The sequence below is a fragment of the Oncorhynchus masou genome, chromosome 26 (assembly GCF_036934945.1).
Source record: "Oncorhynchus masou masou isolate Uvic2021 chromosome 26, UVic_Omas_1.1, whole genome shotgun sequence".
In the NCBI taxonomy this organism is placed as follows: domain Eukaryota; kingdom Metazoa; phylum Chordata; class Actinopteri; order Salmoniformes; family Salmonidae; genus Oncorhynchus; species Oncorhynchus masou.
Genome location: NC_088237.1, coordinates 131,724 through 195,555, shown reverse-complemented (window position 1 = coordinate 195,555; position 63,832 = coordinate 131,724). Strand labels below are relative to the sequence as shown.

The window sequence follows — 63,832 nt, the reverse complement described above, 5'->3', positions numbered from 1 at the left end:
ACCAGCCACACTCTATCACATTCTCTTGCTCGCTTGAGAAAGGCAATTTGGCCCTGTCATGCAAACGAAATCTCTTGCGTCATTTGTAAATTATTGTCATTTGTGAATAACCTTGTGAAGTACAGTGCTATCTGAAAGTATTTGTAGCCCTTAACTTATTCCACATTTTGTTGTGCTACAGCCTGAATTCAAAATGTATTAAATATATATTTTTTAATCATAACCATCTACACACAAAACCCCATGACAAAGTGAAAACATCTTTTTAGAAATGTCTGCAAATGTATTGAAAATGAAATAAAGAAATATCTTAATCAGTATCAGACATTTTTCACACACCTTTTACTTATTCCACATTTTGTTGAGTTACAGCCTGAATAAATAAAACAATTCAATTTAGATGCTGTGTCACTGGCCGACACACAATACTCCATAATGTCAAAGTGGAATTGTGTTTTGAGACATGTTTCTTTTATTAATAAAAAATGAAAAGATGAAATGTCTTGAGTCAATAAGTTTCCAACCCCTTTGTTATGGCAAGCCTAAACAAGTTCAGGAGTAAACAATTGCTTAACAAGTAATAATAATAAATTGCATGGGCTGTATTTCATTTTCAATACATAAAAAAAGCTTTAGGATTGAGGAAACAATGAATGCAGGTGTTTGTACATGTCACGACTTCCGCCGAAGTCGGTCTCTCTCCTTGTTCGGGCGACGTTCCGCGGTCGACGTCACCGGTTGTAACAGCGTTCTTCGTTTGTCGCAAGAGAGTCGGACCGAAATGCAGCGTGTTGGTTACTCATGTTTTTAATAGAACAAATGACGATACACAAAATAACAAAAACAACAAACGGAATGTGAGAAACCTATACAGCCTGTCTGGTGAACACTAACACAGAGACAGGAACAATCACCCACGAAATACAAAGTGAAACCCAGGCTACCTAAATACGGTTCCCAATCAGAGACAACGAGAATCACCTGACTCTGATTGAGAACGGCCTCAGGCAGCCAAACCTATGCAACACACACCCCTAATCAGCCACAATCCCAATAACTAAAAAACCCCACTAAGAAATACAACAAACATAAACCCATGTCACACCCTGGCCTGACCAACTAATTAACTAAAACACAAAATACTAAGACCAAGACGTGACACCGGTCTTCTAGCCATCACCGCTCCACCTTTCATTTTCCATTTGTTTTGTCTTGTTTTCCTGCACACCTGGTTTACATCTCCTCATAATTACTATGTGTATTTAGCCCTCTGTTCCCTCCATGTCTGTGTGGGGTATTGTTTATTGTCAAGGTTGGCATGCTTCCGGCTGGTTTAAGCCAGGTTTGGTTTTGTACCCGTGCTTTGTAGCAGCCAGTACTTTGTACTTGGTTGTTGTACTTTGTGCTGCCTCACTTGTTCTGTGGACATTTGGTTTTGTGACGCGGTTGCATCTGTTCTAGTAATTGCCTCAGTAAAGTGCTTTGTCCACTCATCTCTGCTTTCCTGCGCCTGACTTCCATGCACCAGCTACACCCACCGTTTGACAGTACACATGCATACACACACACTCTCATTCAAATAAACACATACAAGAACACACACACATGCACGTAATAGTGCCAGACATGCACACAAACATATACAGTTGGCATTGCTGTTATGATTTTAGTTGTCCTTGATGTCCTTTGTTTGAAATGTATTATATATTTTTTTTGCATTGTCGTTGTTTTCTTTTCCTTTTTTCTCTTTAGTTCATTGTCTTAGTTGTTGGTGCATTGGGGGATTCTTGGGGTTGGGGAATTGAATTAATTGTATTTTTTACTTTTTATTTTTCTTCCTGGGGGGACTGTGGGAGGAGTCTCGAATGGTTGAGGGACAGCTATTGGGGAACTGTGGGGGGGGATCTTGGAGGGTTCGGGTTCATGTTTTTTGGCCTGGTGATGTATCGGTCAACGTGCCCTTGAGCAGGGCATTGACCCTGGATGCTTCTGTGTGTCGCTCTGAATGGGAATCTGTTGGATGACTGGCATGATGCAGTTGTTAAGCGGCTTCACTGCAAGTATATAGTATATTTCGAATATTCAATAAATACATTTAAAAAAATTAAATTTAGAAAAGACTAAAGGAGATGATTGTGGACGACAGGAATAGGAGGACCGAGCACGCCCCCATTCTCATCGACAGGGCTGCAGTGGAGCAGCAGATTTGGTATGGGTCCTCAGATCCTCAATAGACTCTAACAGCTGCACAATTGAGAGCCTCCTGACTGGTTGCATCACTGCCTGGTATGGCAACTGCTCTGCCTCCGACCCCAGAGGATAGTGCGTATGGCCCAGTACACTGGGGCCAAGCTTCCTGCCATCCAGGACCTCTATACCAGGCAGTGTCAGAGGAAAAGTCTCCAGCCACGCTAGTCATAGGCTTTTCTTTCTGCTACGGCAAATGGTACCGGAGCGCCTAGTCTAGGTCCAAAAGTCTTCTTAATTTTTTAAAATTAAAAGCTTCTACCCCCAAGCCATAAGACTCCTGAACAGATAATCAAAGGGCTACCCAGACCGCTCTTTTACGCTGCTGCTACTCTCTGTTTATTATCTATGCTAACTCTACCTACATGCACATATTACCTCAATTACCTGCACATTGACTCTGTACCGGTACCCCCTGTATATAGCCTCGCTAATGTTTAATTATTTGTTACTTTTATTTTCTATTTTTTACTTATGTATTTTTTTACTTACCTAACACTTCTTTTTCTTAAAAGAATAATTAATTAATCATTTCACTGTAAGGTTGTTGTATTCGGCACAGGTGATTTGTTTTAACAAACTTTCAAAGGAAGGATACTTCTTGGCAGGGAAAAAAATATTTTGAATAGATGTTGGATTTGACATGTACCTGTCATAACCAGGCATAAAATAATGCAATATATGTCACAACAGGTGTAAATATGTGGGTCATGACAGTGTTATGACAAATTATGACAAGTTATGTCTGCTGTTATTACATATTATGACATGGTTAAAGGTGTCAAGTAAATTTGTACTTAAACTGTATTTAATCCATTTTGAATTCCGGCTGTAACACAACAAAATGTGGAATAAGTCAAGGAGTATGAGTACTTTCTGAAGGCACTCTAGCTCTACCTCGCCCTCCCTGAGTGAGAGAGATGCACACTGAGTCAGACAGCTTTAGGTACTTTGACAATTTTCCTAAATTTGCCGTTGTTCCACTTTAAGGAGACCAGAGTATTTTCCAGGTATCATAGGCATCTTAGTGCACTTTCCCACAACCACCTATTTAAACGTCTTTACAATGCAGAGGGCCAAACAGAAAACAATTGAGATAAAGCAAATCTTCAATCTCTCACATGACCTCTACATTAGGTTCCCTCCCTATGCTGCTGTCACCAATCAAGCCCATTCACATGATTTATGAGATGAGGAAATAGGAGGCAAAGAAGGAAGGACGATATTGAAGAGAATTGGAACGTAGCCAGAGCTGAACTGGTTCTGTGCTGCCACTTTGATACTTTGACCAGGGACCTAAAAATAAACAAGCCCAATCTCTCTACTTGAGGTCATTTCTTATAGTGTGTCTGAAATGACACCCTATTCCCTACATAGTGCATTACTTTTGAGCAGAGCCCATTGGGCCCTGGTCAAAAGTAGTTCACTATATAGAGAATAGGCTCCTGAGTGGTGCAGCGGTCTAAGGCACCTCAGTGCTAGAGGCATCACTCCACAAACCTGGAATCAAACCAGGTTCTTTCACAACCGGCCGTGATTCGGAGTCCCATAGGGCAGCACACAATTGGCCCAGGGTCGTCTGGGTTAAGGTTTGGCCGGAGTAGGCCATCGTTGTAAATAGGAATTTGCTCTTAATTCATTAACTGACTTATCTAGTTAAAGGTTAAAACATTCTTTCTTTTTTTTAAATAGGGTGCCAAAAACTGATTAACCATATATTAGAAAAAGCGAAGACACAAGGCAACTCAAAGATACAAAGCATGAATATTTTATTTAATCATGTCAACCTAAATAGACGGTGTAGACTGATGTATCAGGTTGACTATCTTTAGTCAATACAAACAATGCAAGAATGTGTACTATAGTATGTTTGTGCGCTACCATTATGATTAGATCATCTATATTGAACTTATGTAACTTTAATAAAAGTCATCATCAGCTTGTATTGTCTATCGCTTTTCATCTCTTTTCTGCCATTGGCTCGTAATGTCTGTCTATCTCTTCTCTGTCCGGGCCAGACTCCTGTTTGCAGCCCAGCCAGTACTTGGCAATGGATCGTGGGTAGGGAGGGCTGGCAAAGTCAATGTGTTTGGTCTGGAGATCCACCCTGTAGTATTTATCTGGTGGCAGAAAACAATCAAATAAACTGATGATCAGAACAAGAAGGTGTATGTGTGTGTGTGTGTGTGTGTGTGAGAGAGAGACCTGGGTCCAAATATCTCAATTACTTTTATAGCCATTTAAAAGGAAGTATTCACATATTTCTTATTTTGAAAAACAAATAGTTGAATACTGGAATGTACGGTATTGGTATGTATTTGAAAATACTCACGCTGTACTCTGCCTCACATGCATTTAACCCATGCATTTGAAAATAGTATTTGAAACAAGTATTTCAAAATATTTTCACATTTTAGTATATTTATAGGAAACTATTTGAAAATACTTTCAAATACTTCCAATAGAGGTAGTTGATTCGGGCCACATACACATGTATTTGAACCCAGTTCTGGTGTGTGAGTGTGTATGTACGTTTGTGTGTGTGAGTTGGATGCCTATGTTTGTCTGTGTGCGTGTGTGTGTGTGTGTGTGTGTGTACTGTTACCTTTCTTGAAGAAGTAGACGTTCTGTACAGGCAGTGTCTTGTCGTGTGTAGTGTGTGTGGGGGTGTAGTCACTGTAGTCAGAGTCATATGTGAGGCCTCCTGCCATCCTATCTCACACACACACACACACACACACACACTGTCGTCAGCTTAAAATCTCCCTTAAGGTCCATTTCTTTACCCCTCACTAATGTGTGGACAACCAAACATCATCAAATCATCACATATAGAGATATTAAGATAATTGGCCTTACAAAAGACTTGGTCAACAGCACTGAGCACTGGGCAGGCTTTTATTCCAGCCCAGGTCTAACACACCAGATCAGGTGGACACAGTTTCTGCTGTGTTATACGAGTTAGTACAGTACCAGTCATCAGTGCTGGGATGGCACAACGGCCTGCATTGCATTAGGCTAGAGTATTATACCTACCAGTCGTGGTCATCTAAAAAGAAATCCTCAAAGTACACTGAGCGACTCTGTCTGGCCCTGCCTCTCTGACCCCGCCTCCTGTCCTTCCTCCACCTATTGGCTCGTCTCCTGGGGGTGGGGGATGGGGAGGGTGTGGGTTTAGGGCTGATGTAAAGACGGCCCACCATGGCAGCGTCTATGGGGGACTTGATCCCCACCCAGTCTTTATTGATGAACCGTGGGCCCTTTTTGTGGCCATGCACTGCAAAAAGAGACGGTAAGAGTTACTTTAAATTAGGCAGAGTTAAAGACACTTTGACAAACACACACGGACAAGCATGCACGCACGCACGCACGCACACACACACACACACACACACACACACACACACACACACACACACACACACACACACACACACACACACACACACACACACACACACACACACACACACACACACACACACACACACACACACACACACACACACACACACACACACACACACACACAGCTGGGTCTTACGGCCTTGGAAAAGCATTGTGAAAAGGTTCTCCCAGGTATCATCACAGTACAGGTTGGTGTAGCGCGTGAAGAGTACAGAGGGGGACGACTTAGTCAAGCGCACACACTCTTCGTGAGACGGCTGGTGCTTAAACTCATACTGGTAGTACTGGTCCCCTGTATAGGGAGAAAATAACGGATATATCATTTCAAGTCTATTAAAGCAATTCAATTAATTGAGTTAAATAAAGGTTAAATAATACATAAATAAATGTAAATTGCAACCCAGAAATCCGGGAACATACCCAGTTCTGTGAATGTAACATTATACAATGTTTATTTTACAGTGCCAAAAACATTCACCTGATGTTACAAGAACATTCCAAGAAAATCACTTTTAAAGAACATAAAAAAGTTTAACACATTTATTTAGGTTGTGGTAACATTATGGGAACATGACAAGAGTTAGGTTCCCAAAACACAAAATATGCTCAGTTGTGATGACATTCATACAATGTTTAATCTAGGTTGCACAGGAAATTCCTTTAATGCCTGGTCTACATTATTTAAAGGTTTCCAGAACATCATGACAGAAATATGCAGCATGACGGAAATATGATGCCAAGTTTTTGAACTACCAGTCAGTTTTTTTGAGAAGATATAATTTATAAAGCGTTCTATGCATTTGAACAAGAGCATAAACACACCTATTTTTGCTGCACATGCTGCCACTGTTTTGAACAGATTAGATTATACCATTTTTTTATTTTTTAAATTGATTTATTTCACCTTTATATAACCAGGTAGGCTAGTTGAGAACAAGTTCTCATTTACAATTGTGACCTGGCCAAGATAAAGCAAAGCAATTCGACACATACAACAACACAGAGTTACACAAGGAATAAACAAAACATACAGTCAATAATACAGTAGAACAAAAGAAAACAAAAAGTCTATATACAGTGAGTGCAAAGGTAAGTTAAGGAAATAAATAGGCCATGGTGGCGAAGTAATTACAATATTTCAATTAAACACTGGAGTGGCAGATCGGCAGAAGATGAATGTGCAGGTAGAGATACTGGGGTGCAAGGAGCAAAATAAATAATTAAACACCAGTATGGGGATGAGGTAGGTAGGTAGATACATAGATGGGCTGTTTACAGATAGGCTAAGTACAGGTGCAGTGATCTGTAAACTGCTCTGACAGCTGGTGCTTAAAGCTAGTGAGGGAGATGTGAGTCTCCAGTTTCAGAGATTTTTGCAATTCGTTCCAGTCATGGGCAGCAGAGAACTGGAAGGAAGGACGACCAAAGGAGGAATTGGCTTTGGGGGTGACCAGTGAGATATACCTGCTGGAGTGCATGCTACGAGTGGGTGCTGCTATGGTGACCAGTGAGCAGAGATAAGGCGGGGCTTCACCTAGCAGAGACTTGTAGATAACCTGTAGCCAGTGGGTTTGGTGACGAGTATGAAGCGAGTATGAAGCGAGGGCCAACCAACGAGAGCGTTCAGGTCGCAATGGTGGGTAGTGTATGGGGCTTTGGTGACAAAACGGATGGCACTGTGATTGACTACATCCAGTTTGTTGAGTAGAGTGTTGGAGGCTATTTTATAGATGACATCACCGAAGTTGAGGATTGGTAGGATCGACAGTTTTACGAAGGTATGTTTGACAGCATGAGTGAAGGATGCTTTGTTGCGATATAGGAAGCCGATTCTAGATTTAATTTTGGATTGGAGATGCTTAATGTGAGTCTGGAAGGAGAGTTTAGAGTCTAACCAGACACCCAGGTGTTTGTAGTTGTCCACGTATTCTAAGTCAGAGCCGTCCAGAGTAGTGATGCTGGACGGGCGAGCAGATGCGGGCAGCGATCGATTGAAAAGCATGCATTTAGTTTTACTTGCGTTGAAGAGCAGTTGGAGGCCACGGAAGGAGAGTTGTATGGCATTGAAGCTTGTCTGGAGGTTAGTTAACACAGTGTCCAAAAAGGAGCCAGAAGTATTGAGAATGGTGTCGTCTGCATAGAGGTGGATCAGAGAATCACCAGCAGCAAGAGCAACATCATTGATGTATACAGAAAAAAGAGTCGGCCCGAGAATTGAACCCTGTGGCACACCCATAGAGACTGTCAGACAACATGCCCTCCGATTTGACACACTGAACTCTATCAGAGAAGTAGTTGGTAAACCAGGCGAGGTAATCATTTGAGAAACCAAGGCTGTCGAGTCTGCCAATAAGAATGTTGTGATTGACAGAGTCAAAAGCCTTGGCCAGGTCGATGAATACGGCTGCACAGCAATGTCTCTTATCGATGGCGGTTATGATGTTGTTTAGAACCTTGAGCGTGGCTGAGGTGCACCTATGACCAGCTCTGAAACCAGATTGCATAGCGGAGAAGGATTGGTGGGATTCGAAATGGTCAGTAATCTGTTTTTTAACTTGGCTTTCGAAGACCTTAGAAAGACAGGGTAGGATAGATATAGGTCTGTAGCAGTTCGGGTCTAGAGTGTCAACCCCTTTGAAGAGGGGGTGACAGCTTTCCAACCTTTGGGAATCTCAGACGGGCTAGTAATAGGGGTTGCAACAATTTTGGCAGATCATTTTAGAAAGAGAGTGTCCAGATTATCTAGCCCGGCTGATTTGTAGGGTTCCAGATTTTGCAGCTCTTTCAGAACATCGGCTATCTGGATTTGGGTAAAGGAGAAATGGTGGGGGCTTTGGCGGGTTGCCTGGGAGGGTGCCGGGCTCTTAGAATGAGCAGCCATCTCACGAACGAAGGAGTGCACCAAGGAGAACTCAACAGGCATGCAGATGCAATAAGTGAAAATACAATCTAAATGAGCTAATATAATGTCACAAAGCATGATGCGCTAGCCAGTTAACTTTCATTCTGAAATATCTTCATATTTTCGAGTTAGTAAGACATTCATTTAGATAGACTTGAAACTGGCACTGGAACTAACTAGCGAGCAAGCTTCCAGGTAGATAACTGGTTAATTTGACCCACAAAATTGAACAAATTATTTCTCAATGTTTCTCAAAATACAGTAGCTGGCTAATTCATTTGATCATGCTTTTTGATACACCAGGTTTTATGCTTTTTTTAGTCCTGGATTGCAGGAAGTGATTTACTGGGCTGTTCGCACTACCCTCTGTAGTGCCTTGCGGTCGTAGGCCGAGCAGTTGCCATACAAGGCAGTGATGCAACCAGTGAGGATGCTCTCGATGGTGCAGCTGTATAACCTTTTGAGGACCTGAGGACCCATGCCAAATCTTTTCAGTCTTCTGAGGGGGAATAGGTGTTGTCGTGCCCTCTTCACGACTGTCATGGTGTGCTTGGATCATGTTAGTTTGTTGGTGATGTGGACACCAAGGAACCTGAAGCTCTCAACCTACTCCACTGCAGCAATGTCGATGAGAATGGGGGCGTGATCGGTCCACTTTTTCCTATAGTCCACAATCATCTCTTTTGTCTTGATCACGTTGAGGGAGAGGTTGTTGTCCTTCCACCACACGGTCAGGTCTTTGACCTCCTCCCTATAGGCTGTCTTGTCATTGTCAGTGATCAGGCCTACCGCTGTTGTGTCATCGGCAAATTTAATGATGGTGTTGGAGTTGTGCCTGGCAGGACAGGAGGGGACTGAGCTGTGTTGAGGATCAGCGTGGCAGATGTGTTGTTACCTACCCTTACCACCTGGGGGCAGCCCATCAGGAAGTCCAGGATCAAGTTGCAGAGGGAGGTGTTTAGTTCCAGGGTCCTTAGCTTGACTGATGAGCTTTGAGGGCACTATGGTGTTGAACGCTGAGCTGTAGTCAATGAATAACATTCTCACATAGGTGTTCCTTTTGTCCAGGTGGGAAAGGGCAGTGTGGAGTGCAATAGAGATTGCATCATCTGTGGATCTTTTGGGTTGGTATGCAAATTGGAGTGGGTCTAGGGTGTCTGAGATGAAGGTGTTGATGTGAGCCATGACCAGCCTTTCAAAGCACTTCATGGCTACAGACGTGAGTGCTACGGGTCGGTAGTCATTTAGGCAGGTTACCTTAGTGTTCTTGGGCACAGGGACCATGATGGTCTGCTTAACTTTTTATGCCTGTAGGGGAAGTATTGAGTAGCTTGGATGAAAATGTGCCCATTGTAAATGGCCAGCTCCTCAGTCTCAGTTGCTTATATATGCATATTATTATTAATAGTGGATAGACAAAACACGATAAAGTTTCCAAAGCTGTCAAAATATTGTCTGTGACTATAGCAGAACTGATATTGCAGGCGAAACTCTGAAGAAAATCAAAACAGGAAGTGGCTTCTATTTTGAAAACTCCATGTTCCATAGCCTCCCTTTGCTGGACTTAAAGGGATATTGCTTCCTCAAGGTGTCAACAGTCTTCAGACATAGATTCAGGCTTTTATTTTGAAAAATGAGCCAGAACGATAACATTGCGTCAAGTGGTCACATGAGTTTTGCTTGCGCAACAGAGTTTGGATAGGTATTGCTTTTCCCTCTCCTACTGTGAAAGACATTTGCAGTTGATATATTATCGATTATATATTTTAAAAACAACCTGAGGATTGATTATAAAAAAAAGTTTGACGTGTTTCTGTGGACATTATGGAAACTATTTGGATTGCTTTCACCGTAAAGCATAATTTCAAAATCTGACACGACAGGTGGATTAACAAAAGGCTAAACTGTGTTTTCCTATATTGCACTTGTGATTTCATGAATATAAATATTTGTAGTAATATTTATTGAATGTAGCAGTATGCTATTCAGCAGTTGTTGATGACACTTATCCCGATAGGGGGATTGCAGCCATAACAAGTTAAAATGTGTTGGTATTACAGATTTGAAAATGTCAGTGAATACACTTGCCAGTTGGTCAATGCATGCTCGCAGTACACGTCCTGGTAATCCGTCTGCCCCTGCCGCCTTGTGAATGTTGACATGTTTAACACCTTAGTGTTTCTCCACCGTATGTACAACCAGAACCAGCGCCTTGTGTTGGGCACTTATTGTGCAAAATTATAATTTGGAGATCCGCCACAAAAAGGATTCTGATAATGTATTGGCAGATGCTTTGTCTCGTGTTTAAAAATGTATGATTTTTGAATGTCTCGTTAGGTTGCCTTTGCTCGTTGAACTTGTTGGTATTTGTTGTAAATACTTTGGTCGAAATCCTTATAGGGTTGCTCTTTTAAGGGTGGGAGTGTTATGGATACAGGTATACAGGTATCCTTTGTGTATTTGTTTCCTCTCCTTCTGCCCTAGTCACAGGTGGCTTTAGCGCCATCTGTAACTGACAGAGGAGTTCCAGTCTCACGTGCGGAAGTAAGCCGTCTGGTGCAAGGGACTCATTGGGAGGGTGACTAGAGCAGTCCCAGAAGTTCCCAGAAGTTCTGACTGAGAACATATTTGAGTGCCCCGGGACGGTCCATTTACTTTGTGCTGTTAAAGTGCATTCAGAAAGTATTCAGACGCCTTGACTTTATCACATTTTGTTACGTTACTTATTCTAAAATGGATTAGATTGTTTTTCTTCCTTATAAATCTGCACAAAATACCCCACAATGACAAAGCAAAAACTGTTTTTTATAAATGTTCGCAAATGTACTTGAAACTTTAAAGAAATATCACATTTACATAAGGAGTCAGACCCTTTACTCAGTACTTTGTTGAAGCACCTTTGACAGCAATTACAGCCTTAAGTCTTCTTGGGTATGACGCAACAAGCTTGGCACAGCTTTTGGGAGTTTCTCTCATTCCTCTCTGCAGATCCTCTCAAGCTCTGACAGTTTGGATGGGGAGCTTCCCTGCACAGCTATTTTCAGGTATCTCCGGAGATGTTAGATCGGGGTCCAAGTCCTGCCTCTGGCTGGGCCACTTAAGGACGTTCGGAGACTAGTCCCAAAGCCACGCCTGTGTTGTCTTGGCTGTGTGCTTAGGGTTTTTGTCCTGTTGGAAGTAGAACCTTTGCCACAGTCTGATGTCCTGAGCACTTTGGAGCAGGTTTTCATCAAGGATCTCTCTGTACTTTGCTCCGTTCATCTTTGCCACGATCCTGACTAGTCTCCGAGTCCCTGCCGCTGAAAAACATCCCCACAGCATGATGCTGTTACAACCATGCTTCTCCGTAGGGATGGTGCCAGGTTTCCTCCAGACGTGATGCCTGGCATTCAGGTCAAAGAGTTAAATCTTGTTTTCATCTAACCAGAGAATATTGTTTCTCATGGTCTGAGAGTCTGTAGGTGCCTTTTGGCAAACTCCTAGTGGGCTGTCATGTACTGAGGAGTGGCTTCCCCCTGGTCACTCTCTATAAAGTCCTGATTGGTGGAGTGCTGCAGAGATGGTTGTCTTTCTGGAAGGTTATCCCATCTCCACAGAGGAACTCTGGAGCTCTGTCAGAGTGACCATCAAGTTCTTGGTCAACTCCCTTACCAAGGCCCTTCTTCACCGGATTGCTCAGTTCGGCCAGGCAGCCAGCTCTAGGAAGAGTATTGGTGGTTCCAAACTTCTTCTGTTTAAGAATGATGGAGGCCACTGTGTTCTTGGGGACCTTCAATGCTGCAGACATTTTTTGGAACCCTTCCACAGATCTATGCCTCGACACAATTCTGTCTCTGAGCTCTACAGACAATTCCTTCGACCCAATTGTCAGGACCCGGTTACGAACCTGGGTCTCCGGAGTGAGAAACAGTCACTTAACCAACTGAGCCACGAATAGTCAGCAGAACCCAGAAGATGAGGCAGACACAGCAGTACTTAAGACGGTGTATTTAATAAAGTAAAAAGGAGAAGTCCTTCAATACAAAAATGGCAAATCCAAAAGGTGGTAGGAATAGCACAAAAAAAGCCTCAAGAGATACTCAAAAACAGAATTCCACAAGAGCATCCACCGGAATCGACAAGAATACACAGAACACTAGGGCTGGGTGCTAACATACAAACACAGAGCACAGAACTGAGGGAAACTAAGGGTTTAAATACAATCAGGGGAAACGAGGCACAGGTGCAAATAATAATGGGGAACAAGGGAAAAAACATGAGGTCAAAAAGCACAATGGGGGCATCTAGTGACCAAAACCCGGAACAACCCTGGCCAAATCCTGACACCAATGGCTTGGTTTTTGCTCTGGCATGCACTGTCAACTGTGGGACCTTATATAGACAGGTGTGTGCCTTTCCAAATCATGTCCAATCAATTTAATTAACCACAGGTGGACTCCAATCAAGTTGTAGAAACAACTCAAGGATGATCAATTGAAACAGGGTGCACCTGAGCTCATTTTCGAGTCTCATAGCAAAGGGTCTGCAAATTTATTTAAATCCGTTTTTGTTTATTTTGAGCAACAATTTCTAAAAACCTGTTTTCACTTTGTCATAATGGGGTATCCCATGTAAATTGATGAGGAAAAAATGAATTTGATCTATTTTGGAATAAGGCTGCAACATCACAAAATGTGAAAAAAAGGGAAAGGGTCTGAATACTTTATGAATGCACCGTACGTAGCCTTAGAAATAAGTTGAATGAAATAAATAACTTCCTAACATCAGATAACATTCATATATGTGACTCACCACCTGGATTCAGTCTTATGTAGCAACATTTGAAAATTGTGTTTTTTACAATGAATAAAACTAGAGACTCAAAATTGTATATCATACACTGCATTTCAGGAACAATGGGAAAGTAATTCTGCTTTGAAAGTTGATCAGCTTGTAAACTCACTTTTGAAAAAATGGCCTTTGAATGTTTTGGTATCTAGTGAAGAGCTCTTCTTGGTCTACAACCATTCAGTATCGTTCACACTCTCTTACTAAGCTTTAGCCCCGCCCATCTTGTTTCACTCTCGAAGTGCACACTTGACGCTCTGACCGATAATTTGTTTACCTATTGATAACATGAAAACAGCCTAACCAGCTCTGCTGGCAACAATTTCATTATGTTTTTTTGCAGACATTTACTGACACTGGGCATATTCAACCGGTGTTGTACATGCGTCACATAACGTTAGCTAACGAGCCAGCCAGCTAATGTTAGCTAGTTAAATAACAATGAACACAGTGCCAACAATGCCACAGTGCTGGGAGCTAACCAACCAGGTTCAATATCAGCTAGCTAACATTAGCTTCTAACTAGAAAAGCAAACGGCTCTGGGACATGAATAATGACGTAAGTAAGGGAGCCAGCCAACTAACATACTGACTCATTTCTAGCCACTTTAATAATGAAAAATTGATGTAATAAATGTATCACTAGCCACTTTAAACAATGCCACTTTATATAATGTTTACATACCCTACATTACTCATCTCATATGTATATACTGTACTCTATACCATCTACTGCAACTTCCCTATGCCGTTTGGCTATCGCTCATTCATATATTTTTTATGTACATTTTCTTATTCATTCCTTTAGACTTGTTTGTATAAGGTAGTTGTTGTGAAATTGTTAGGTTAGATTACTTGTTAGATATTACTGCATGGTCAGAACTAGAAGCACAAGCATTTCTCTATGTGACAAATAACATTTGATTTGATTTAGATAACAGCACACTTGAGCTTGAAATGAAACCACTTTGTCAAAACTAAAAATGTGTAATATCTGAAAATGTAGCTGGCTAACGCTAGACTGCATGATGGACACGTCTCCCTGTCAGGAATGTCCATACCATGGTTGCCCTTAGTTTGAGGATGTAATCCGGAGACAGGTGTTTTCTCCATCTCATTAGCTCTAATTCCACTGATTTCAAAACTTGATCCTCCAGAAAGTGGAGAGCAACACTCATGCAGCTAAACTACACAATTGTCACGTTTGTCGTATCGAGGAGACCAAGGCGCAGCGTGATTGGAATACATTCTTCTTTTATTTAACTTTTAAAAAACTAACAAAACAAACGTGCCGCTATAAACAACTAGTGCTGACATACAACTACACACAGACAATAACCCACAAAACCAAAATGGAAATGGCAACCTAAATAGGATCCCCAATCAGAGACAACGATAAACAGCTGTCTCTGATTGGGAATCATTTCAGGCCACCATAGACCTACCTTTACCAAGACAATACCAAAAAATCATTGATATACAAACCCCCTAGACAAGACAAAACACACATACCGCCCTCGTCACACCCAGACCTAACCAAAATAATAAAGAAAACAAAAGATAACTAAGGTCAGAGCGTGAAAATGATACATTTAAAAAAAGACGCGTTCAACAGGATTACCAACACAGACTGACGAGCTCAAATAGAGAGAAGCCCTCTATATGGCAGACCAATCCGAACTCATTTCTCGGCATGTCCAACCCACTCATTATCTCAGCCAATCATGGCAAGTGGGAAGGTTGTTTACTCTTTTCTGTGGTTTAACCAACAAGGCTCGTAATTTAACAATTGTATGTGTATTTACAGATGGCAAGTTTGTTACTAAGGTACATGAAAGTTCATATGTTCGAAAAAAAGAAAAAAAAAGAAAAAGAAAAAAAATATATTTTTACATTCAAACGGCTCTCCTGTGAAGTTGTGACTTGCAACATACTTCTAGTTTCCTGAATCGTGTCACATATTAGCCATTTCCCAGACTCACTGAAATAATTAATTTGATGATACAGCAGTACCAATACAAGGATATAACATCTATAGAAGAGACAGAGGTGTTGCAATTGGGGTAGGTGTTGCTGTTTACACAATCGTTTAAAAGTTTGGGGTCACTTAGAAATGTCCTTGTTTTTGAAAGAAAAGCACATTTTTTTGTCCATTAACTTCTTCGATATAGGGGGCGCTCTTTTAATTTTTGGATAAAAAAATGTTCCCGTTTTAAACAAGATATGCTCGACTATGCATATAATTGACAGCTTTTGAAAGAAAACACTGACATTTCCAAAACTGCAAAGATATTGTCTGTGAGTGCCCCAGAACTAATGCTACAGACGAAACCAAGATGAAATTTTATACAGGAAATGCCCCAGATTTTGAATGCGCTGTGTTCCAATGTCTCCTTATATGGCTGTGAATGCGCCAGGAATGAGCCTACACTTTCTGTCGTTTCCCCAAGGTGTCTGCAGCATTGTGATGTATTTGTAGGCATATCATTTTAAGATTGACCATAAGAGACTACATTTACCAGGTGTCCGCTTGGTGTCCTCCGTCGAAATTATTGCGCAATCTCCAGCTGCGTCCACTTTTCCATTAGGTTCAGATGAGAAAGGCAACTGCCACAAATGAATTATCATCGAATAGATATGTGAAAAACACCTTGAGGATTGATTCTAAACAACGTTTGCCATGTTTCTGTCGATATTATGGAGTTAATTTGGAAAAAGTTTGGCGGTTTTTTTTCTTAGCCAAACGTGATGAACAAAACGGAGCGATTTCTCCTACACAAATAATATTTTGGGAAAAACTGAACACTTGCTATCTAACTGAGAGTCTCTTCATTGAAAACATCCGCAGTTCTTCAAAGGTAAATGATTTTATTTGAATGCTTTTCTTGTTTTTGTGAAAATGTTGCCTGCTGAATGCTAGGCTTAATGCTATGCTAGCTATCAATACTCTTACACAAATGCTTGTGTAGCTATGGTTGAAAAGCATATTTTGAAAATCTGAGATGACAGTGTTGTTAACAAAAGGCTAAGCTTGTGAGCCAATGTATTTATTTAATTTAATTTGCGATTTTCATGAATAGCTAACGTTGCGTTATGGTAATGAGCTTGAGGCTATAATTACACTCCCGGATAGCGGATTGCTTGTCGCAACAGCAACCATCACTCCATAGATTAGGGCCTAATTAATTTATTTCAATTGACTGATTCCATTATATGAAATGTAACTCAGTAAAATCTTAGAAATTGTTGCATGTTGCATTTATATTTTTGTTCAGTATATAAGGTTGTATTACTTCATTGTTTATAACAGGAACATAAACTATGTATAGCTTCGAAATATATAAAAAAGCTGTCAACAACCTTTTCCAATTTTCATCTGAGTATGCCTATGTACTGAACATTTAAAGAACAGATTAAATGTGTTCTATATGTATTAGGCTAGGTCACTTGTAGGGATAAGGAGCAGTTTCACGGACCCATATTACACCTAGGAAGGTTTTGTGCACCCTGATAGAAACCTTATCTGAATGTCAGAACAACTGCACAGTTTTAGTGTTTTAGTAACTTCTTAAGTAATCTTGTGTCTTACCACACAATGCTTCCACAAACTAAAGAAACATTCTCTGAACATTTAGAGAACAGATTAAATGTTTTCTAGGAACATTCTTGTAACAGCAGGTGAATTTGCTTTGCACCATAAAATATTTTAGAATCATCTGCACAACTGGATATTTGTGTGTTTTGGGAACATATATTTTGTGATGTGCCCACAATGTTACAACCAGATTGTTCCCACAACCTAATGAAACATTCTGGGAACTTCTAATGAACAGACTAAATGTGTTATAGGAACATCAGGCAAATGTTTTATTATACAAACATGTTATAATCATCATCACGACAGGACAGTTTTTGTGTTATGAGAATTTTTATTCATTTATTTTATTTATTCAACCCTTATTTTACCAGGTCAATTTTACCAGGTAAGTTGACTGAGAACACGTTCTCATTCACAGAAACGACCTGGGAAATAGTTACAGGGGAGAGGAGGAGTGATGAATGAGCCAATTGGAAGCAGGGGATGATTAGGTGGCCATGATGGTATGAGGGAATATAGACAGGACACCGGAGCAAACACCCCTACTTTTACGATAATTGCCATGGGCTCTTTAGTAACCATAGAGTCAGGACACCCGATTAACGTCCCATCTGATAGACAACACCCTACACTGGGCAATGTCCCCAATCACTGCCCGGTGGCATTTGGATATACAGTATTACATCATATTACATTATTTATTTATTTTTTGACCAGAGGAAAGAGTGCCTCCTACTGGCCCTACAAATCCACTTTGCCGCAACCTAACAAAAGTTCTGGGAACTTTCACAGAACCATTTTTGGTTTTCTGGGAAGTCAAATCAAGTTCAGTGATTAATCCCCTCAAGGGTTTCATCACAGTACACTATGTTTCAGGTGTTTCACACATTACCAGTATTCTGTCCATTGGGACCACATTGGTTGAATCAACATTGTTTCCTCGTCATTTCAGTTAAATTAAGCTGAACTAATGTGGACAAGACCTTGAATTGGCGTTTGTGCCAAGTGCGTGGATGTTACCTTTGAAGAAGTAGACCTTCTCTTTGCCATGGTGACCGGGTGCTGGTATGGCGAAGGCAGCGTCGACGTCAGTTGGAACCTTCTCAAACCCTACAGAGATGTCCCGAGGGTAATCGGCATCCAGAACATCATCCTCAAAACGCCAATACTTATTTCCCTGAGAGGAGACAAGCGAAAGCAAAGCAAAGCAATGAATCAAACTAAATAGTCAACGTTAGTTTCATAGGCCATATTTTCCTGTTAATATGGGATTGATTCCAGCAGACAACAGCTCAAGTTTAGACCAATGTTTCCCAAACCTCTCCTTCAGCCAGCCCAGTTATTTGTTCTTAATTCCAGAACTAGCATTGCTGATTCAACTAATGTAGGGGTTGATGATGATGTGACTATTTGAATCAGCTGTGCTAGTTCTGGAATACCTCAAAGCAGTAGACTGGCTGGGGGTACATGAGGAAAGGTTTGGGAAGCACTGCTTAGTTAACACTACTTTTGAGATGTGAAAACGTCTGACATACGTTGACTTGGGGATGAACTATCCCTTTAACAGGGCGCTGTGTCAGTGTTGTGAGGGGTGAGGAAAGGTGGTAGCTTAAAGATGCAAGACACTGTATTAGTGTTGTTAGTGGTGGGGAAGATGTAGGATACTATGGCAGTGTTGTGAGTGGTGGGAAAGGTGGTAGCCTACTTTGAAGATGTAGGTCTTGCCCTGGCAGTTGATGCGAGTAAAGGCAGCATCTATAGGTCCTCTGATGCCCCACTGGTCGTAGATCAATTTGGGGTAACCGGGGACAACCGCCCTTTCATCGAGCTCAAAGAAATAATCACCTGTAGGAGACAGCATGTTTGTTCTCACCAGGACAGGGAGACAGAACAAGTCATAGAGAAGAAATAATGGGGAGAGAGAGAGGGAGAGAGGGAAAGAAAGTGAAACAGAGAAGCAGTGAAAATGTAGACATAAAGAAGAAGATAGTGTAGGAGCCAATTTTTCATGTTTGGTGTTCTATTAATTTCATCCTCATACCTCCCTGTTCTTACCTGTTGTGCACCTGGCTGCTCCCCCTTGATTTAGATTTGTCTGCTTTAGTTATACTGTATATGGCTGCCAGGGGATTGTGTGGGTGGGAACTAGTGTACCTGGGAGCACAGACAATTTTCAACCATGCTCTTTTTGTTTGATTCTGGATTATTGAAAATAAGGTATTATTTTTTTTGGGGGGGGGGCTGCATTGGAATTATCCTCAGGTCCCTAGTAGTGAGTGTCATTAATGACTTTTGGGGTATTTGCCACTGAAGTTTAACATTTTGAGATGGATGGACCCAACTGGACGCGGTTACCACAGTGAGTAAAAGAGACAAAGATTGGATGTGCAGAGGTATCTGCCGAAACAATCGCTGTCTAAACCAAATAAGTTGTTGATTGTTTGCCTCTCAGAGGGTTCACTGCTGTGTATGTAATTGTGGATTTGGTTTTGATTATGGGCAGTTCTCACCAGAATTGGCACCTGTGCTTGACAACGTTACGTTCCGAAAGATCAGTGGTGTGTATTCATGGGTGCCAAGGGAAGCCAGGCTTCCACCAAAAGTTGACCAATAAAGACATCTATCTTTTTTCTCTCTGTGTTTCATAAATGTCCTTAAATTCACAAGAAGCTGAATGTATCTCACCGGAGAAAGCATCCGAGCGAGTGTTGGCCATCTCTTACGGCTTTCTAGGTGTGAAGGAGAGTCGGACCAAAATGCGGCGTGTAGATTGCGATCCATGTTTATTAAACTGAAGCAACACGAATCGAAATACAAACACTACAAAACAATAAACGTAACGAAAACCGAAACAGCCTAATACTGGTGCAAATAAACACAGAACAAGGACATCAGGACACTAAGGACAATCACCCACGAAACACTCAAAGAATATGGCTGCCTAAATAGGGTTCCCAATCAGAGACAACGATAAACACCTGCCTCTGATTGAGAACCACTTCAGACAGCCATAGACTTAACGAGAACACCCCACTAAGCTACAATCCCAATACAAACACACCACATACATAAACCCATGCCACACCCTGGCCTGACCAAATAAATGAAGATAAACACAAAATACTTCGACCAGGGCGTGACACCATCTATCTGTTACTGTCTGATCAAAAAGAGTATGACATTGTTGCCGCCTGCAGCATTGAATGCAATGGAAACCAGAGAGCATTTGGCGTCCCTTGATAAAAAAAAATATAAAATAATAGCCAATCAGCGTTGGGCTAAACTGAGTGAGATCAACTGTGAATGGTCCTGTTGCACCAAAACAAAAAGTGTCAAGAAAAGCCCGTTTGGACTGGCTTCACACCAATTACAAGCAAAACGTCATTTACAGAATAAACTTGAATTGTTCCATCTCGTTGTGTCGTTGTCCGCCGGTGGCTAGCTAACTAACTAAAATCGTCCCTTTGTAAGTTATTTTATACATGTTTCTGCCATCATGTCTAATAACCGAAAAGAGCTTCCAGATATCAGGACAGCGATTACCCACCCCATACTGGAGGAATTCTTTTTCTTCAACAAGTCGGACGATAAAGGATTTTCTTCACACGCCCGGCAAGGCCCTTATCTCCATCATTAGTTGGAGACAGAGGTATCATGGACGAAGATCTGGGTGCCTTGATAGGATCCGTCACCAAGAGGGTAATCTACCTTTACCAGTGGTCCTATTAGCCAATGTACAATCAATCGTTAAGAAAATAGACAAACTACGATCACGTATATCCTACCAACTAGACATTAAAAACTGTAAAATCTTATGTTCACCGAGTCGTGGAAGAACAAAATCATGAATAACATGCAGCTGGCGGGTTATATGTTTTTCTGGCAGGATAGAACAGCGGCCTCCGGTAAACAACTGCTGGTGCACGAAATCTAAGGAAGTCTCAAGGTTTTGCTCGCCTGCGGTAGTATCTCATGATAAGCTGTAGACCACACTAATTACCAAGAGAGTTTCGCTCTGTATTTTTCGTAGCTGTCGACATACCACAACAAACCGATGCTGGCACCAAGACAGCACTCAATTAACTGTATACGGCCAGTAAACAGGAAACCGCTCGTCCAGAGACAGCGCTCCTAGTGGCCAGGGACTTTAATGCAGGAAATCTCAGCATGTTAAATGTGCAACCAGATGGGGAAAAACCTCCAGACCACCTTTACTCCACCCACAGAGATGCATACAGAGATGCATACAAAGCTCTCCCCGTCCTCCATTTGGTAAATCTGACCGTAATTCTATCCTCCTGATTCCTGCTTAAAAACAAAAACTAAAGCAGGAAGCACCAGTGACTCAGTCAAGAAGAAAGAGGTCAGATGAAGCAAATGCTAAGCTACAGGACTGTTTTGCTAGCACAAATCAAATCAAATCAAATTTATTTATAAAGCCCTTCGTACATCAGCTGATATCTCAAAGTGCTGTACAGAAACCCAGCCAAAAACCCCAAACAGCAAGCCTTGCAGGTGTAGAAGCACAGACTGGAATATGTTCCCGGATTCCTCCGATGGCATTGAGGAGTACACAAACATGGATTACAGGCAACATCGCACTGAGCTAATGAGTAGAGCTGCCGCTTTCAAGGAGCGGGACTCTAACCCGGGGGCTTATAAGAAATTCCGCTATGTCCTCTGATGAACTATCAAACAGGCAAAGCGTCAATACAGGACTAAGATCGAATCGTACTACACCGGCTCCGATGCATATCGCGTGTGGTTGGTCTTGCAAACTATTACAGACTACAAAGGGAAGCACAGCCAACTATAGCCCAGTGACACGAGGCTACCAGGCGAGCTGGCAAGTAACACTGAAGCATGCATGAGAGCATCAGCTGTTCCAGACGACTGTGTGATCACACTCTCCGTAACCTTTGTGAGTAAGACCTTTCAACAGGTCAACATTCACTAGGCCGCCGGGCCAGAGGGATTAACAGGACGTGTGCTTCGAGCATACGCTGACAAACTGGCAAGTGTTTTCACTGACATTTTCAATCTCTCCTTGTCCAAGTCCGTAACACCAACATATTTCAAACAGACCACCATGGTCCATGTGCCCAAGACCACTAAGGTAACCTGCTTAAATGACTACCGACCCGTAGCACACACCTCTGTAGCCATGAAGTGCGTTGAAAGGCTGGTCATGGCTCACATCAACACCACATCAACACCGTGAGAATGCTATTCATTGACTACAGCTCAGCGTTCACACCACAATGGCCTCATAGCTCATTACTAAGCTAAGGACCCTGGGACTAAACACCTCCCTCTACAACTGATCCTGGACTTCCTGACGGTTCTGCCACCAGGTGGTAAGGGTAGGTAACAACACATCCACAACGCTGGGGGCCCTCAGGAGTGCATGCTCAGTCCCCACCTGTACTCAGTGTTCACTCAAGACTACATGGCGAGGCACGACTCCAACACCATCATTAAGTTTGCCGATGATAACAGTGGTAGGCCTGATCACCAACAATGATGAGACAGCCTATAGGGAGGAGGTCAGAGACCTGGTCGTCTGGTGCCAGCACAACAACCTCTCCCTCAACTTGATCAAGATAAAGGAGATGGTTGTGGACTACAGACAAAAGGAGGACTGAGCACGCCCCCATTCTCATCAACGGGGCTGCAGTGGAGCAGGTTGAGAGCTTCAAGTTCCTTGGTGTCCACATCACCAACAAACTATCCAAACAACTAAGACAGCCGTGAAGAGGGCACAACAAAGCCTATTCCCCCTCAGGAGATTGAAAAGATTTGGCATGGGTCCTCAGATCCTCAAAAGGTTATACAGCTGCACCATTAACCTTTTGTAACTAGGGGGCAGTATTTTCATTTTTGGATAAAAAACGTTCCCGTTTTAAACAAGATATTTTGTCACGAAAAGATGCTCGACTATGCATATAATTGACAGCTTTGGATAGAAAACACTCTGACATTTCCAAAACTACAAAGATATTGTCTGTGAGTGCAACAGAACTGATGTTACAGGCGAAACCCAGATAAAAATCCAATCAGGAAGTGCCCCATATTTTGAAAGCGCTGCATGCCAATGACTCCTTATATGGCTGTGAATAGGCTACGAATGAGCTTATGCTTTCTACGTATTCCCCAAGGTGTCTACAGCATTGTGACGTCTTTTTACACATTTATGCTGAAGAATAGCCGTAAGGGACCAGTGATGATCACATGATGGCTCCCGCAGAAAATTGCGTAAAGTACAGAAGTAGCCATTATTCCAATCGCTTCTAATGAGAAACCAACCAACCAGATCTTCAAAGGTAAGTGATTTAATTTCATTGCTTTTCTTATTTTTGTGAAAATGTTGCCTGCTGCTAGCTGGGCATAATGCTATGCTAGTCTATGATAAACTTACACAAATGCTTGTCTAGCATTGGCTGTAAAGCATATTTCGAAAATCCGAGATGACAGCGTGATTAACAAAAGGCTAAGCTGTGTCTCAATATATTTCATTTGTGATTTTCATGAATAGGAATATTTTCTAGGGATATTTATGTCCGCTGCGTTATACTAATTAGTTTCAGGCGATGATTACGCACCCGGATCCGGGAAGGGTAGTATCAAGAGGTTAAGTACCTCAATGGACCATAAAGGTAATCACTATACAAACTATAACGGTCCCTTAAGGAAATTACAAATATTATAGACACTTAAATAGTGGATATTTGTAGACAAAAAAACAACCTAGTGAGATATACATGGAGGAGACTAATCAAACTAGTTGCCTTGACTACTTTCTTGTCTCTTTCTTTCTTGCATCAAAGGTTAAAAAAAACTTTTAATAGGAGACAGAATGCGATCGAGTCATCATCTAATTTGCATTCACATAACTCTTATAGATTTTAAATGTGGATGGGATATTGGAAATGTAAATCAAAGTTTACTGGAGGACAAATTATTTTTAACTAAGACAAAATAATTTGTAACCATTTATAATTTTTCCAGTATAATATAGGTTCAGCATATCCCCTTATTGTTTGGGATACCCTTAAATGTACCTTCAGGGGTCATTCAATTCAATATTCATCAATAATAAAAAAGCAGTTTCTGACTAAAGTGACAAGACTAACAAGGGAAATCCATGAACTAATAGTACAGGTAGATAGCAATAAAAACAATACTACAGAGATACGAAATAGGTTAGAGGAAAAATAAAAAATAACAATCTAATGTGATCTATAACAAAATAAAGCACACTTGATGGAATATGGAGAAAAATACACAACATCCTTCCTGAATCTTCAATACAGGAACGCTAACAAAAATAATTTGCAGAAACTCATTACTGAAGACACTCATCTATTATTCCCCAAATTATATTTTAAAAGAGGAAGCAAATTATTTTTGGCATATTTATTTTTTCCGTCTCATCCTTTCCGACTGAATGAAGATTATGGTAAGGAATTCTTTACAAATAATATAAAAAATGTAAATTAAAAAAAATGTACAGAAAGTGAGAAGGCCAAATTACAGAGGAAGAAGTTCTCGAGGCTCTTAAATCCTTTCAGTCTGGAAAAATCTCAGGGCTTGATGGCATACTGGTAGAGGTATATCAAGTATTTTTTGATATACTAAATGCTCCATTGTTAGAATGTTTTAACTACTCCTATAGAAATTTGTCAGGTACTCAGCGGGAAGGTTTGATTTCACTATTATTAAAACAAGACCCAGATGGTAAATATAAAGATCCAGTCTAAAAAGACTGGAGGCCTCTTACACTTCAGTGTTGTGACGCAAATATACTAGCAAAATGCATAGGACTCGGAATTAAAAGGGTTTTACCAGGTATTGTTCATCCTGATCAGACAGGTTTTTTACATGACGATACATTGGAGATAATATGCCACCATGAAACAGGAATGGTATTTATAGCGGATTTGGAAAAGGCTTAGGAATGGATTTTATTTATAAATGCCTGGAATTTTTCAATTTCAATAATTATCTTATAAAATGGGTAAAAATAATGTATAGCAACCCCAGGTGTAAAATAGTGAATAACGGCTACATCTCAGGGAGTTTTGAATCGTCAAGAGGAGTTAAACAAGGGTGTCCGCTGTCACCATATCTATTCATTATGGCCATCAAAATGCTAGCTTTTAAAATCAGATCCAATAACAATATTAGAAGATTAGAAATCCAAGGCTTAAAAACAAAGGTGTCCATGTATGCCGATGACTCAAGTTTTATACTATGTCCGCAAGCTAGATCTCCGCAATGTCTCATTGAAGATCTAGATAACTTTTCTGTACTCTCTGGACTAAAACCTAATTATGATAAGGGTACAATATTATGTATTGGACTTTTACATTACCCTGCAGTTTACCTATAAAATGGGCTGATGGTGAAGTAGACATATTCTGTATTCATATCACAAAATATATAAATAAGCTCCCCACAATGAATTTCAATAGAAAACTTGTAAAAATAGACACAATCCTGCAACCATGGAGAGGTAAATACCTGTCTATTTATGGAGAAATTGCCCTGGTTAACTTCTTAAGGTATAAGGGGCAGCATTTTCACTTTTGGATAAATAGCATGCCTAATTTCAACTTCCTGCTACTCATGCCAAGAATATAAGATATGCATATTATTAGCATATTTGGATAGAAAACACTCTGAAGTTTCTAAAACTGTTTGAATCATGTCTGTGAGTATAACAGAACCTATGTAGCAGGCAGAATCCCGAGGACTAACCATTCAGATCTTTTTTTTGAGGTCTCTGTCCGTTCAGTGAGATCTCATTGGGAAACGATATTTCTTAAGAGGTAACTTTGTTAGGGTAGACTAAAATTAAAACAATGCCTTCCAATACGGAGAACGTTATGTTTGTTTTGTTATGTTTGTTTTGTTATGTTTTTAAACCTTGCAATTTGGGGGTAAAGCCGAACATTGTTTGAGAGTTAGCCTAGTGTGTTCGCAGTAGAGATTGAGAATGTCTACTTATTTGGTAGAAGGGTCCTAGTTGAGGGAACAGATATGAAGGCTAGTGAAAGTAACAAAGTGACTGGTGGTTATTAGTGGCTTTCAGATAACACTCTAATAATGCAATATCTTAGTAATTTGAAGAGTAAATGTTTCACATGCGGAACAGTGGGATTGAGCATTGGGACTGATATTAAATTAGAGGCCTCCATCTGGTGTTTGGGTTAGAGATACGTTTCCTGTGGAACAATAGAAATTCACTGAACTCAAACAGGATGTAAGGGACACAGTGGGGACATTTGGGACAGAGGTATGAAGAATTGAATAAGAGATGTTTTGGATAATTCTATAGTTTGTGTAACACCAGTGATTTCAGTAAGAAGGTAATCATCTAAAACAATCATCTCTGTCAGTACGTGGAACTGTGTCCTAAATTGAAGTAAATCTAGGTCCTAGCAGATTAGTTAAACAACAGGTTTAATATTTGGACTAGTTTATGTCCCAGGGACAGTTAGTACAGAGCTGTATGTCAATGCAACTGGTCAAAATATGAAGATTACAAAAGAGGGGCTCTGGGATTGTTTACTTTAGAAAGTGCCTGTTCAGCTTTACGGGACAGCATATCATCTGATGTGTCTGAAGTATAATTCTCTATACGTATGGTTTTATCAAGACTTCCTGCCCAAGATGCAATAAACTCAATTAAGATTAAGAACTTTTACGACTGATTAAGATGTGCAAACTAAGTACATGTTTATTCTCTTTCTTCCAGGACTGATGGAATGTCTACTTCCAAGTTTTTTTGGATATGTTTATCAATGACCTCTCCCTTCAAAGGGCTTCCTGATGAAAAGATACACCTTAAAGAGCACAAAAATGAAATTTTATGAAGTATCTATTGTACGAGTTTTGGTTGCACACATGTACATTATCTTGATAATAAATGTACTGAAAAACCCAATGTAAACCTGATACACAACATTTTTTGTAATGTTTGAAATAGCTTTAAATAATGTCTGAGGTACAGGGAAAGAAACACTCACTTAATATGGGTTGACTGACCTCTGATCTGACTTTCTGGTAATATGGAAACACTAATAATTAGGAAGATGGTTATAATTTAGCAATAGTCCTATGTGTGATTTGGACAATGAGAGGGACAGTGCTGCTTCTGAATGAGGGACACCTCTCTAGTCTCTTTGTATTTATTTTTTACCTTTATTTAACCAGGCAAGTCAGTTAAGAACAAATTCTTATTTTCAATGACGGCCTGGGAACCGTGGGTTAGCTGCCTGTTCAGGGGTAGAATGACAGATTTGTACCTTGTCAGCTTGGGGGTTTGAACTCGCAATCTTCCGGTTACTAGTCCAATGCTCTAACCACTAGGCTACCCTGCTGCCCCATAAGGTAATTTTACTATTATCTTATGGGATACAATTATTTTCTTCAAGAAAAGAGTTATAATTCTAATTTGATTTGTTAATTTTTTACTTAACAGGCAGTGTTGTAGTTTTTTTGGGACACATGAATCACGATGTGAGTCATGTGCCCAAAGGGGGAATTACCAGTGAGCATGGAGAGTGATCCCGTCCAAACTGCTCTCATGCCGCTCGTGTACTGGTAGGAAAATGGACAAGACATAATGGACAGTAAAGGACAGTGGTGGCTCAGGTAAAATGGGAAATGATCAAGGGCCATTCACTTTCAACACGTGTGCCATTGGGAGGATGAACTGTAAAACTACCTGAAGAAGAAAATGAAGATGCCAGACGAATGAATGCCATGAAGGAAGGGGGTGGTCAACTGTGCCCGTAATTGATTTAGGCTTGTCCATGAACAATTTTTTTGCAGCAACAGGTTGTTTGTGGAGGTCTGCACACTGTGAAATGTATAGTAATTTAGACTACAAATGCATTGAGATACCAATCTGTCATTACCACAAATGGGGGCCGTGATGAGAAAAATGAATGCTAGAAATATAAGATGTATATACTGTATGTCAATGTAAATGTACATTCTGCCTGTATTGGTGTGTGTTAAGTTGAGCGTCTTAAAATTCAGGTGAGAGAACCAACGTGAAGCACTAAGGACTGTCATTCTAAATTTAGGTTGGATAATTTATCAATAGTTCTAATTATGAATTGGAAAGGCAAGGCTTCTAGAGACAGAGCGATGCTCCTAAAATGTGAGGATAGCCACTAGATTGTAGCTTGGGCTAACCTTGTCCCAATCTCATTCTTATCAAGGTTGGTCTGAAACTGTTATAATGTGTTCTCTTTCTTCCCTGTGAAGTCAATGTGGTTTCTAGGTCGTGTGGAACATGTGAGTGATCATTGATCCAGATAAGGGATTGTTGGAAACTGACAAATTTTTTACAACTGACTAATTGACTTAAGCTAGTTTTTAGTATGTTTATACCCATGTAAGTGAGGCAATTAATGTGTTATGGGTTAAATGGAATGATTTATGTGCAAATGTGTTTGTGGCCTGAGGCAAACTAGAAGGAGCCCTGAGCAAAAGGGACCAATGCCGGCCCGGAGTAGAGGCCCAGAAGTAGATGGTCATTGTGGAATGAGTGTCCTGCTGGGATCTGGTTGGGTCCGGTTAAGTGATGAACTTCGCTATAGCATTAATAAGAAAACATGCCTTTTAAGACTATGACCAACAATGTGCCCTAGACCAAATTCTGGAGATGTAGAGACGTAGAGAAAATTGGCAATGGTAAAACAAAATGCGTAAATTGGCTCTGCAAAACAGAGAGGATCTTGACTATGTTTTGGAAGGTCTAGGGGTCACTTGTGCAATCATTGCCAATGAATGTTGTACTTTTGTCCCAGATCACTCTTCTGATATGACTCCTCTCGCCGAATACATTGGCACTTTTCTAAGAATAATTCCTAATAAATAGGGTTGTGGCGGTCACAAAATTTTGTCAGCCGGTGATTGTCAAGCAAAGAAACTTTAATATAAACACATTTAGCATCTCCTGGCTTCCACACATAGCCGACAAGCTACCGATGCAGACCTTTGGAACATCTACATTTTAAAGAGTCTAATAAAGCCATGTAATATAGCTTACACCTTCACAAAAAAATACATCTAAAAATCGAAACCTCTAAAAAAGCATGATATGAAGAAAATGTAGTATATTTCAGAAGAACAGAATAGCATACTCTGAGTGGTCCTTGTGTTATTAAGTCCTGATCTGGCTATCGTGAGATATTGGTTGGTCACATGCATGAACCAAACGTTAATAATGAATTAATTTAGAATGATATGAATAAGATAAATCATGCCCATATAACGCGTCTGTAAGCAGTTTATAACCTCACACTCAACGTCAACAAAACTAAGGAGATGATTGTGGACTTCAGGAAACAGCAGAGGGAACACCCCCCTATCCACATCGATGGAACAGTAGTGGAGAGAGTAGCAAGTTTTAAGTTCCTCGGCATACACATCACAGACAAACTGAATTGGTCCACTCACACAGACAGCATCGTGAAGAAGGCGCAGCAGCGCCTCTTCAACCTCAGGAGGCTGAAGAAATTCGGCTTGTCACCAAAAGCACTCACAAACTTCTACAGAGGCACAATCGAGAGCATCCTGGCGGGCTGTATCACCGCCTGGTACGGCAACTGCTCCGCCCTCAACCGTAAGGCTCTCCAGAGGGTAGTGAGGTCTGCACAACGCATCATCGGGGGCAAACTACCTGCCCTCCAGGACACCTACACCACCCGATGTTACAGGAAGGCCATAAAGATCATCAAGGACATCTACCACCCGAGCCACTGCCTGTTCACCCCGCTATCATCCAGAAGGCGAGGTCAGTACAGGTGCATCAAAGCTGGGACCGAGAGACTGAAAAACAGCTTCTATCTCAAGGCCATCAGACTGTTAAACAGCCACCACTAACATTGAGTGGCTGCTGCCTACACACTGACACTGACTCAACTCCAGCCACTTTAATAATGGGAATTGATGGGAAATGTTGTAAATATATCACTAGCCACTTTAAACAATGCTACCTTATATAATGTTACTTACCCTACATTATTCATCTCATATGCATACCTATATACTGTACTCTATATCATCGACTGCATCCTTATGTAATACATGTATCACTAGCCACTTTAACTATGCCACTTTGTTTACATACTCATCTCACATGTATATACTGTACTCGATACCATCTACTGTATCTTGCCTATGCTGCTCTGTACCATCACTCATTCATATATCCTTATGTACATATTCTTTATCCCCTTACACTGTGTATAAGACAGTAGATTAGGAATTGTTAGTTAGATTACTTGTTGGTTATTACTGCATTGTCGGAACTAGAAGCACAAGCATTTCGCTACACTCGCATTAACATCTGCTAACCATGTGTATGTGACAAATAAAATTTGATTTGATTTGATTTGATTTTGAGATCTAACGGGACTTCCCTGTCAGGATGGTTTGATGGAACCTCTCCAGTTAACTATTAATAAACAATTATTCATTTAAGATTGACTGAGAGTCCGTGTGATTTATTACCCAGCATGAATCTGCTGGCAGCTAACCAACCAGGTTCAATGTTAGCTAGCTAACATTAGGCTATAACTAGAAAAGCAAATGGCTCTGGGATACAAATAATGTCATACACGTAATGCTAGCTAGGCAGCCAGACAGCTAATGTTAGCTAGCTAGCTAACAGTACACTTTAGCTTAAGACATGTAGCTAGCTAAGTTAACAATGAACGTAACTAGGTAAACAATGTGTAAGGTCACACACTTAATGTTAGCTAACAAGCCAGCCAGCTAACATTAGCTAGTTAAACAACAATGAACAGTACCAAATCATGTCGTTACTACCCTGCATGAATCGGCTGGGAGCTTACCAACCAGCTTCAATGTTAGCTAGCTATGCTTTATTTAGGCTCCCTGGACATTTGTTAATTGTTTTGAGACTTGCAGCTACAATGTAGGAGCCATTTTGAATGTTTGTGTTCTATTCATATCATACCTATACCTAATTAGGAGCACAGGCAATTTTCAACCGTGCTCTTTTTATTTGATTTCGGATTATTGAAAAGAATGAAAATAAATTGACTAAACGTATTCTTGGACTCATATTTTTTACTGGATTGCGGGCGTTGGAATTATCCCCAGGTCACTAGTCAATGGCATCAAGAACTTTTCTGGTATTTGCCCTTACACATTCCCCCTCACCTCTGAAGGCGTAGATGGATCCGTTCTTGAGCTGGAGGAAGGCGTCGAAGGGCTTCCCGCTGCAGGGCACTGCCTCTGGGTCAGGGGGGAGGGTGGGGTTATGGATGGTGGTGGTCGGGGCCAGGGTGGTGGTGGGGACAGCAGTTGTGTTCACTGCTGTAGTGGGGGTGTTCACTACATCGTCCTCTGAGGCATCAAATGTGTCACCGCGTGCAACTGAGGAGAGAATGCCACAGATTTATATTAGAAACATTATATGGACAGTGGTTTGATTCTATGTGGCATTTTTTTACTTGATCAAACTTGATTAAACTAACCCTGGTTGTGTCCAAAATGGCATCCTATACCCTTTATAGTCCACTACTTTTGACTTCGGGCCCGAAGTAGTCAAAAGTAGTGCTCTAGAAATTAAATAGGGTGCCATTTCAGACACATCCGTTATAAATATGATATACATAAGATCATAATTTCCAGGGAGCCATAATATCATGAGAAGCAGAGCATCTTTCTTACTCTTCCTAGGGCAGGCACTGTCGAAGTCCATGCAGCAGCTGCTGTAGTAGCGACACATGGAGTCACACTGGCACTTGGCCATGGGGTTGAAGCTGTGACAGCGACCCACACACGACTCTGCACAGGAGGGATGACCCAAAAACAGTGGTTACCTTAGAACAACATTCTGATACAGCAATGTAGGCTAGACATTGACAGGGGCCCTTATATGAATGCCCAAAGTAGTGGTCATCATACATAGTAGCTACAGATGTTGTTCTTATATAAAAGGTTTTCAACTGTAGTTACTCAGTCCTTTAACTTCGTGTGACCACACATATTTTTTGAACAGACGAAGCTGGGCTTGAAGTATGGTTACTGGGCAAGCACGTAAAGTAACTAACCCAAGCAGTAGGCTACCAAGAGCTGAATTATACAAACATTTGTCAGCACACGGGTAGAGTAATGGACATTAATTAATTTAATTTAAAAAATTGTAACTTACCCTCTGCGGCAAACGCAGAGGCCAGCGCGAGTGCCAGCAGAACAACTGACAACTTCATTCTGTCTCACTCAGCAGGAGACCACACAAACCGGAGAGCAGTAGAAACTGGTGCTCCTCTGTCAAGTGGAAATGTGAAAATACACAAAACCAAGGGTTGCAAATCCAGAGTCAGTAGGTACGTAACTCTAGTCTACGCTTTCCTGTTGTACTTTGCTTGGTTAACAAACCCAAGTCAATTTCACATGATGGGATGGCCCACTTTGGAACCACTGCATTGTGGGCAACACAGCTGATCGATCAGGGGCTCCAAAAGTTGTTCAGCCTAGTTGTTTGTTTTGTGAGCGGATGGTCAGTTAGCCATTTGCTGTTATAATCATTAAACATGATTCCACTAGGAACAGCAGTGTTTGTCTGTGAAACATCAGGTCGTGACCTCACGCAAGCGCTTTATGCACAGATTGCCACTTTTCAACAGTGCACATTGGAATGAATTAATAGACTTTACGACAGTAAAGTGTGCATGGCAGGCATATGATCAGTATAAGTCCCTATGTGAATCTAACCTCTGTGTAACGACCTATTGATTTGTGGAGTGGAACAACAACCCAAGGCAAATATGGGAGCCAGAGCTTTCCAACTCAGTGTTAGCCCCGATGACCCGGCCGGCGCAATTCTCTATAATTTTTCCAATGACGACGTCAGAAGAACAGACAAAATAATTGAGCCCACCAACCTACAGCATTGGACATGATCATATTCCGAAATTCTGAATGAATTAGCCAATCACTGACTCCAAGTAGGCTACAGGCTATTATTTCCCAAATGTTTGGTTATTCTAACTAGCCTCATATTATTGTACATAAAAGTTGTTTAATCCATGATGGTATATTGTGGCCACAACAAAACAAAAGCTTCATCATGATAAATATTCCTATTGCGCTTTTTTTATGTTGAACAATATAGATGCACATTTGATTGAGTGCAGGACACCATACCCAAACTTCCACGTGCACCATCATGAGCAAATTGATGTTGTCCCCCCACACCCAACGCAACCACGACACACAGGTTGAAATATCAAAACAAACTCTGAACAAATTATATTAATTTGTTGAAAAGCATGAAACATTTATGGCAATCTACCTAACTAGCTTGCAGTTTCTAGCTAATTTGTCCTATTTAGCTAGATTTCTGTTGCTAGCTAATTTGTCCTGGGATATAAACGTTGAGTTGTTATTTTACCTTAAATGCACAAAGTCCTCTACTCCGACATCTAATCCACACATAAAAAGGTCAACCGAATTGTTTCTAGTCATCTCTCCTCTTTCCAGGCTTTTTTTCTTTGGACTTTATATGTCAATTGGCATCTAACTTTCATAATAATGGTTTATTGAAGAATATACCCACGTGCCACCTCCTAATTGTGGGTGATTGAAAGATGAACTGAGGTCAGTTGTGGTAATACACCTTATTATGAACAGTTATTACACACTGTGCACGCGTGAACGAGCAATATATGCCTGAAAAAGGCCTGAAAAATGTTAATATTTTATGGTGACAGTAGCACCCTTATTTTCTGTATAGTTTTGAAGTTTTGGAATTAGGCCAAGACAGTATCTAAAGGAAATAGCAATGCATGCCGAACTTGATCAAATGTCTTAGGAGGTGTTGGCAGAATGTTTTCTTTTGTAGTAACATTTCCTGTATCTCAACGTTTCTGTTGTGGACCTGTAAAGAGATTGTTTTCCCAAACCTGCGTTGCTTGCGAATTTTGAAACATTGTATACTCAAACAAAAAAAAGGAAACTACAGTAGGCTTACTTACAGTGGTAGCATACACACTTCAATGTAAAGATCAACTGTCTATTTACCTGTCGATAGAAACTACAGTAGGCATACTTACAATGTTATTCTGCACACATGTAAACGTCAACTAGCTGTTCACCGTTAATGGAAACTTAGGTGTACAATACAGTGGAGGCCTACACACTTCAATTGTAAACATCACCTAATTGATCACTGTTAATTGAAACTACAGTATGGTGCAGGCCAGGCAGAAGGCTGTTAGCCAGCCTGCCAGCTTAGTGGAGTCTGCCACTTGCACTGTTAGTGTATTCAGCTCAGCTATCCCCATTGAGACCGTGTCTGTGCCTCGACCTAGGTTGGGCAAAACTAAACATAACGGTGTTCGCCTTAGCAATATCCCTGGAATAAAGACCTCCTCCATTCCTGCCATTACTGAAAGAGATTGTGATACCTCACATCTCAAAATGGGGCTACTTAATGTTAGATCCCTCACTTCCAAGGCAGTTATAGTCAATGAACTAATCACTGATCATAATCTTGATGTGATTGGCCTGACTGAGACATGGACAAAGCTTGATGAATTTACTGTGTTAAATGAGGCCTCACCTCCTGGTTACACTAGTGACCATATCCCCCGTGCATCCAGCAAAGGTGGAGGTGTTGCTAACATTTACGATAGCAAATTTCAACTTACAAAAAAAACAAACGTGTTTTGTCTTTTGAGCTTTAAGTCATGAAATCTATTCAGCCTACTCAATCACTTTTTATAGCTACTGTTTACAGGTGTAACGTCGTTCTTCGTTTGTCGCAAGAAAGTCGGACCGAAATGCAGCGTGTTGGTTACTCATGTCTTTAATGAAACAAATGACGATACATGAAATAACTTATAAATACAAAAACAACAAACGGAACGTGAAAAACCTATACAGCCTGTCTGGTGAACACTAACACAGAGACAGGAACAATCACCCACGAAATACAAAGTGAAACCCTGGCTACCTAAATACGGTTCCCAATCAGAGACAACGAGAATCACCTGACTCTGATTGAGAACCGCCTCAGGCAGCCAAGCCTATACAACACCCCTACTCAGCCGCAATCCCAAATACTACAAAAAAAACAGTATGAAATACAACAACATAAACCCATGTCACACCCTGGCCTGACCAACTAATTAACGAAAACACAAAATACTAAGACCAAGGCATGACAGAACCCCCCCCTAAGGTGTGGACTCCCGGACGCACCTCAAAACCATAGGGAGGGTCCGGGTGGGCGTCTGTCCATGGTGGCGGTTCCGGCTCGGGACGTGGACCCCACTCCATAAATGTCATAGTTCCTCCCCTTCGCGTCCTGGGATGATCCACCCTCGCCGCCGACCATGGCCGAATAGTCCTCACCCAGAACCCCACTGAACTGAGGAGCAGCTCGTGACTGAGGGGCAGCTCGGGACTGAGGCAGCTCGGGACTGAGGGGAAGCTCGGGACTGAGGGGCAGCTCGGGACTGAGGGGCAGCTCGGGACTGAGGGGCAGCTCGGGACTGAGGGGCAGCCCGGGACTGAGGGGCAGCCCAGTATTGAGAGAAAGCCCAGTACTGAGAGGAAGCCCAGTACTGAGATGAAGCCCAGCCAGGCAGTTGAATCCGGCAGATCCTGGCTGACTGGCGGAACTGGAAGAGTCTGGTTGACTAGCAGATCTGGAAGCGTCTGGCTGACTGGCAGATCTGGAAGAGTCTGGTTGACTAGCAGATCTGGAAGAGTCTGGTTGACTGGCAGATCTGGAAGAGTCTGGCTGAATAGCAGATCTGGAAGAGTCTGGCTGACTGGCAGATCTGGAAGAGTCTGGCTGACTGGCAGATCTGGAAGAATCTGGCTGACTGGCAGATCTGGAAGAGTCTGGCTGACTGGCAGATCTGGAAGCGTCTGGCTGACTGGCAGATCTGGAAGAGTCTGGTTGACTAGCAGATCTGGAAGAGTCTGGTTGACTGGCAGATCTGGAAGAGTCTGGCTGAATAGCAGATCTGGAAGAGTCTGGCTGACTGGCAGATCTGGAAGAGTCTGGCTGACTGGCAGATCTGGAAGAATCTGGCTGACTGGCAGATCTGGAAGAGTCTGGCTGACTGGCAGATCTGGAAGAGTCTGGCTGACTGGCAGATCTGGAAGAGTCTGGCTGACTGGCAGATCTGGAAGAGTCTGGTTGACTGGCAGATCTGGAAGAGTCTGGCTGACTGGCAGATCTGGAGGAATCTGGTTGACTGGCGGATCCTGGCAGACTGACGGCTCTGGCTGCTTCATGCTGACTGATGGCTCTGGCTGCTCCATGCTGACTGGCGGCTCTGGCTGCTCCATGCAGATTGACAGCTCTGGCAGCTTCTTGCAGACTGACAGCTCTGACTGTTCCATGCAGACTAACAGCTTTGGCAGCTCCTTGCAGACTGGCAGCTCCTTGCAGACTGGCAGCTCCATGCAGACTGGCAGCTCTAGCTGCTCCATGCATACTGGCAGCTCTGGCTGCTCCATGCAAACTGGCAGCTCTAGCTGCTCCGAACAGGCAGGAGGCTCCGGCAGCGCTGGAGAGGGAGAAAGCGCTGGCTGCACTGAACAGGCGAGGCGCACTGAAGGCCTGGTGCGTGGTACTGGAACTGGTGGTACTGGAACGAGGACACGCACAGGAAGCCTGGTGCAGGGATCTGCCATCGGAGGACTGGTGTGTGAAGGTGGCACAGGATGGACTGGACCGTGAAGGTGTACTGGAGAGCCTGAGAGCAGGACTGGCACAGGACGTGCAAAGCTACGTAGGTACACAGGAGGCCTAGTGCGTGAGGCTGGCACATTTTTCACCAGCCGACTAACACGCACCTCAGGACTAGTATGGAGCGCTGACCCAGGTGCCATTAAATCCCCGACACGCTCCGTCGGATGAATCTTATACCTAAAGCACCAAACTAGCAACTCCCTCATTACTCCCTCCTCCAATTTCCCCATTAACTCCTTCACAGTCTCTGCTTCGCTCACCTCCAACACCGGTTCTGGTCTCCTCCTTGGCTCCTCACGATAAACAGGGAGAGTTGGCTCAGGTCTGTCCCCTGACTCAGCCACTCTCCCTCTGAGCCCCCCCCCAAGAAATTTTTGGGGCTGATTGTCGGGTTTCGCTCTGCGCTGCCGTGTCACTCTTTTCGACTCCATTCTCCCTCTTCGCACTGCTCCAGCGAATCCCAGGCTCCGGCACTCTCTCTGGGTCGGCCGCCCACCTGTCTATTTCTTCCCACGTCGTATACTCCAAGCCTCTGCTGTCCATAACGTCCTCCCTTCGCTGCTCCAGCTGCCTGTTAACACGCTGCTCGGTCCATGTGTGGTGGGTGATTCTGTAACGTCGTTCTTCGCTTGTCGCAAGAAAGTCGGACCGAAATGCAGCGTGTTGGTTACTCATGTCTTTAATGAAACAAATGACGATACATGAAATAACTTATAAATACAAAAACAACAAACGGAACGTGAAAAACCTATACAGCCTGTCTGGTGAACACTAACACAGAGACAGGAACAATCACCCACGAAATACAATGTGAAACCCTGGCTACCTAAATACGGTTCCCAATCAGAGACAACGAGAATCACCTGACTCTGATTGAGAACCGCCTCAGGCAGCCAAGCCTATACAACACCCCTACTCAGCCGCAATCCCAAATACTACAAAAAAAACTCACTATGAAATACAACAACATAAACCCATGTCACACCCTGGCCTGACCAACTAATTAAAGAAAACACAAAATACTAAGACCAAGGCGTGACAACAGGCCTCCTGGGCCATATACAGCGTTCCTCACTGGGTTCCCTGAATTCCTTTTGGACCTTGTAGTCATGGCAGATAATATTCAAATTTTTGGTGACTTTAATATTTACATGGAAAAATCCACAGACCCACTCCAAAAGGCTTTCGGAGCCATCATTGACTCAGTGGGTTTTGTCCAACATGTCTCTGGACCTACTCACGGTCACAGTCATACTCTGGACCAAGTTTTGTCCCATTGAATAAATGTTGTGGATCTTAATGATTTTCCTCATAATCCTGGACTATCGGACCACCATTTTAATATGTTTGCAATCGCAACAAATAATCTGCTAAAACCCCCAACCAAGGATCATCAAAATTCATGCTATAAATTCTGAGACAACCCAAAAATTCCTTGCAGCCCTTCCAGACTCCCTCTGCCTACCCAAGGACGTCAGAGAACAAAAATCAGTTAACCACCTAACTGAGGAACTCAATTTAACCTTGCGCAATACCATAGATGCGGTCGCACCCCTAAAAACGAAAAACATTCCTCATAAGAAACTAGCTCCCTGGTATACAGAAAATACCCGAGCTCTGAAGCAGGCTTCTAGAAAATTGGAACGGAAATGGCGCCACACCAAACTGGAAGTCTTCCGGCAGTATCAAAGGGTCCTCACTGCTGCTCGATCATCCTATTTTTCCAACTTAATTAAGGAAATTGAGAACAATCAAAAATTTATTTTTGATACTGTCGCAAAGCTAACCAAAAAGCAGCATTCCCCAAGAGAGGATGGCTTTCACTTCAGCAGTAATAAATTCATGAACTTCTTTGAGAAAAAGATCATGATCATCAGAAAGCAAATTATGGACTCCTCTTTAAATCTGTGTATTCCTCCAAAGCTCAGTTGTCCTGAGTCTGCACAACTCTGCCAGGACCCAGGATCAAGGGAGACACTCAAGTGTTTCTGTCGGCGCGATGCATGGAGAAACCCGTTGGCTGCACCGCTTCGGATAGCGTCTCCCCAGTGAGCCATGTTTCCGTGAAGCACAGAACGTTACAGTCTCTGATGTCCCTCTGGAATGCTACCCTTGCTCGGATTTCATCAACCTTGTTGTCAAGAGACTGGACATTGGCAAGAAGAAGTGGGGCACGATGTGCCCGTCTCCGTAGTCTGACCAGAAGACCGCCTCGTTTCCCTCTTTTTCTGAGTCGTTTTTTTGGGTCGCTGCATGCGATCCATTCCGTTGTCCTGTTTGTAAGGCAGAACACAGGATCCGCGTCGCGAAAAACATATTCTTGGTTGTACTGATGGTGAGTTGACGCTGATCTTATATACAGTAGTTCTTCTCGACTGTATGTAATGAAACCTAAGATGACCTGGGGTACTAATGTAAGAAATAACACGTAAAAAAACAAAAAACTGCATAGTTTCCTAGGAACGTGAAGCGAGGCGGCCATCTCTGTCGGCGCCGGAAGTAGTCTTACACCTTTCTGGTAAGAAGAGGGGTGGGGGTGTATGCCTTATGGCTAACGAGGCATGGTGTGATGAAAGAAACATACAGGAACTCAAATCCTTCTGTTCACCTGATTTAGAATTCCTCACAATCAAATGTAGACCGCATTATCTACCAAGAGAATTCTCTTCGATTATAATCACAGCCGTATATATCCCCCCCCAAGCAGACACATCGATGGCTCTGAACTAACTTTATTTAACTCTTTGCAAACTGGAAACCATTTATCCGGAGGCTGCATTCATTGTTGCTGGGGATTTTAACAAGGCTAATCTGAAAACAAGACTCGTTTTAAGTACACATCACAGACAAACTGAATTGGTCCACTCACACAGACAGCATCGTGAAGAAGGCGCAGCAGCGCCTCTTCAACCTCAGGAGGCTGAAGAAATTCGGCTTGTCACCAAAAGCACTCACAAACTTCTACAGATGCACAATCGAGAGCATCCTGGCGGGCTGTATCACCGCCTGGTACGGCAACTGCTCCGCCCTCAACCGTAAGGCTCTCCAGAGGGTAGTGAGGTCTGCACAACGCATCACCGGGGGCAAACTACCTGCCCTCTAGGACACCTACACCACCCGATGTTACAGGAAGGCCATAAAGATCATCAAGGACATCAACCCCCCGAGGCACTGCCTGTTCACCCCGCTATCCTCCAGAAGGCGAGGTCAGTACAGGTGCATCAAAGCTGGGACCGAGAGACTGAAAAACAGCTTCTATCTCAAGGCCATCAGACTGTTAAACAGCCACCACTAACATTGAGTGGCTGCTGCCAACACACTGACACTGACTCAACTCCAGCCACTTTAATAATGGGAATTGATGGGAAATTATGTAAATAATATCTCTAGCCACTTTAAACAATGCTACCTTATATAATGTTACTTACCCTACATTATTCATCTCATATGCATACGTATATACTGTACTCTATATCATCGACTGCATCCTTATGTAATACATGTATCACTAGCCACTTTAACTATGCCACTTTGTTTACATAAGGTGAATTCACCAATTTGTAAGTCGCTCTTAGGCGTCTGCCAAATGACTTAAATGTAATGTAAATGTACATACTCATCTCATATGCATATACTGTACTCGATACCATCTACTGTATCTTGCCTATGCTGCTCTGTTCCATCACTCATTCATATATCCTTATGTACATATTCTTTATCCCCTTACACTGTGTATAAGACAGTAGTTTAGGAATTGTTAGTTAGATTACTCGTTGGTTATTACTGCATTGTCGGAACTAGAAGCACAAGCATTTCGCTACACTCGCATTAACATCTGCTAACCATGTGTATGTGACAAATACAATTTGATTTGATTTGATTTGAAGTGTTTTAGTACTATATCTCTTGAACCTATGATGAAAAATAATCACAGCCTCTAAACCTTCAAGCTGCATACTGGACCCTATTCCAACTAAACTACTGAAAGAGCTGCTTCCTGTGCTTGGCCCTCCTATGTTGAACATAATAAACGGCTCTCTATCCACCGGATGTGTACCAAACTCACTAAAAGTGGCAGTAATAAAGCCTCTCTTGAAAAAGTCAAACCTTGACCCAGAAAATATAAAAAACTATCCGCCTAACAATGTATACAAAATGCTTCAGTCTGGTTTTAGACCCTATCATAGCACTGAGACTGCACTTGTGTAGGTGGTAAATTACCTTTTAATGTCGTCAGACTGAAGCTCTGCATCTGTCCTCGTGATCCTAGACCTTAGTGCTGCTTTTGATACCATCGATCACCACATTCTTTTGGAAAGATTGGAAACCCAAATTGGTCTACACAGATAGATCTTATCTGTTGGAAAGATATTAGTTTGTCTCTGTGGATGGTTTGTCCTCTGACAAATCAACTGTAAATTTCCGTTTTAGGACCACTATTGTTTTCAATATATATTTTACCTTTTGGGGATGTCATTCAATAACATAATGTTAACTTTCACTGCTATGCAGATGACACACAGCTGTACATTTCAATGAAACATGGTGAAGTCCCAAAATTGACCTCGCTAGAAGCCTGTGTTTCAGACATAAGGAAGTGGATGGCTGCAAGCTTTCTACTTTTAAATTCGCTCAAAACAGAGATGCTTGTTCTAAGTCCCACGAAACAAAGAGATCTTCTGTTGAATCTGACAATTACTCTTGATGGTTGTACAGTCGTCTCAAATGAAACTGTGAAGGACCTCGGCGTTGCTCTGGACCCTGGTCTCTCTTTTGAAGAACATATCAAGACTGTTTCAAGGACAACTTTTTTCCATCTACGAAACATTGCAAAAATCAGACATTTTCTGTCCAAACATAAAAATGAATCCATGCTTTTGACACTTCTAGGTTAGACCACTGCAATGCTCTACTTTCCAGCTACCTGGATAAAGCAATACATAAACTTTAGTTAGTGCTAAATACGGCTGCTTGAATCCTGACTAGAACCAAAATAATTGATCATATTACTCCAGTGCTAGTATCCCTACAATGGCTTCCTGTTAAGGCATGGGCTGATTTCAAGGTTTTACTGCTAACCTACAATGCATTACATGGGCTTGCTCCTAACTATCTTTCCGATTTGGTCCTGCCGTACATACCTACACATACGCTACGGTCACAAAACACAGGCATCCTTACTGTCCCTAGAATGTCTAAGCAAACAGCTGGAGGCAGGGCTTTCTCCTATAGAGCTCAATTTTTATGGAATGGTCTGCCTACTCATGTGGGAGACGTAGACTCGGTGTCAACCTTTAAGTCTTTATTGAAGACTCATATCTTCAGTAGGTCCTATGATTGAGTGTAGTCTGGCCCAGGTGTGTGAAAGTGAACGGAAAGGCACTGGAGCAACGAACCTCCCTTTATGTCTCTGCCTGGCCAGTACCCCTCTCTCCACTGGGATTCTCTGCCTCTAACCCTATTACAGGGGCTGAGTCACTGGCTTACTGGTGCTCTTCCATGCCGACCTTAGGAGGGGTGCATCACTTGAGTGGGTTGAGTCACTGACGTGGTCTTCCTGTCTGGGTTGGCGCCCCCCTTGGATTGTGCCGTGGCGGAGATCTTTGTGGGCTATACTTGGCATTGTCTCAGGATTGTAAGTTGGTGGTTGAAGGTATCCCTCTAGTTGTGTGGGGGCTTTGCTTTGGCAAAGTGGGTGGGGTTATATCCTGCCTGTTTGGCCCTGTCTGGGGGTATCATCAGATGGGGCCACAGTGTCTCCTGATCCCTCCGGTCTCGACCTCCAGTATTTAGGGGGGCTAGGGTCGGTCGGTTTTATCTGGAGTATTTCTCCTGTCTTATCCGGTGTCCTGTGTGAATTTAAGTATGCTCTTTCTAATTCTCTCTTTCTTTCGGAGGACCTGAGCCCTAGGACCATGCCTCAGGACTACCTGGCCTGATGGCTCCTTGCTGTCCCCAGTCCACCTGGCCGTGCTGCTGCTCCAGTTTCAACTGTTCTGCCTCTTGGCTATGGAAACCTGACCTATTCACCGGACGTGCTACCTGTCCCAGACAGCTCCCATACCTGCTGTTTTCCACACTCTAGAGACAGCAGGAGAGGTAGACATACTCTCAATAATTGGCTATGAAAAGCCAGCTGACATTTACTCCTGAGGTGCTGACCTGTTGCACCCTCGACAACTACTGTGAGTATTATTATTTGACCATGCTGGTCATTTATGAACATCTTGGCCATGTTCTGTTATCTCCACCCAGCACAGCCAGAAGAGGACTGGCCACCCCTCATAGCCTGGTTCCTCTCTAGGTTTTGGCCTTTCTAGGGATTTTTTCCTAGCCACCGTGCTTCTACACCTGCATTGCTTGCGGTTTGGGGTTTTAGGCTGGGTTTCTGTACAGCGCTTTGTGACATTAGCTGATATAAGAAGGGCTTTATGAATAAATGTGATGTGTAGGCCTACTTACAGCGTTATTTGATCTTTGCATTGAAGTGTGTAGGCTACCACAGTAAGTAGGCCTACTGTAATTTCCATTAACAGTTGAACAGGCAGTTGATCTTTACATTGAAGTGTGTATTCTACCAATGTAAGTAGATATACTGTAGTTTCCATTAACGGTGAAGTTAGTTTAAGCCTATACACTTCAATGTAAACAAACTAAGTAGTCTTAATGTAACCTACAGTAACAGGTGAACAGACAGCTGATCTTTACATTGAAGTGTGTAGCCTACCACAGTAAGTAGGACCCCTATAGGTTCCATTAAGAGGCGAACAGACAGTCGATCTGTACATTGAATTGTGAAGGCTGGCAATTTTAAGTAGACCTGCTGTACTTTCCATTAACGTTGAACAGTGAGTTGGTGTTTACATTGAACTGTGTAGGCTACCTCTTCCGTAAACATACAGTATATTTACTTTGACTTGTGTAGGCTAATTCTGTAAGTCGGCCGACTGTAGTTAACATTAAAGTTGGACAGTTGGTTGACCTTTACATTGAAGTGTGTAGGCTAACTGTTCCACTTTAATGTTAATGTTATACCTACTTACATTAGTATAATACCCACGTCACTGTAAAGAGCAACTGTTTTTTTCACCTGTTAATGGAAACTGCAATCGGCCTACTTACATTTGTAGAATACAAACTTCAATGTAAAGATCAACTGTCTGTTCACCTGATAAAGGAAACTACATTAGGCGTACTGTTAAGTGGAGCATCACAGGTGAACCCATTAGCAGGTTCACATAAGGAAACAGGGATGAATGAACCAAAACATGTATTGTTAATTAAAAACAAAGATATGGAGTGCAGATCCGTGGAAGCTCAGATGATTTGCCAAAAAAACAGATGTGGATACAGAGTTTGGAGTTAGCTGAGTAGAACGCATGACGGCGCACGACCCGGCTTGTCTGGGTGTGAGGTATGAACATCCTGCAAGAGGGAGGGATCCAGAATGTGATGACGGCGCACCCAGCAGCGCTCCTCAGGCCCGTATCCCTCCTCGTCCAGATACTGCCAACCGCGACGGAGCACAGGATGGTATAGGCAGGATGGTCGATGAGCCGAGGGGGTGGAGGAGAAGCTGTAGGAGGGGACTGGAGCAGACTGGTTTAATTAAGGATACATGGAAGGTGGGGTGAATTTTGAGAGTGTCTGGGAGTTTCAGATGAACAGCAGAGGGGTTTATGACACAATCAATCTCAAAGGGGACAATGAGTGAAGGAGCTAGTTTTTTGGAAACCACTTTCAGGGGCAAGTCCTTAGATGAAAGCCATGCCTTTTGGGTTGTAGTGTAGACTGGGGCTGAAGCACAGCGACAGGTTAGCTTGGAATTGGGTCCTGGCGGAGGCACAAAAGAGCAGGTCCTCCAGGTGTGACGACAACGGCCCATGTGGTCCAGGACTGAGGGCACAGCTACTTTGACCTCTTGGGCAGGGAACAATTGAGGTTGGTAACCCAGAGCACACTCAAAGGGAGACATACCCGATGAGGCATTGAAGAGAGTGTTGTGGGCATATTCCACTCAGGGTAGCTGGGCACTCCAGGAGGAAGGGTTAGCAGAAGTAATACAGCGTATTGCAGTTTCCAACTCATGGTTGGCCCGCTCGGTCTGGCCGTTGGTCTGGGGGTGATATCCAGACGAAAGGCTAACATTAATACCCAGAGCTGTGCAGATGGCTCTCCATACCTGGGATGTAAACTGGGGGTCCTCTGTCAGAAACAACGTCACTAAGGATGCCATACAGCTTCAAAACATGGGATACCATGTCAGCAGTCTCCCAGGAGAAAGGAAGCTTGGAGAGGGGAATGAAGTGAGCCACTTTGGTGGGGTGAAATAAAAATACTAAAAAAAGGTCAATAGTGAGGATGACTGAGTTACCATTTTATGGGGGAAGGCCAGTGGTGACTAGGTATGGGAAGAGGACGAAGCAGGTGGAGGTTTTGTTCCGAGCACAGACTGAGCAGGCTGAGATGAATTCCCGAGCGTATTTCACCATGGTGGGCCACCAAAATCACTGACGCAGGAAGGCGACAGTGCGGTTCATGCCAGGGTGACAGGTGAGTAGAATGGGCCTATTGAAGAACATCAGAATGAACTGAATCTGGAACAAGCAGAGCCTTACAAGGACCGTTTCGAGGATCAGGCTGGTTTAGCAGAGCCTGAAGAACAAGTGACGCAATCTCCCAGGAGACAGCAGCAACGACGCAGGAGGATGGCAAAATGGTTTCTAGCTCGGAAACCTGTGTTGTTTGCGGAGAACTGATGGGAGAGGGCGTCAGGCTTGGTATTCTTAGATCCAAGGCGATAAGTGAGTGTGAAGTTGTTTCTTCCCAAAAAATAAAAAAAATGACCACCTGGCCTGCAGAGAGTTCAGATGTAGCCTAGATTTTTGTGATCCATCCACACAATGAAGGGCAGGACCAAACCCTCTAACCAGTGACAACACTCCTCAAGAGCCAGCTTAACGGCCAGGAGATCCCGGTTACCTCTACCTCAATTTATCTCTGCAGGTGAGAGCTTGCAGGAAAAGGCGGCACAAGAACATTGAGACAGGATTGCACCTATCCTGGTGTCGGAAGCGTCCACCTGGAGGACGAACTGGAGTTCTGGGTCTGAATGGGTAAGGATTGGAGCAGAAGTGAAGCGGTGCATGAGTTCCCGGAACGCTGCCTCTGCCTCAGGGGAATTGACTGGAGGTGAGAGGAGCTGCCAAACGACTGTAGTCACTGACGAAGCATCTATAAAATTGGCAAACCCCAGAAAACGCTGTAACTGCTTCAGAGTCGCGTGACTGCCCTAACCTTGGCAGGGTCCATTCGTAGCTGTCCTTGAGCAATAATGTAACCCAAGAAGGACAGAGGAATCATGAAACTCACATTTCTCAGCCTTAACAAATAGCTTATTCTCCAACAGCCTTTGGAGAATGTGTTGCTTGTGAGCCTCAAGGTCCTTTGAAAAAAAAAGAATGTCATCCACATAGACAAAAATAAATAGCACAATGACATCCCTCAGGACATCATTAACCAGTCTCTGAAAAACAGCAGGGACGCTAGTGAGACCAAATACTCGAAATGTCCAAGTGGTGTGTTGAACTCTGTTTTCCACTCGTCGCCCTTCTCTGATACAGACAAGGCGGTAGGCATTCCGAAGTTCAAGTTAAGTAAACACTGTGGCACCATGGAGGGGGGCAAAAGCAGCATGAGTGGCAAGGTATATTTGTTCCTGGCAGTGATACTATTCAACCCACGGAAGTCTATGCATGGCCTCAGTGACCCATCCTTTTTCTTGACAAAGAAAAAGCCAGCTCCCATTGGAGAGGAAGAAGGCCTGATATGTCCGACAGCCAGGGAGTCCTGGATGTATTCTTCCATGGCATCTTGCTTGGGGCGAGAGAGGTTAGGCAACATGCTACTAGCGAGAGGAGGCTGAAGCTCGATAGCACAGTCGTACGGCCGATGAGGCGGCAGAGATGGCGTGTGGTGCTTACTGAATTACAGGAGCTAAACCGTGATATTCTGGAGGAACAGAAGAAAGGTCTGGGGGTTCTGGAATGGACTGGGGTGCAGACAAGGCAGGCGGAAGGGCAGAATGTAGACAATTGGAATGACAAAATGTACTCCAAGGAGTTACCCTTCCGCTGGACCAGTCAGTCTGTAGATTGTGCAGATTTAACCATCGATGACCTAGAGGTGAGTGAGAATAGTCGATTATGTGGAAACGGATCTTTTCCTGGTGATTTCCAGAGAGACGCAGGATAACAGGAACAGTCCTCTCCAAAACACAGAAGAGCAGCTTTCCATTGATAGCGTTGGCATCCAGAGGTGAATTGAGTGAAACAGTGTCCAGACCCAACTGATTAATGACCCCTCGGGCCAGAAATCTCTCGTTGGCACCTGAATCAATGAGAGCAGTCAGAAGAGAAGCCTGGCCCTGCCACACAAGGTTGGCCTCAAGGGTACTGGGAGATGATGGGCAGGCGATTTGGCTCAACAGTATATCCCCCACTATTGCTGAGCCCCCGCCTTTTCTGGACACAGTGAACAAGTGGAGACCAGGTGACCAAACTGGCCACAATATAGACACCTAGTACTGAGACACAGCTGCCTTTCCTCTGGAGATAGACGGGTCCGGTCGAGCTGCAAGGGTTCAGGATTAGAAGATGCAGTTGGAGAGGAGAGCAAGGCACTGAAGCAGATGTTATGGGACATGCAACCCTACCTCCCCTCTCCCTCTGACGCTCAGAGATGGTTGTCAATGCGGATAGTGAGAGAAATGAGTTTGTCAAGTGCATCAGGCTCCTCTCTGGACACCAACTCGTCTTTGAGGGTCTCAATGAGTGCGTTCCGGAATGCTCCCTGAAGGGCTTCGTCATTTCAGCCACTCTCTGCAGTGAGGGTGCAGAACTCACATGCCATTTCAGCCACACTCAGAGCCTTGACAACGGGACAGAAGTCATATAGCGGCATCTTTTCCAAAGACCGGGTGGTCGAAGACCTTCCTCATCAATTCTGTGAATCTACCGTAGGAGAAGCAGATAGGTGACTCTCCCACAATGTAGTGGCCCAAGAAAGCGCTGCTCCACAAAGGTAGCCAATGAAAAAAAAAATATTGGCTCGTTCACTAACATAAGAGTAGGGCTGATGCACAAATACTAGTGAACATTGCACAAGAAAGGCTCTGCAAGCGCCAAGATTACCATCACAGCGCTCAGGAGTCGGAACGAAAGGCTCTCGGGGCAGAGAAGAGCGACTTGAGACTGGTTGTGAACTCCGGTCGGAGGTTCAGGCTCTGTGAAAACTCTTTGATGTTCTCCAGCAGGGCTTTGTCATGTTGCTCAAGAAGGGCGCATTGTCCAACAAGAGTTTGAAGAGTAGAGGAGTCTGCTTGGTTCATCTCTTGGCCAGATCCTACTGTTAAGCGGAGCGATACAGGGGAACCCAAGAGCAGACTCAGATGAGGAAACGGGAATGGATGAATCAAAATATGTATTGTCAAAAGAAGGAGATATGGAGCGCAGATCTGGGAAAGCTCAGATGAATTGCAGAAAAAAACCAGATGTGGTGACTGAGTTAGCTGAGTGGAATTAGGTCCTGAGGGGAATCCAAGGTAGTGGTGGTGAGTAAAATCCAGAGCAAGGTAGTTGGGTGGTGAGATGTGGAACAGGAGACAGGAGACCGATACAGATCAGTAAACTGCAACGAGAGGATAAACAGTGTCAGGCAGGGAAACAGGCACAGCAGAGTAACAGGATCTTGAATAATCATACATGGCCAGAATCATGAATTGACTGAGCGGAGATTATGATCTGGCAGAGTGGAAGTGGCAGAACTGAGTTTTTGTAGAGGTCTTGATATGGAACGAGTTGCAGCAGGTAGGGATCTGCTCTGACTCCAGCACACCAGTCTCCAACCACACAATCACACCTAGAAGGAGAGAGAGAGAGAGAGAGAGAGTGTGTACAGGGGGAGTAACTGCAGGTCAAGAATACACCGGATGAACCCACGAGGGCGTAGCAGGAGCAGAAGTGACACGTACTTACATTGGTAGCCTACACACTTCACTGTAAATATCAACTCTCTGTTCACCTGTTAATAGAAACCACAGTAGGCCTACTTACAGTGTTAGCCTGCACACTTCAATGTAAAAGATCAACTGTCTGTTCACCTAATACATTTCTGCTATATGTCATAATTAAACTGTGCTCCCTGTCAGATGCATAGAGCCTAATCTTGAAATTATATCTAACAGGCCCACTTGAAAAAGAGATGTACATGGTATTTTATTTTGTATGGCTACTTCAAGAGTATGAACTTAACTGTCTCAACATGGCCAGAACATGGTTATGATGTACAGTATGTATTATGTAAATTAATCAATTGTTGTCTACATGAGAAATTTGACATTACAGTGTTTAGACATAGCCTACAAACTTCAATAGAGAAGGTGAAACGTCTGTTCTACTGTTAAACAGAGCTTCAGATTACATCTCATATAAGAAAATACCTTATCTATTTATGTGTGAGTACAATTAAATGAGAGATGGGAGGAATGGTATCCTATACTAACTTATGGTAGGCCTTTTGGCAGTGGTCTAAACTATTTAAGTAAAAATACTTTAAAGTACTACTTAAGTAGTAAAAGTATAAATCAAAATTCCTTTTATATTAAATTAAGCAAACCAGATGGCCCCATTTTTTTTTCACTTACGGAAGCCAGGGGCCCACTCCGACATTCAGACATCATTTACAAACAAAGCAGGTGTGTTTTGAGAGTCTACCAGATCAGAGGCAGTAGGGTTAATAAGTACGTGAATTGGACTCTTCCTGTCCTGCAAAGCATTCAGAATATAATGAGTGCTTTTGGTTGTCTAGGAAAATGTCAAAAGTACAATATTTTCTTAAGGAATGTAGTGATGTAAAAGTAAAAGTAGTCAAAAATATAAATTTTAAAGTACAGATACCCCAAAAAACTACTTAACCTCTTGAAGCTAGGGGGCGCTATTTTTATGTTTGGAAAAATAATGTTCCCAAAGTCAACGGCATATTTCTCAGAACCAGATACTAGAATATACATATAATTGACATATTATGATTGAAAACACTCTAAAGTTTACAAAACTGTCAAAATATTGTCTGTGAGTATAACAGAACTGATATTGCAGGCGAAACCCTGAGAAAAATTAAACCAGGAAGTGGCTTCTATTTTGAAAACTCCATGTTCCATAGCCTCCCAATACTCCATTTAAAGGGATATCAACCAGAATCCTTTTCCTATTTCTTTCTCAAGGTGTCAACAGTCTTCAGACATAGTTTCAGGCTTTTATTTTGAAAAATGAGCCAGAAAGATAACATCGCGTCAGGTAGTCACATGAGTTTTGCTCGCGCAATAGAGTTCGGACATCCATTTCCCTTCCCTCTCCCACTGAACAAGACCGTTGCGGTTGATATATGATCGATTATATATTTTAAAATCAACCTGAGGTTTGATTATAAAAAACTTTGACATTTTTCTGTGGACATTACGGATATTATTTGGAATTTGTCTGCGTTGTCGTGACCGCTCTTTCCTTTGGATTTCTGAACATAATGCGCCAAACAAACGGAGGTATTTTGGATATAAAAATAATCTTTATGGAACAAAAGGAACATTTGTTGTGTAACTGGGAGTCTCGTGAGTGAAAACATACGAAGATCATCAAAGGTAAACAATTAACTTGATTGCTTTTCTGATTTTCGTGACCAAGCTACCTGATGCTAAGTGTACTTAATGTTTTGTCATGCGATCGATAAACTGACACAAACACTTGGATTGCTTTCGCTGTAAAGCATAATTTCAAAATCTGAGACGACAGGTGGATTAACAAAAGTGGATTAATAAAAGGCTAAACTGTGTTTTGCAATATTGCACTTGTGATTTCATGAATATTAATATTTGTACTAATATTTTTTGACTATTCAGTGGTTGCTGCTTAAGGGATGGGTAGCGTCAAGAAGTTAAAACCTCTCTGGGATTTGTTGGATGGTAGCGTCAAAAGCCAGAGAAAATGCAGAGCGCCAAATTCAAATAAATTCCGATAAAAATCAAACTGTCATGAAATCACACATGTAAGATACCAAAATAAAGCTACACATGTTGAGAATCCAGCCAACATGTCAGATTTCAAAAAGGCTTTTCGGCGAAAGCAAACAATGCTATTATCTGAGGATAGCACATCCATAAACAAAAGAGAGAAAACATATTTCAACCCTGCAGGCGCGACATAAAACGCAGAAATAAAAATATAAATCATGCCTTACCTTTGACTAGCTTCTTCTGTTGGCACTCCAATATGTCCTATAAACATCACAAATGGTCCTTCTATTTGATTAATTCCATCAATATATATCCAAAATGTCCATTTATTTGGTCGCAATTGAAACACCGGTTCCAACTTGCGCAACGTGACTACAAAATATCTCAAAAGTTACCTGTAAACTTTGCCAAAACATTTCAAACTACTTTTGTAATACAACTTTAGGTATTTTTGTAAAGTAAATAATCGATAAGATTGAAGACGGGATGATCTGTGTTCAATACAGGAAGAAAACAAACTGAAGCATGCTTTCTGGTCATGCGCCTCTATCAAACAGTACACATGAAGTGACCCTCGTTCAAGATGGCCGTACTTCTTCATTACACAAAGGAATAACCTCAACCAATTTCTAAAGACTGGTAACATGCAGTGGAAGCCGTAGAAACTGCAAGCATGTCCCAATGAAAACACATTGTAAAGAGAGTGACCTCAACAACAAAAAAGTCTGAATGGTTTGTCCTCAGGGTTTCGCCTGCTCCATCCGTTCTGTTATACTCACAGACATGATTCAAACAGTTTTAGAAACTTCAGAGTGTTTTCTATCCAAATCTACTAATAAGATGCATAACTTATCTTTTGGGGATGAGTAGCAGGCAGTTGAATTTGGGCATGCTTTTCATCCAAAATTCCAAATGCTGCCCCCTATCCTAGAGAAGTTTTAAGTATAAAAAGTAAATGTAATTGCTAAAATATACTTAAGTATATTTTAAGCCAAATACCTTTAGACTTTTACTTAATTAGAATTTTAGTGGGTGACTTTTAGTTACGTCATTTTCTATTAAAGGTATCATTACTTTTACTCAAGTATGACATTTGGATACTTTATCCACCACTGCTACAGGCTATTTCACGACATGAGTAGCATATGAAACCATCAAAGTCAGAAAAGATGAAGAACTTATTCTGCAATGATCATAGAAATGAAATAGGAAGTATATGCCTATTTCAAATTGTTTTTGAATGCAAAATGTTTGCATCTTGTTATATTATATTTAGCTAGACTACTTGTTTTTTTGTTATAAGATTGTCATATATTCCAATTGCACAAGGCTGCTTCTATTGCCTTCTTGCAATGCTTCAACAGACTAGAAACTGTGTTTTCATGATCTACTGTTTGCGGGAGGATAAGCACAACTCATGTCCAATTTTTATAAATGCCAAATTTTGTATGAAAAGTGGCATACGCATGTTTTGGGGCAACACACGTTTATATGTGAGGCCCCAGGAGATCAATGATGATTGATGGATTTGCGTGTTGTCACAAAACAAATGTGACATTCTTAGAGACAGTGTTACATTTTCAATGTAATGCATCTCAGTAGAAACAGTGCTTTCACACAATGTAGAAACCGAACATTCTTTGTAATTTCATTGACAGGTATTTGTTTCAACATTTTATCTTATAATGAACATGTTAGTTTCAAGAGCACAACATCTGCCTCAAAAGTAGCTAGAATTCATATAGGCCCAATAAAGGCTGCATCTCAATGTAATGATGAGTCGGAAGCAGGTGCAGGTGAAACGTTTTAATAAAACAAAACCAGGAACACGACACTCACATAAGGCACAACGCCGATACACAAGAACAATATCGTCTGGTGAATGAACCTGGGAGAGTGACATATAAAGGGGAGGTAATGATGAAGGCAATGGAGTCCAGGTGTAATGATTCACAGGTGCACGTAATGATAAGTGCCAGGTGTGCGTAATGATGAATCCCAGGACCGGTACTCTGGCAACGTCGTACGCTGCAGGGGCAGACGTGACACTCAATCAATAATACATTTTAAGTGGTGCTCCTAAGTTTTTAAGTTGCTGCCAATAATATTTTTAACAATTAGAGCCTTACACATCTGTGTGTGTGTGTGTGTGTGTGTGTGTGTGTGTGTGTGTGTGTGTGTGTGTGTGTGTGTCTGAGTGTGTGTCCAAGTGTATGCGTGTGTGTGTGTGTTTCACAAAGGACTTCCTGGTCAATGGCTCGGTCTCTGATCACATGGAGGGGTATTCATTACGTCGATTCTGTTGCAAAATGGTTATTAAACAGAAGCAAACGGAACGAAGCGGGGAGGGACCTACCAGAGTTTGTCCAACAGAAACTCTAGTTTTTAGTTGCAAAACATCAGATCTCCTAGTAGCTATAGATGAGTCCCTCTGAGCCAGAGAAACATTCCATTCAGACATTACAGAACATTGCAGTACCCAAGGCCTTCAGGACTACTGGGAACTATTTATATTAGTCAATGAGGAAGTGACTTCAATCATTGTAAGGGCCTGAAGTTTTCCGTGAACACTTACCTGACCAGGAAAAACTTTAGGCCATTGTTACATTTTCACTGTGGGTGTACTTTGTCTCTCTGAGGGACGTTCCTGTGGGTTTATGATGTTATGTGAGTTCTGGATGGCAACCACATATCTGTAATAATGTTCTATTAATAATTTTAACATATTTTGTTAGGTGCGACGGCCTTGGGTTGCAGAGTGATAAAATGGTAGTTGAGTCCCAAATGACACGCTATTCCCTACATGGTTCACTACTTTTGACCTGGGCCCATTCCCACTGTGTAGGGAATAGGGTTCCATTTGGGACATTACCTATACGTTTGGTACAGTACACTCAGTGAAGGAGCAGGGATTTGCGCCTGTTATTACTCACATATTACGCACATATCTACACCGTCCCTGCCAGTTCATGCCGTCTCTGGCATCCATTGAGATATGCTAAGAACCTATACGCTAACAATGCCAGAGTTTAATATAGGTAGTGTGGTGCCTGGTAGTAGGTTGTAGATGTTCTGTGCTCTGTGTGGGACAACTTGAACAAGTATATGAGAAAAGGAAGAGCCTTGAGTTGTCTGCTGGCTGGACTGAAGTTAGCACTCCATAATAATATAGCAGGTAGAAATAGAGTGCATAGAAGAAATGTGGAATAGTATATTCTTGTTACAATCCGATTTCTTTCAGTGTGACTTCATGTTATACCAATCAGGTCCATCCCACATTGTCCTATGATTGGCAGCTCACAGACCAGGTAGGGTCATAGTCTTGTCAACTTATCTGAGCTGCTTGTAAAGGGAGAGGTGGGGACGCGGGCCAGCAGATACTCTGGTGCTTGGTGACTGTCTGGGACATATCATGGTTATAGTTGTTTTCCAAAGGACAGGGACTTTTTCCTCACCCTCGTTAAAGGCTTAAGAGTTTTTCCTGGTCAGGTCACATGCTTATCTATGGTATTGTTATGATATAAGGGAATGGTTAGTGTGAGATCATACACACACTTTCCAGGATACACTTCCACACTCCATTCCCCACGTGGCAGCCACTGGGTATAGGTGCTGAGCCAAGGCTTGATAAGCACATCAGATGCTGCCAATTAAGGTGGTTGTCAGTCAGAGTGCCAGCTTGGAGAGTCGTGAGGTTGTTGGTTGGTTGAGAAGGGTCTATCTGCACAACGCCACTGCCATTGAGGCTGCAAGCTAGCTAGGACACAGTCACACAGTGTCTTTCGCCCCCCCGCCTGCCGAGCTCTGCTTTCCTGCAGTTATTTTAACCTTATGGTGAGGGTAATCACTTCCAAGCAATAGTTGGGTTGGCTTCACTAGCTAGCTACTTCCATCTCTGTAAATTAACAGAACTGATGGGAAAGCAGTGCTTGGCAGGCTGGGGCAAAAGACAATGTATTCCGGTGTCCCCAAGCTAGCTAGCAGCCTCCTTCTTCGTTGGGGCTTTTTGGTAGTGGTCATCCAATGTTGGTGCATTACCTCCACCTTCTGTACTGATGTGGGCCAGAGACAGCGCTAGCAGCCTCATTAGCAGTGGGCGCGGCATGTAGTAACCGCAGTCTACACATAGGGTTGGTTTGGTGGCAATGATGCCTTTTGGTTGTTTTTGAGTCTTTTATTTTGGGCCTTTGATATTTTTCCTTTTTGTATATATTTATGTTTCATCCCTATCTGAACCAATTATAATGTGCTTGGGCTGGACGACCAAGAGGTCAATAGAGACAGAGCTGGCCCTAGACCAAGGTAAGGTTTCCTAGGACCAGTAGACTAGCAAGTGCAACAATATCTACAGGCTGGTTATTGGTTTCGTAACAGGATAAGCATAAATTAATTGAACATTCCAAATGGTGCACACAATAAGCCGGTCACTTGTCTGTTCTTCGAATTCTGAATCGATGAGTTGTACACTTTTGTTCTAAACTTTGCTTTGAATGGAAATGTCACTTAATTCTAATCTTATAATTATATTTCTTGGTTCTGATGCAGGAGAAGGACCAAAAACCAAAATTATATGTAACCAAAACAGATGAAATAAACAGATTGCTTTGTTGTTTTCCATCTTTTCTAGCTCCGACAGCTGGTTGTAATACTGTGCAAAGCAATGGTAGCCCATAAACAAGTCATAATCAGACATAATATTGACAAGCTTTGAGAGACACATACGTTACTCTAGTTTACTGAGTCATTCATTCAGCTTTCTTTGTATACCCCTATCCACCTCTCACCTCCATCCGATATGGCCTCTGTCTCTCTCGCTCTCTCTCTCTCTCTCTCTTTCTAGTCTAGTCTAGTCTGGTGGATATTATAAATCTTTATAATCTCTCTCTCCCTATCCCAGCCCTGTCCAGCGCTCCAAGCGCCACCCATGCTTGTTACATTACAGTCAGTGTCTCCATAGACGACAGTTCACATGTCCTCTTTCCTCTTTTGTACTAAAGCCTGTGTTTTAAAAAGAGAGCAGGACAAATCACATTCAGTCATTGAAATGTGCTATATAAATCCCAGGGATTATTTATTATTATAATATAAAATTTAAATCACATATACGATATCTGGCAGGCACTAAAGTCCAGAGTTCATTTACATTCTACCAGACACTGGCTAGCTTATCCTATGATAACAAAACATAAAATTAACCAATGTCTAACGGACCTGGGTTCAAACAGGATAAGCGGATGATACTGTCACCAATCCTGCTGCCCGGCCATGGAAGTGTGTCACTCACCATAGGCAAAATGGAGGGAAGCTGCATGTGGCGAGTGGAGCTTTTTTGGAGTTGGAAAGCTCGGCCCCTATCCAGACTCCTTCCCAGGGGATTCTGTCTCAGATTCTTCCTCAGGCTTGGATCCTCGAAATTCCGGGGGGGGGGGGGGGACTCGGACACGAATCCCGGACCTCACCGGACCTCGAGGATGTCTAGCACACCGGGTCCTCCATCAGCCACATTCGGTTTTGCGGCTGGCTCCAGGCACAAAAACTAACATTTCTCCTCTGCCATCCCACTAGCCGTTATCATCGGCAGCTCTATGGTGAGAAACATCTTGGTTCCTGAGGCAGAAACCTTGTGCTATCCTGAGGCTCGGGTACAGAACATCAATAGGCTGATTCCTTCCGTTCTACTCCAGAACACAGGGGCTGTTGCTGTCGTAGTCCATGTAGGATCTAATGACCTTAGGATGGCTAGAACTGATCAGCTGAAATGGGATTTTATAGAACTAATTGGAACTCTGAATGCCTCCAATAAACATCCAATTATTTCAGCCCCAGTGGCATCACTGAGTCATGGTAGCCAAAAATCACTGAAAAATCAGTAGGTTGCTGGCACTATAGCTCTGTTGGAGTTTGTGGATAACTCTGACCTTTTTGAAACAGAAGAGGTTCTACAGAGAGGATGGGGTCCATCGAATTCATTTTAGAGCCTGGACCCTGACCTTAACTTATCAACACCCCAAGTCCTGCTCAGGTTATCCCAACCAAAAAGTATCAGCATTATCATCATACTGCAGGCCCGCAACAGGTAACCATCATTGACCCTTGTTTTAACCCACGTCCTCGCTCGAGGCATAGGCCCAATGGTAAAGTTTGAGAGAATATTGTATATACTAATTCAAGCTAGTCCTAGTATCATAACTTAGAATAAGACCCAGGTGCAGACAGCTAGAGTCACAGATGTTTATTGACCCAAACAGGGAGCAGGCAAAAGACTGGTCAAATGCAGGCAGAGGTCCGTAATCCAGGGCAGAGTCAAAAAAAGTACAGAACAGGCAGGCAGGCTCGGGGTCAGGACAGGCAGAATGCACCAGTTTAGGCTGTTTCGGTTTTCACGTTACGTTTATAATTTTGTGTTGATTCGTGTTTCCTTTGTTTTTTCATTAAACATGAATCTCAATAGCCACGCCGCATTTTGGTCCGACTCTCTTTCGCATAAAGAAAACCGTTACAGAATCACCCACCATAACAGGACCAAGCGGTGTGGTGACAGGCAGTGGCAGCAGGAGCAACAAGGTCTGGATTATAAGACTTGGGAGGAGATAGACAGGTGGGCGGTCGACCCAGTGAGAGTGCAGGAGCCCGCCTGGGATTCGCTGGAGCAGTGCGAGGAAGGTTATAGGAGAATGGAGTTGGAGAAACGAACATGGCGGTGTGGAAGGAAGCCCGAGAATCAGCCCCAAAAATTTATTGGGGGGAGGGCAAACCCGTCGCCAAACCCACTGGCTCCAGGTCATCTACAAGACCCTGCAAAGTAAAGTCCCCCCTTATCTCAGCTCGCTGTAGCACCCACCTGTAGCACGCGCTCCAGCAGGTATATCTCTCTGGTCACCCACAAAACCAATTCTTCCTTTGGCCGACTCTCCTTCCAGTTATCTGCTGCCAATGACTGGAACGAACTACAAAAATCTCTGAAACTGGAAACGCTTATCTCCCTCACTAGCTTTAAGCACCAGCTGTCAGAGCAGCTCACAGATTACTGTACCTGTACAGAGCCCATCTATAATTTAGCCCAAACAACTACCTCTTTCCCTACTGTATTTATTTATTTTGCTCCTTTGCACCCCATTATTTCTATCTCTACTTTGGACATTCTTCCACTGCAAATCAACCAGTGTTTTACTTGCTATATTGTATTTACTTCGCCACCATGGCCTTTTTTTTTTTACCTTTACCTCCCTTATCATACCTCATTTGCACACATTGTATATAGACTTATTTTTCTACTGTATTGTTGACTGTATGTTTGTTTTACTCTATGGGTAACTCTGTATTGTTTTATGTGTCAAACTGCTTTGCTTTATCTTGGCCAGGTCGCAATTGTAAATGAGAACTTGTTCTCAACTTGCCTACCTGGTTAAATAAAGTTGAAAAAAAGAGTCTGTAATCGCTGCCACTGAATACTTACGTGCCTTAAAAGCATCATTGGATATGAGTGGTAAAGTATGGTCATATTTAATTTGCTCTGTTAAAACATACATAGAAGACTCTTACCTCTCACTAGCCTTAAGCAACAGCTGTCGGAGCAGCTCACAGATCACTGCACCTGTACATAGCTCATCTGTAAATAGCCTAGCCAATCCAATCTCCCTCATCCCCATACTGTATTTATTTATCTTGCTCCTTTGCACCCCAGTATCTCAACTTGCACATTCATCTTCTGCACATTCTACAATTCCAGTGTTTAATTGCTATATTGTAATTACTTTGCCACCATGGCCTATTTATTGCCTTACCTGTCTTATCCTACCTCATTTGTACATGTTGTATATAGATTTTTTCTACTGTATTATTGATTGTATGTGTAACTCTGTGTTGTTGTATGTTGTTGTATGTGTCAAACTGCTTTGCTTTATCTTGGCCAGGTTGCAGTTGCAAATGAGAACTTGTTCTCAACTAGCCTATCTGGTTAAATAAAAGTGGAAAAAATAATAATAATTGATTCCCTGTGTCTATCGAAGTCATTCCAAAGGGTAGATTTAGATTGTCAGTGACAAATATCATAGTTAAGCAAGGCTTGGTTAAAAACCTGGTCGGGAGACCAAAGGATAGCTGTAGATAGATCAGTTCTCCAGTAGGAAGTGCTGTCCAGCCTGGATAGGAGACCAAAGGATAGCTGTAGATAGATCAGTTCTCCAGTAGGAAGTGCTTCCCGGCCTATTGGACTGACCACCGCAATCTGGAGTACATCCGGGCAGCGAGGAGACTGAACCCTCGCCAGGCAAGATGGGCCATGTTTTTCACCCATTTTGTTTTCACCCTTTCTTACAGACCAGGTTCCCAGAACGTGAAGGCAGACGCACTGTCCCGGCTGTATGACACAGAGGAGCTGCCCATGGATCCCACCCCCATACTCCTGGCCTCCTGCCTGGTGGCACCGGTAGTGTGGGAGCTGAACACGGACATTGAGCAGGCGCTATGTGCAGAACCCGCTCCCCTCCAGTGTCCCGCTTGGGATCTGTACGTTCCGTCTGCTGTCCGTCACCGGTTGATCTATTGGTCCCACACGTCACCTTCCTCTGGTCATCCAGGCATCGGTCGGACGGTGCGCGGTCTGAGTGGGAAGTACTGGTGGCCCACTATGGCTAAGGATGTGAGGGTTTATGTTTCCTCCTGCTTGGTGTGCGCTCAGTGTAAGGCTCCTAGGCACCTGTCCAGATGTAAGCTACACCCCTTACCCGTTCCACAACGTCCATGGTCGCATCTGTCGATCGATTTCCTGACCGATCTCCCCCATCACAGGGAAACACCACGATCCTGGTTGTTGTGGATAGTTTCTCTAAGTTCTGCCGTCTCCTTCCTCTGCCCGGTCTCCCTATGACCCTACAGGTTGCGGAGGCCTTGTTTACGCACGTCTTCTGGCACTACGGGTGCTTGAGGATATAGTGTCTGATAGGGGTCCCCAGTTCACTTCGACGGTCTGGAGGGCGTTCATGGAAAGTCTGGGGGTCTCGATCAGCCTTACCTCGGGTTTTCACCCTGAGAGTAATGGGCAGGTGGAGAGAGTTAACCAGGACGTGGGTATGTTTCTGCGTTCTTATTGCCAGGACCGGCCAGGGGAGTGGGCGGCGTTCGTGCCCTGGGCAGAGATGGCCCAAAACTCGCTTCACCACTCCTCCACTAACCTCCCCCCTTCCAGTGCGTACTGGGGTACCAGCCGGTTATGGCTCCTTAACATCCGAATCAGACCGATGCTCCTGCGGTTCCGGCGTGCGGAGACATGGGTCGCCGCCCATGTTCACCTTCAGCGTGTCGGGCTGAAGGTGCCAGTGCAGACCGTCACCGCAGTGAGGCCCCAGTGTTAGCACTAGGGGACCGGGTCTGGCTCTCGACCCGAAACCTGCCCCTCCACCTGCCCTCCTGGAAGCTGGGTCGTTCAAAGTACTGTGGAGACTGAAGGAGGTGTGTTACAGGTTACAGCTCCCCCCGATTACCGTAATAACCCCTTGTTCCATGTGTCTCTCCTCCGGCCAGTGGTGGCTGGTCCGCTCCAGGAGTCTGAGGTGCTGGCCATCTGAGGCGGCCCCGGCGTACACCAATCACTCCCTACTGGAATCGAGGCGGCGGGCAAGGGGCCTTCAGTACCTCGTGGAGTGGGAGGGGTACAGTCCAGAGGAGAGATGCTGGGTTCCGGTGGGGGATGTGTTGGACACTTCAATGCTGCGGGAGTTCCACCTTCACCATCCGGATCGTCCTGCGCCTCACCCTCCGGGTTGTCCCCGAGGCCGGTGTCGGCGCGCTGCTGGAGCCGAGCATCAATGGGGGGTTGCTTCCGCCGAAGTTGGTTCCTCTCCTTGTTCGGGAGGCGTTCGGCTGTCGACGTCACCGGTCTTCTAGCCATTGCCGATCCACCTTTCATTTTCCATTTGTTTCATCTTGTTTTCCTACACACCTGGTTTCAATCCCCATTATTTGTGTATATAACCCTCTATTCCCCTCCATGTCTGTGTGTGGAATTGTTTGTTGTTTATTATGGGCACGTCTGATTGGTTTGCACTGGGGTATGTCTACCCTTAGCTGTTTAGTGTTGTGTGTTTTGTTCACTGAAATAAACTGCTCCGTTTGCTATCCAATTCTGCTCTCCTGGCCTGACTTCCCTGCAGCCAGTTACGCACATGCTGCAGATTTGAAGATAGCTTTCAAGCAAAATAATAAGCTCTTTTAAATAAGATTGATAAGGCTGGGAAGGCAGTAGCCATGTTGATGTGAACATTTTCTGACATAGCACAATGCTCTTGTCTGATTGTAATGTGAAGCTCTTTAAGTCATCTGACAAATTGCATAATGAGTGATTGGTTGTGTGAAGCAGTAAGGGGTAGTTTAATCCATCCAGTTAATTTTAATTGAGTGAACATTAGATTATGGCTGATGCATTTTATAATTTGCGCGCTTACATGTTCATCTCAAAATAATAGATATTGAGTGTGAAGCAAATAATGAATACCCCACAGAGATTGGTAATAAATATATACAGTTGTAGGGTAAGACTTCCAATAAGGCTCACCTGGTAAATTAGTGTTAGAGGGAAAGAGAGAGGTAGAGATTTTAGAGGGGACAAGAAATGTTGTCGTTAATGGTGATTTAGAAGGCTTTTGTGTTGGAAAGGGTGGAAGAGTCTGAGTTGAAGGAAACAATGCAGACTAGTGAAAGTAACATAGAGAACGTGAGGTCTGAGTAGAAAGAAAGGAAATGGAAAAAATGTATGGTACTCATGGTCTATCAGTTGAAGTCAAGTGTAATGAGTTTTGACAGAATGGTGCATAATAATGTGTTATTAGTAGCTTTCAGCAAGCACTCTTGATGCTATGGGGGCGCTATTTCATTTTAGGATGAAAAACGTTCCCGTTTTAAACAAGATATTTTGTCACAAAAAGATGCTCGACTATGCATATAATTGATAGCTTTCGAAAGAAAACACTCTGACGTGTCCAGAACTACCAAGATATTTTCTGTGCGTGCCCTAGAACGTGAGCTTCAGGCAAAACCAAGATGAGACGGCATCCAGGAAATGAGCAGGATTTTTGAGGCTCTATTTTCCATTGTCTCCTTATATGGCTGTGAATGCGAGAGGAGTGAGTCAACCCTTTCTGTCGTTTCCCCAAGGTGTCTGCAGCATTGTGACGTATTTGTAGGCAGATCATTGGAAGATTGACCATAAGAGACCACATTTACCAGGTGTCCGCCCGGTGTCCTGCGCCGAAATTGGTGCGCAAAAGTCAGCTGCCAGTATTTTTCCATGGGATTCAGAGAGGAAAGCAAGCTTCCACGAACGATATATCAATGAAGAGATATGTGAAAAAACACCTTGAGGATTGATTCCAAACAACGTTTGTCATGTTTCGGTCGATATTATGTAGTTAATTCGGAAAAAGTTTGACGTTGTAGGTGACTGAATTTTCGGTTCGTTTCGGTAGCCAGATGCGATGTAGAAAACGGAACGATTTCTCCTACACACAGACGCTTTCAGGAAAAACTGCGCATGTGGTATGTAACTGAGAGTCTCCTCATTGAAAACATCAGAAGCTCTTCAAAGGTAAATGATTTTATTTATTTGGTTATCTGGTTTTTGTGAAAATGTTGCGTGCTAAATGCTACTCAAAATGCTATGCTAGCTTTGCATACTCTTACACAAATTAGTCCATTTCTATGGTTCAAAAGCATATTTTGAAAATCTGAGATGACAGTGTTGTTAAGAAAAGGCTAAGCTTGAGAGCAGACGCATTATTTTCATTTTATTTGCGATTTTCAGAAATCGTTAACGTTGCGTTATGCTAATGAGCCTGAGGCTTTAGTCACGATCCCGGATCCGGGATGGGGAGTTCCAAGAATTAAGTGATAATGCACTCGCAACCTGTGTTTGGAGGATATATTGTCATGGGTGTTGTTAGGACCATTAGCACCAAGACAAAGACTTTGAGGGCATTATCACTTTCATACAATGGGTTACCAACCAATTCAAATAATGATTGACATTTTTTCATGAACTTTATTTGGATTTATTTTTTCATACTATTTCATCCTTCCATGAGATATAGTCCCGACACTCAGTACCAGTCAAAAGTTTGGACACACCTACTCATTCAAAGTGTTTTCTTTATTTTTTACTAATTTCTAATAAAAGTGAACACATCAAAGCTATGAAATAACACATATGGAATCATGTAGCAACCAAAAAAGTGTTAAACAAATTACAATATATTTTATATTTGAGATTCTTCGAAGTAGCGATCCTTTGCCTTGATGACAGCTTTGCACACTCTTGGTATTCTCTCAACCAGCTTCATGAGGAAAGCTTTTCCAACAGTCTTGAAGGAGTACCCACATATGCTGAGCACTCGTTGGCTGCTTTTCATTCACTCTGTGGTCCAACTCATCCCAAACCATCTCAATTGGGTTGAGGTCGGGTGATTGTGTAGGCCTGGTCATCTAATGCAGCACTCCATCATTCTCATTTTGGTCAAATAGCCCTTCATCCTTTGATTTAACACTTTTTGGTTACTACATGATTCCATATGTGTTATTTCATAGTGTTGATATCTTCACTATTATTTACAATGTAGAAAATAGTCAAAATAAAGCAAAACCCTTCAATGAGTTGGTCTGTCCAAACTTTTGACTGGTACTGTATATACTTGGGATGGGGCTCAAAACAGGGGGCTCTGGGGGCTTTGTCCCCCGCCCTGAATGACAGGTAGCCCTGGCTGTAGCGTTAAGATTTCCCTTTACTGGAACTAAGGGGGCTAGCCAGAACCATGAAAAACAGCCCCAGACCATTATTCCTCCTCCACCAAACTTTACAGTTGGCAGAATGCATTGGGGCAGGTAGCGTTCTCCAGGCATCCGCCAAACCCAGATTTGTCCGTTGGACTGCCAGATGGTCAAAACAAATCAAATCAAAGTTTATTTGTCACGTGCGCTGAATACAACCTTACAGTGAAATGCTTATTTACAGGCTCTAACCAACAGTGC

The 63,832-nt window shown here is 42.8% G+C and overlaps 1 protein-coding gene across 1 annotated transcript; it reads right to left on the bottom strand.

The window, feature by feature from the left end:
- Positions 1–3,999: 3,999 nt before the first annotated feature.
- Positions 4,000–32,437, bottom strand: vtnb (vitronectin b). Its single transcript, XM_064938029.1, has 9 exons — positions 32,188–32,437; positions 31,704–31,820; positions 31,191–31,406; positions 18,688–18,827; positions 18,003–18,159; positions 5,792–5,947; positions 5,284–5,524; positions 4,853–4,959; positions 4,000–4,367 (listed from the first exon to the last, which is right to left on the bottom strand). Exons 1-9 carry the CDS (start codon positions 32,243–32,245, stop codon positions 4,207–4,209), a joined length of 1,353 nt encoding a protein of 450 aa, XP_064794101.1. The 5' UTR covers positions 32,246–32,437; the 3' UTR covers positions 4,000–4,206.
- Positions 32,438–63,832: the final 31,395 nt, after the last annotated feature.

Coding starts and splice junctions, on each gene's coding strand:
- vtnb (XM_064938029.1), bottom strand. CDS start 32,245: ATGAAGTTGTCAGTTGTTCTGCTGGCACTCGCGCTGGCCTCTGCGTTT. Junction 18,828..31,190: donor ATCCATCTACGCCTTCAGAG/GTGAGGGGGAAT, acceptor TGTCTCCTACAG/GTGATTATTTCTTTGAGCTC. Junction 4,960..5,283: donor TTTTTAGATGACCACGACTG/GTAGGTATAATA, acceptor TGTGTGAGATAG/GATGGCAGGAGGCCTCACAT.